This window comes from Crotalus tigris, unplaced genomic scaffold (genome assembly GCF_016545835.1).
Source record: "Crotalus tigris isolate CLP2741 ecotype Arizona unplaced genomic scaffold, ASM1654583v1 scf7180000019496.3020429, whole genome shotgun sequence".
In the NCBI taxonomy this organism is placed as follows: Eukaryota; Metazoa; Chordata; class Lepidosauria; order Squamata; family Viperidae; genus Crotalus; species Crotalus tigris.
Window position 1 is genome coordinate 2,465,325 of NW_024097566.1, and position 72,089 is coordinate 2,537,413.

The window sequence follows — 72,089 nt, forward strand, 5'->3', positions numbered from 1 at the left end:
TGGAAGCTGATTAGATGGCTGAGGACAAGGCTGCTGATGAGTAGATTAATGAGTAGCTGGTGAAGCTGGATTCTGGAGTGTGCTAGAGAAGAAGATGGCATGTTTGATCCTAGAACCCATCACCCGACAGCAGAACAAATCTGGAAAAAGAACAATGTGGGACAGCCTGAAGGAAAAATGAATCATTTTGGAGGACAGGCAAAAAGCAGCAGAGTGAGTTAAAAGTAGAGAAGAAGAAAAAAGAAGTTGAAAGACCGAGATAAAAAAATTAAATTTAGTTTTATTTAACCCATCTGATATTTCCAAGAGAGAGAGAGAGAGGAAAAAAACAGGTCTCCTACAGTGTGAGTAAGTAAGAAACAACTTACCACACAGACAGACAGGATAAAGAAACTGGGAGTGAAAGCAGTTTAGAGAGAAGAAAAATAAAATCTTTATCATAGTTAAAAGAGCACATACAGAACCAAAATTAGATAATATGTGTTATTTGGACGAAAGTATTCAAATCTCTGTAAATAGGTAAATAGGTTATAGATGTTGATCCTCAACTACTTACCTGAATCTTGAGTACAGTTTGTTACATCTTATAATTTGTTGAAATGTTTCCTTCTCTGTTTTATTTCCCACTTGTGTCTTTATGTTCCTACATTAATGTTTCTAAGTCAACTGAGTATCTGGCTGCTGGATTTTGTTAATTTCAAATGTTCTCCTTACAATGCTGCAAGTAATTTTGCAAATTTAGCTTTTCATTTGCTACCTGTAGGTTTTCCAGCACAGTGTTTAGATCTCAAAATATTTTGGGTTTTTTTTTTTTTTTTTTTGAGTTCCTACTAAAGTCCCTAAATAACTATACTTGAGGAAACTACCACAACAACAAATAATATAATGATAGTGTTGACTTGCTCTTTAGCTAATAGTATTTTCAGAATCAAATTAGAGTCCTGGACTTTTTTTCTTTTGCTACAGAGCTATACAACAGTAGCTAAGCTAAACATTATAGGAACTGAACCATTCTGGGAGATATTTGATTGGATTGTGAAAGCTCAATATTTTTCAGTTGATTATTGCTTACATTAGAAGATTGAAAGTTTAGTCCTGGGTCCTTAAATTTTAACATTTTTATTGACATTAAAATAACACAAAGCTAAATGGAAAGATATTTTGATTTCCACAATGGAGAATGATTGCAAAAATTGATTGAATTAGCAGAGATTAAAGAAAATAATACAATTAATTTTGTTTCAACTTGGAAACCAGTTTTGGACTTTGTACTTTAGGTGGAAAAAAAAAATAAAACTGATTTTTGCTGATTAGATAGGTTTGTGTTATAGAAATAGCTAGTATCTAGTATATGATTATATAACAGTAAAGTTGAGGGTTTATGTTATTACCTTATTCTACTGCATCAAAAGGAGTCAGAAGTCAATGCTTTTTCTTTTCCCCTTTCCCATACATTTTTTCTATTCCCCTTTTCCTCCCCTATTTTCCCATTGTTTTCATTTTTCTTTGTACTTCTATATTTTTTATTTTGATAAACTAATAAAATATTTGAATTGCTAACATTACACAAAACTGGGTTGGATAATTAAACTTAAACCTCAAAATAATCTTCACAATTCAAAGAATTATCTCCACCAATGAATTCAAGAATGTGGGGGGAAATGAGTCAAATATTCCATAATTTTCAAATGTAGCATTAACTCCTTTTCTTTGTTTTATATTAGAAGAAATTTTAGATGTTGAAGCTAAGTCAGATATAACAAAAGGGCTTAGATGACAAAAGTGTTTAAGAAGAAAAGGCGATAAATATGTTAAAAGAAGGAAATAACTGTGAAAGAATAACATGTGTCAGAGATTATGATGATAATTTACATGCTTTTAGCAAGGTATGGTACAAGTCAGAAAAACAGGCAAAGTGAAACACAGTTAGCATACATATTATATATATATTTTAAAAATGTTCTAAAATATCATTATGCATAATACATCAATAAAATAAAATGGGTATTAACCTGGGAAATAAAAAGATTAATGAGAATAGATAGGATAATGAAGTCCTATACTAATCTCCTAGTCAAATAAAAAAATTATTTAAATCGCTTTTAAAAGACACCATGTTTTCATAGAAATAAATGAAAGGACCAGTGGTATGAGCAGTAGTGTGTGTGTGTGTTTGTGCATGTTAGACTGACAAAAGCCACATTATAGTATTCCAATGTAACTCCCACTCTTTTTTTATATATCTATTTTAAGATTGAATTAATGCCCCAAAGAGAGAAATTTCAGCATGACTTCGTGGTGCCACAGCTATTATTCTGATTAAGCTGGCAAGTTCATGTAGGTGCTTGGAAGTCTGAAACTCCATGACCCTGGAGCAAAGATCAGAACTAAAAGGGGCATTGTCTTACCTGAACGCCTTTTCTCAGCATGATGATGGAGAATCCATGGATGGGTTGTCTTAATCTATCTGCTCCAATTAGACTAAGTCTGAAATTTAGTACTGCCCCCTCTGTGCCAACTGCACCCCAGTTTTAGGCTAAGGCGATACCCAGACTTTAGTCCGACGCGTCTGAACAAATGGGGACCAGGCCAACTGACCTAATGGGAGGGAGTGGATTCTCCATCATCATGCTGAGAAAAGGCGTTCAGGTAAGACAACGCCCCTTTCTCCAGCATGATTGGATGGAGAACCCACGGATGGGACATACCAAAGCCCTGTGTCCCTAGGGTGGGGAATTAGATTGGGCCTGGTTCCCACCCAATGTTAATGCGTGTTCTAGGACCTTGCGGCCAAATGAAGCCGTAGAAGATGCATATATATCCATCTTCTAGTGACGGACAAAGGAGGAGGGCGATGCCCATGTTGCTGCCCTACAAACTTCCTCTATGGATGCCTGGGTAGACCAGGCTGCTGTAGTGGCTGCGCCCCTGGTGGAATGGGCCGTGATATGGCTGGGAGCTTGTAGTGACTGAGTCTGGTATGCCAGAGAAATACAAGCTCTAATCCACCTGCCTATAGTGGGTGAGGAAACCTTCTGTCCTAACGACGAAGGGTGAAATGACACAAACAGAGCCTCAGTCTTGCGGAAGGATGAGGTTCTCTGTATATAGCAATATAAGGCCCTGCGAACATCCAATCTGTTCCACTGAGCCTCTATGTGATTAGATGGGTTCGGACAGAAATCCGGCAAAACTATGTCCTGTGATCTATGATACAAGGAGTTGACATTGGGCACGAAAGAGGGATCTAACCTGAGAGTAACCCTGTCCCTATGGAAGATACACAGGTCCTTTCTCACTGACAGGGCAGCCAGCTCAGAGATTCTTCTGGCTGAAGTTACAGCAACCAGAAATGCCACCTTCATTGATAATAGTTTGAGCAAACAAGTGTCAATTGGCTCAAAGGGTGGTGAGACAAGAGCCTGTAAAACCTGATGAAGGTTCCAGGAGGGATATCTATGTACCGCTGGTGGTCTGTCATTGTTAGCTCCTTTTAGGAAGGAGCGTATCATAGGGTGCTGTGTTAAGGGTTCCTTGCCACAGGAAATAACCGTGGCGAGTGCTGCTACCTGCCTACGGATGGTGCTTGTGGAAAGCCCTTTGTCCAAACCGTCCATCAGGAACTCCAAGATAACTGGCACTGCAGCCTGTAAGGGTTCAATTTTGTGAGCTAAACACCAATTACAGAAGCTCTTCCACGTGGCATCGTATATTCTATTCGTCGAGGGTCGCCTGGATTGCTGGATCATGGCTATGACCCTTGACGAATATGAGTCTAGGCCTAAGGCCTGCCTCTCAAGTGCCAGACGGTTAACTGGAGCCATTGAGGGTCCGGATGATGTAACTCCCCCTGAATGAGGGAGATCCGATTGGCTGGAATCCTCCATGGAGGGGATGCGGAGAGCTCCATCAGATCGGTGAACCAAGATCGTCTCGGCCAATGCGGGGCGACCAGGAGGACCTCTGCTTGTTCGCGAAGGATCTTCCTGATCGTGGCAGGTAGAAGGGGCAGGGGAGGAAAGGCATAGAGCAGTTCCCTGGACTGCGGAGTGCATCTGTTCCTTCCGCTGATGGAGATGGGAACCTGGAAAGGAATCTGGGAAGCTGTGAGTTGGCTGGGGAGGCAAACAGATCTAGGGTTGGGGAACCAAACCTGTCCACGATCTCTCTGAAGATCTTCGGATCCAGCTGCCATTTGGAATGGTCCACGGTGGCTCTGCTCAATGAGTCCACCTGCTGGTTGGCCACTCCTGATATGTGCTCCGCCCTGATGGAGGCAAGATTCAGTTCCGCCCAAGACCCCAGCAATCTGGCCTCCTGCATGAGAGGCTTGGACCTTGTTCCCCCCTGTCTGTTGATATGGGCCTTGGCTGTGATGTTGTCGGTTAAGACCAGGACGTGCTGGCCCTGTACTAAGCTGCTGAATCTCTTTAGGGCCATGTGTATGGCTCTTAGTTCCAGCCAGTTTATATTGTTCTTTAGATCTTGCCTGGACCACTGACCTTGGGCCCAGTGTGTGTGGAGGTGTGCCCCCCACCCAAATGGGCTTGCGTCTGTGGTGATGGTGATCCTGTCTGGCTCTTTGAATTCTGCTCCCCATGACAGTGCCGGAGAGTCCCACCAATGAAGGGAGTTCAACACCGACCGTGGAACTCGGACTTTCTGGTGGGATGTGCTGGTATGAAGTCTCTGAAATGGAAGGAGAAGCCACTGTAATTCTCTGGCATGGAGACTTGCCCATGGCACAATTTGCACGCAGGACACCATCTTCCCTAGTAGTTGTGAAAGGGATGCCAATGTGACTACTCTGTCCCTTCAGATCCGACGTACAAGAGTCTGGATAGAGTTCCGTCGGTCCTGAGATAGGTAGACCGTGCAGTTGCCTGTGTCTATAACTGCGCCCAAATGGAGGAGCCGAGTTGTTGGTACAGTATGACTTTTCTGGAAATTCACAGAAAAACCGTGCTCCTGCAAAACCTTGATGGCTAGGGCGAGGTCTGCTTGGGCACCTTGCCATGATGATGACTGAATTAGAATGTCATCTAGATAGCATTGAACTCTGATGGGAATTTGTCTAAGGTGGGCTGCAATCACTGCCAGTACCTTTGTAAATACTCTCGGTGCAGATGAGAGGCCAAATGGAAGGGCTCTGTACTGGTAGTGGCGTCGGGCATAACTGAATCTGAGGAATTTGCGGTGTCCAGGAAAAATTGGGATGTGTAAATATGCCTCAGTCAGGTCTATGGAGGTAAGAAAGTCACCTTGCCTGACGCCAGCCAGGATTGATTGAAGTGATTGCATCTTAAATTTTTTATATCTCAAGTAGAGGTTTAGACCTTTTAAGTCCAAGATCGCCCTCCAGCCCCCTGAAGTCTTGGAAATGACGAAAAGTTTTGAGTAAAACCCTCGTCCTTGTTGGTCTTGTGGTACTGGTTCAATTGCTTGTATTTGCAATAAATCAGAGCTATTGCCTCTGACATAAGTTCAGCTCTGGTCCTGTTCGTTGAAATAGGACAAGAGCGGAATCTGTCAGGTGGATGGGAACAAAATTCTAGTCTCAGACCTTGGGAGACGGTGTCTAACACCCATGCGTCCGTAGTAGTGGCCGCCCAAATGCTGGAATAGAGGGCCAGCCAGCCTCCTATGGGAGGTGAGGCTGCAGGTTCACTTGCCTTGCTTAAAGGAGCGGCTCCCTGCGCCTCGAAAGGACCGCTTGGTCTGGAACTGTGATCTGCCTCTGTATGCTGAACTATCTTGTTGTCATTCCTGTCTCTGAAAGGAGGGGCGAGGAGCCTGGGCCCAGTCCCAGGCTGGCGCTGGCCGAAAGGGCTGCCTTCTGTAGTTACTCTGCGACAAGTTCCCCCAGCATCTATCTCCCCTCCTTGATGTATTAAACAAGGTCTTGCGTTTATCCTTACCTTCGGTTAGGTATGGCTCTAGCGCTTTACCAAAGAGTTGTCCACCTGTATAAGGTTTAGAGGCCAGACGCCACTTGGCCTTGGTGTCTGCTCGCCAGTTTCTGAGCCAAAGGAGCCTTCGTGCTGAAATGTCTGCCGCGATGGTCCGGGCAGTGTATCTGATCGTGTGTAAGGAGGCATCGGCTAGATACTGGGACGTGGCCACCAACTTACCCAGATTCTGGTGGGCTCTGAGCTGGTCCGGAGGGATCATGTCCTGGAGCTCCCGTAGCCACAGGACCGAAGCCCTGGCAAAGAAGGCCATGGAGGTTGCCGCCCTCGTTGCCTAGGCTGATGCCTGGTGGGACCTGCGTAGGCTCATCAATCTCAGGAATCTCCAAAAGGGAGGTCAGGGAAGGAGCAACATTGAACAATGTTCTCTCTACAGCACCACGGCTTAAGGGGGATCCTAGTTTTTCCCATTGTTTCTGGACTATATTTAGAAAAAGGGGAGGGCAGGGAATATGATTCTGTGTGACAGAGGGCTAAGTGTATATGGCATTGGGACCCTGGGATGTTGGTGGGTTCTGGCGAGGTTTGCAGTGGTGCAGGCCTTGAGAAGCAGGGAATTGAAGAAGGAATGGTCAAAGAGACCGACAGGAGGGGTGGGTTCGGATGGGGCGATGCCCTCGTCCTCAGACAAAATTAGGCCAGCTTGTTCAGCTCCTGTAGATTCCAAATCCGATGCGGGATCATCCATCCAATCCAGAGATTGTGAATGATGTGTGGCCTGTGGGGGTGGCTGTGGGGTGTTGGAGGCCATAAATTGAGCCACAGCCTGGGCTATCATGGACTGGAGGAGGTTTGGGTTCAGGGCCTGGTTCTCAGGAGGGCGAAGTCCTGCTGCAGTGGGAGTGAATGTGACCTGAGGCCCTGAGGTGTCCTGACCGGTTATACCCCTCCCTGAAGCCACTGTTAGGTTTGAATCTGACTCAGGAATTCCCCTGGGGGGAGACCAGGCCCCTGGGGCTGAGGCACTGTGCGAAGAAAGGGGCTCAAAATAGACCTTCCCATCGTGCCTGTCAGATCTGGGGAGGCCGCTCTCAGTCTTTGGCACCCTTCCTCCCTCTGTGGCTCCCTGCTTGGCCGGGCTCGCTTGGTGGTGCTTTTACCACTTGCCTCTGATTGGCGACTCCTCTTGGCCGGCTCGCTGCCTTTCTCTGCCATGATGAGTTGCTCTGGTCTCAACCTTGGCAAAACGCCCCCCCTCAGCGTTGTACTTCACCAAGGGAGTCTACAGAGATACTTCAGCCCAAGAGGGGGATGGGCGGGGAGTTAATGGGCACCCCGATCACTTGGGATCGATCAGGCCCTCCCCGGTCGAACCTGCTCTCTCGACGATCCTGCCACCGATGATGTAATACTGCCTTCAGAAGAAAGTTCCAGGTAGTCTGGGCCTCAGCCACACACAAAATGGCCACCAAGGGCTTTTGCCATGCACAAGAGGGCCGCCGAGGCTTCAGCCCCACACAAAATGGCCACCGGTGACTTCAGCCACCCACAAAATGGCCACCAGTGACATCAGGCACACTCAAAATGGCCACCGAGGCTTCAGCCCCACACAAAATGGCCGCCGGTGACTTCAGCCACCCACAAAATGGCCGCCAGTGACTTCCGCCACTCACAAAATGGCCAGCAAGGGCCTCAACCACATACAAAATGGCCACTGGGGGCTTCAGCCACACCCAAAATGGCCGCCGGGAGGCAATTCAAAAATGGCAGCCGCCAATTTCGCGCCCTAAAAAACGGCCGTTGGAAGAAGGCCTTGAGGCCTAGGGTCTAAGCTGCAACGAGCCCTCGTTCAGGTGAATCGCCTGGGCTCCTAAAGCAGCTGGTGGCATGTGATTAGGCCGGCTGGAAAAGCTGTCATCCAAGGCCTGACAGGCCCTCCCGGCTCCGAAAATTGGGCCGCGCCCAAATTCTCACCTGCTGCTCTCTGCTGGGGCCGAGGGACCTGGGAAGGCTCCCTCCAGGCTTGATGAGGCTCTGAAAACGACCTAAATCAAAGGTTTGATCTTGCTGTCCCTAACTGAGGGAAAACAAAGAAGGGAAAAGTTCCCCCCCCCCCTAGAGGGAGAGGATTGTGAGTCTGTCAGCCTGAATAGGCTTCAGACTGGGATAATTGATCTTTCTTCTAGATATAATCGATTCTGAATCAATAATAAAATAACAAATAATAATGATAGCCTGAGCTAAGTAATTAAATAGAATTAAACAGTCTTCTGCTCCAGGAGCGAAGACAAAACGCGTCTTGGGGCAAAGAGACTAAGTCTAAAACTGGGGTGCAGTTGGCACAGAGGGGGCGGTACTAAATTTCAGACTTAGTCTAATTGGAGCAGATAGATTAAGACAACCCATCCGTGGGTTCTCCATCCAATCATGCTGGAGAACACTTGTTCAGAGGAAATATAAGGAGTAAACAGAACTATAAGGAGAAATATGGGTAGACAAATATTGGGGGAGGGGTGGACCAAAAGGTTCCTAAATATAAGCAATTATTGAATCTGGGCTCTGCCTTGAATAGAGAGTCATTAAAGAATTTTGTACCACATGATAATAAAATGATAGTCCAGAACAGTTGTAATAGCAGTTTTTGACTAACCAGCATGGAAAGAGAAATTGAGAATATCCAGCAGACTATCATTCTTATCTAAGTATGAAAAAACAAGACATGCACCATAATTTTTATTTATTTATTTAACAAATTTATATTTACTCCCACACAGTGATTCCAGGTGGCTTACAGCATTAAAAATCCATACATAAAATTCATGAAAACCAGCCTTCCCTCCAGCCCCATGATAGCAACAGATGCCTGCACACCAGCACATAAATCCATAATCTTCAAGAAAACATCAGATCTTATGAATATTCACTAAATGAAAGTATAGTGATCCTCACTTTAAGATCAATAAATAGGCATAAAAGTAGCTGTTCATCAGTCATGACCTTGAGGCTGGAGACAACTAGAAAAAAAGTCACAATAGAGCATAAGAAGAATAGATCAAACAGATTCCTGTCAAACCTAGCAGACAACTTTGTCTCCCAAAAAGTAGAGAAGGGAACTAGAGGATTAGCCATTTTGGATCTAATTCTCACTAACAGAGATGAAATGATAGAAGGTGTTGAAGCCATAGGAACCTTGGGAGGAAGTGGTCATGCAATATTGGAATTCAACATTATGGAAGCACAAGCAATAGAACACAGTCAAACTAGAGTCTTGGATTTCAAGAGAGATAATTTCAATAAACTTAGAGATGGTTTGGGAAGGATTCCATGGATGAGAATCTTCCAGGGTAAAACAACTCAAGAAGCTTGGGAAATTTTGAAAAGTGAGATAATAAAAGCCCAGTCTAGCACAATACCAATAAAGAGGAAAAATAATAGCTCTCAAAAGAAACCAGCATAGCTACATAAAGAACTCTCTGATAAATTGAAAGATAAAAAGGACAAGTATAGAAAGGGGAAAGAGTGACATATAACTAAGTCAGAATACCAGCAAATAGCCTGAGCCTGCAAAGATGAAGTGAGGAAAGCTAAGGCTCAAAATGAACTAAGGCTTGCGACCAAAGTCAAAAATAACAAAAAAAAGCTTCTTTCAACATGTAAAGAACAAGAAAAAAGTGAAGGAAACAATTGGTCCATTAGTGGGTGAAAGTGGCAAGAAGATGACAAGCAACAAGGAGAAAGAAGAACTATTTAACTCGCTTTTTGCATCTGTCTTTACACAAAGGGAAAAAACAGACCAACCTATCAAAAATAGTGCCATACACCCAGATCAAAATGATTTTTTTACCTACAAGACAAATTAGAAATAATATGAGAATGGTGTTAAATGTCTTAGAATATTACAAAGCACACCTGGGAAAACAGGTAGCACTAATTTTTTTAGATGCTCAGAAAGCATTCGATAATCTCAGTTGGCAATTTATGTTCCAACAGATTGAGGACATGAAATTTGGAGGGAAATTCGAGAACATGATAAAGGCAATACATAAAACACAAAAGGCTAGCGTGATAATTAATGGAGATAATACAAAAAGCTTTGAAATAAATAAAGGAGTACGACAGGGATGCCCAATGTCACCTCTACTTTTCATTTTGACTTTAGAAGTGCTACTAACTCAAATTAGAGCTAATAAAGAGATAAAGGGGGTACAGGTTAAGACGGAGTATAAGACACAGGCATTTGCAGACGATTTGGTCTTTTTTATTGAGGAACCAATAGAGAGAGGAAATATTTTGATGAATGAAATAGAAAAATATGGAATAGTGGCAGGATTAAAAATTAATAGAGAAAAGACCAAAATATTAGTCAAAAACCTAACCGAAAAACAGAAAAGGAAATTAGAAGAGAATCTGGAACTGCAAATTGTAAAAAAGATCAATTATCTAGGAATCTGGCTTACTACAAGGTGTTCCTTAATAAAAGAGGATAACTTTAAAACTTGATATTACAAATGAAAAAAGATTTTGAGACCTGGGGGAAATTACAATTATCATTATTAGGTAGCATTGCGTTGATTAAAACGAATATATTACCAAGATTATTATATTTATTCCAAACAGTCCCGATAAAATTAGAGAAATTTTTTTTTGAAGAATTGGACAAAATAATAAACAAATTTATCTGGTCGGGCAAAAAAGCATGGATAAACACAAAAATATTACAAGATAGTAAAAGTAGAGGTGGACTTGGGCTCCCAAAATGGGAAATTTACTATCAAGCAGCTGGACTACTCTGGATCAAGGATTGAGTAAACCTAGACAATAAAAGGGTTTTAATGATCGAAGGGCATGACTTACAGGCTGGTTGGCATGCCTTTTTATGGGGAAAACATAAGAAAACACACACATATTTTTATCAACATGAGATAAGAGATGCACTGATTCAGACCTGGGAAAAAGTTAAAAAAAGGCACTATAGTAAAATCCCAAATTGGATTTCACCGATGGAGGCAATGATCCACCCTAATACCTTGGAGCAAAAAAAAGATGATTAGATACAAAGAATTATTAGATAACCAGGGAAAACTCAAATTAAGAGAAGAATTAGAAGAACAAGGAATAAGCATAGATTGGTGGTCATATTTACCGATCCAATTAAACATAGTCAGAATATGGAAGAGCATGGAATAAGCCAGACCCCACATCAATTGGATAAAGTTTTAATGGATAAGGAAGGAAAATTTTTAACAAAAACCTATATATATCTATTAGAGGTGGATTTGGAGGAAGAGATAGTGAAAGGGCCAATGATAGCATGGGCATGAAATGTGGGCCAAAATATAAAACTAGAAGAATGGGAAAGATTATGGAACATAAATTGTAAACTGACATTGTCAACTGCATATAGGGAAAATCAATACAAAATGTTCTATAGATGGCATTTAACACTGGTGAGATTGGCCAAAATGTACAAAAATATGAATCTGGAATGTTGGAAATGTAAAAGTAAGGAAGGAACATTCTATCACACGTGGTGGCTATGCCCTAAAGCAAAGACCTATTGGGAACGGATAAGGAACTGGATACAGGAGCTAACTAAGGTGCAAATTGAACTCAAAGCTGAACTATTTCTTTTGGGCATAATAAATTTAAAGATGGAAAAACAATTCCAATACATCATTATACACATATTAACAGCAGCCCGCATAGTATATGCCCAGTGTTGGAAGGGTGAAAACATACCTACAAACGATATGATTATATACAAAATTCTAGAATGTGCAGAAATGAACAAACTTATGCTAGAATTAAAAGACAAGGAGGCAACAGAATTTTATGAAATATGGAACAAATGTTATGATTGGCTAGAACAGAGAAAGAAAAAGATATGATTACTGATGTAAATAAATTGTAAATAATATACATGAGATGTATAACACAGTTCTGTTAAGTGGAAAAAATGTATTTTTCATTTTTATTTTTTGTTGTATAGTGAAAAAGGAAAAAATAAAAAAATTTTAAAAAGTAAAAACAGAATAGAAACACAAGTTAAGATAGGCAAGAAAATGGTAAATGAGCACCTGTCCAGCCTAGACGAGTTCAAATCACCAGGACCAGATGGATTACACCCCAAGGTTCTCAAGGAACTGGCAGATGTGATCTCAGAACTTTATTTTTCAAAGGTCCTGGAGCACTGGGGAACTACCAGAGGACTAGAAAAGAGCTGATATAGTTCCCATCTTCAAAAAAGGAAAAAAAAATGGATCCAGGAAATTATAGACCTATCAACCTAACCTCAATACCTGGGAAGATTCTGGAAAAGATAATCAAACAATGAATCAGCGAATATCTACAGTAAACAAAGACATTACTAAAAGCCAACATGGGTTTGTCAAATCTTATTGCATTCTTTGACCAAGTGACAAAATTAGTGGACCAGAGGAATGCTGTGGATATAATTTACTTGGACTTCAGTAAGGCATTTGACAAAGTAGATCACAACCTACTACTTGATAAGATAGAAAAATGCGGGTTAGACAGCATCACCACCAGATGGATCCATGGCTGACTGGCCGTACTCAGCATGTGGTCCTCAATGGAACCACATCTACATGGAGGGAAGTGTGTAGTGGGGTGCCCCAGGGCTCTGTTCTGGGCCCAGTGCTCTTCAACATCTTCATCAATGATTTGGATGAGGAGATACATGGGGAACACTAACAGAGGGATAGAATCAAGATCATGCAAAATATTAATACTACTCTACAATGCCCTGGTAAGGCCACACTTGGAATACTTTTACACCACAATGTAAAAAAGATGTTGAGACTCTAGAAAGAGTACAGAGAAGAGCAACAAAGATGGTTAGGGGACTGGAGGATGAAACATATAAGGAACAGTTGCTGGAATTGGGTATGTCTAGTTTAATGAAGAGAAGGACGAGGGGGGACATGATAGCAGTGTTCCAATATCTCAGGGGCTGCCACAAAGAAGCTATTTTCCAAAATGCCTGAAGCAATGGATGGAAACTAATCAAGGAGAGAAGCAACCTAGAACTAAGGAGAAACTTCCTGACAGTTAGAACAATTAACCAGTGGAACAACCTGTCTCCAGAAGTGGTGAATGCTCCAACACTAGAAGTTTTCAAGAAGAAACTGGACAGCGATTTGTCCGAAATGGTATAGGGTTTCCTGCCTGAGCAGGGGGTTGGACTTGATGACCTCCAAGGTCCCTTCCAACTTTATTATTATTATTATTATAAGAATATAATCAGACTGAAATTCAGATTAAGGTGATGAGAGGACAGTTCCCTTGAGACTCTTTAATTTGGTGGCCTTCAAATGTAATAAATAATTTATCTAATCTGATTATGATTACTATATTAATAATGACATCATCATTATGATCCAAAAGAAAAAGTTAAAAGTTAATAAACATTCTGTAACAGTTAATCACATATACTCAAAGTTGGCAAAAGTGCTATAGACCTGAGTACTATCAGCATAACAATGATAATTAAAACCTTAATTGTGACTCTGGGCACTCACAAAAAGGATATAAAAATTAAACAAAATAGGAGCCAAAATTGATTCCCGAGGGACACTCATTGTAGGGGGAAGTTCTGAGAATTATAGTAATAAATAGATAGTTGCTGAAGCTTATTTTATTATTCTTACTTTTACATATTCTTTTCCCCAAGAAAATTACTAATTCCTCTTCAATAGAAATATCCATATAAAGTAAATCTCACAAGAGACCATTAAAGTCAGGATTATACCAAGTGGACAGAATTATCCATGCTATTAAAGAAAAACATGCTTAGATTTGTACTTTTTGTCTCAATGTGAACAACTGTATAATGATTGTTGCTTATCAGGAAAGCATTTGTTCTTTTAAACTATATTCCTGATATATATACCAAGAGTTATTGATATTTACTGCATTAAAGCTATTATGTGACACAGGAAAGACAAATCTATTCACATTAATAAGTTGTTAGAATACATACAATAATTGTCTGTTTAAATTTATTCTTTCTAGCTAAGGAATTTATGCAAAAATATTTCTGTAATATATGATTCCATACAACTTCTTTTTGTTGTTATTTCTTTTTTATCTATGTTATTTATGATCAGTGGTTATCTTGTCAATTTAGCTCATGTGTTTCTGCATTGTTTGAACTGTATTGAAAGTGACATTTGTTCTTTTGTGTGAGAGGGCAAGTAGAAAAATGCAAGTTCCTCTGCCTGCTCAAACTGTCTGAAGAATTTCTCCAGCCCACCCACAAATGTGTGAAAGTTACCTCCATGTCTTCTCAGTCTGAGAATGAAGCTGAAAAGGTGTGGAGACACTTTCATATTAGCACTAAAAATTGCCAATTTTAGCAGAAGGAATAGATTAGATTCTGAAATATCTTCTTTGCTCAGAGTTATAGAACAAAAACATGCCATAGATAAAATCTACTGCCTAATACAATAGACTATCTGGCCTTGATCAGGAATAAACAGGAAGTAGCCTTCCAGATGTCAACTCTAACTCCAGTCATATTGGAAAATAGTGCGGGCTGCAGTTGAACAACTTGTAAAAAAAAATTAAAATTAAAAAGCATCCATATTATCTATTTCGCTGTTTAATGGTTTGAGAAACAAAAACAAATGTTGACATACATTATCAATACAAACAGATTATTTCTTTGGTGTTTCTTATGCTCTTCTTCATATATTTAAATTTAAATGTATTCAGATGGGGATGCATTTAAATTTATACAGAGGGATGTACATTTCACTTGCTTCTGTTGTATACTCTTTTCTTTTCTTCTTGATTGTGATAATAGTTAAATGTTGCTATGGTTTTATCATGCTGTAAATGGCGCAGTGGTTAGAATGCAGTATTGCAGGATAATTCTGCTGACTGCCAACAGATTGATTCTGACTGGCTCAAAGTTAACTCAGCCTTCCAAGGTCAGTAAAATGAGGACCCAGATTGTTGGGAGCAATATGCTGATTCTGTAAACCACTTAGAGTGGACTGTAAAGCACTGTGGAAAGCACTGTGAAGTGATATATAAGTCTAAGTGCTATAGTTATTACTTACCAATTCTGAGCAATTTGTTAAATTAAAAATAGTGGATATCAATATAAACAATACACATAATCATACACATATATACACAAACATGATGTCTTGCTTTTATATAATAGAGATACCACCCCAGTAAAAACCACTGCTAACAGCCAATGTACAGAAGTTAGGCATTGTCATTTCTGTGGAACTACACTGAATACATGCATACAAAGCAACCATTTAGAAAAGAGCAAAGGAGCAAAATTTTATAAGGTAACTCTAAACTATGGCATGGGATATATTTCATATTTGAGGGTTGGCAACAGAAATTTGGGGAACGTTGAATCAAAAGGTTTTTCACTTTTATTCTATTCTATTCTGTTGCCATATGTATTGAAAAGCATTAGTAGGCAATTTTAAGTATAATGCTATAGAATGCCCACAATGCAGCCTCAGATTATCTGAAACCCTGTTAGTGCAAACCTGATAGGGGAGAAGAGGTTGTGTTTTTTAGGTGGAGGGGGGCTGTTAACTTATTCATGCAACTTACAATATATAGCTACCCATTCACCAAGTGAACCTCTCACCAAATGAAGCTAACAACGTTAGAAACAACACACACATCAAAATCCAATAAACTATAGAAACAGATGTAACATCTTTAGCACCAGGCACAATAATTCACAAAATACGTATTAGTACATAGCAATGGCTCATGCAACATTCTAGCCCTGTGCCCAAGAGAAGATCTTGAGAATATTTGCAAAGGTCAGCAGGGTTGAGGCTCTGCAAATCTCAGGGGAATGCTGTTCCATAGGGCAGGTACAGACACAGAAAAGGCATATTTCCTGGATATTGCAAGGTAGCACTCTTTAATGGATATAATCCAGAGCATGTCAGTCCTGTCTGATCTCTTTAAACAGAAAGACAATTGGAGATATTTTGGCCCTGTGCCAGGAAGAGCTTTATAGGTGACAACCAGCATCTTGAATTCTACCCAGCAGCCAAACAGTAAACAGTGAAGCTTGAGCTGAAGTGGTGTTACCTAGATGTTGTTATATTATAGACCAGCTGTAAATTTTAAATAGTGTTAGAGTAGCCACCTATTCCCCAAAAGGGAGGCGGTGCATAGAAACTGAGAAGAAGAATGAGTGACTATACATGCACAATCCAATCTAAAGCCAACATCACTCCATTCACTCCAAAAAGTGGCTAAGGCTTCTATAAAACTTTGTATGGGAATTTGTAGGTATTTTCTTAAGTTTGCTCTGAAATCCAATATGTTCATCAGGTACCTGCAGTGAACCAAACCACCTGCAGAGGGGAGCAGCATAAGAGAACTCCATACCAATTAGAAGGTGAACCCACCATGACATATTGACATTTCCCCAAAATAGATAATATAACCACAGTCTGAAGAAAAAAGCCAGATCTAACATATGACCCCCTTTGTGTGTTAAGACTTTGATGTCAGGACCAAGGTTGTCATGGTGGCTGTAACTGCCTAACCTCTTCAATCTCCACGCTAAGGGAAGATAAATTGAAATATCTCAATACTTATTTTATTTAGCATATGGCAATGTTATATTAGCCAGGTGATTACAATGCTAAGGCAGAGTTGTAGTTTGGCTGCCTGTTTGCTAGCCATATTTGGTTCATGCTCATGTGCTTTCCAAGGTGTGCCACAGGACAGTGAGCTAGCTGCACACCAGAAAGAAAGACAAGCAGCTTTCCTGCAGTGTCATCCAAGGCCCTCTCCCTCCACTGAAGCTACCTCTCAAGATAAACTGGCAAAGCATCAGGTGGTCTCTCCACTGAAGGAGTACCTATTTATCTACTCACATAGAACATGGTTTAGAACTGCTGGGTAGACAGAAGCTGAGGTGAGTGATGAGACCTTACCTCACACACAGTGCCAGGACTTGAAATGCTGGCGCAAAAGCCATCTCAAGTGTCACTAAGTCATTTGAGCCACCATGCCTCTATCTCTTGGTACTATAGATTTGGGGAAATCCATTGCTAAGCTTACCAGGCAACTCCAGCAAAGATGCTACTGTGTAACAAAAGGACAAATACAAGAATAGCACTCCCAACCAATCCCTAGAACTCAACTTCTCAAACAGGGTCTCACAACTAATTGCAGAACAACATCTCTGAAAGTTCCCAGACTTTCCCAGATGCTACAGTTGGTGCCAGGTAGATACTTTGAGACAGTTATATCTTCCTTAATCCATACCCGGATCTCATTATATATACTTTAAAAAAGGAGGGGCATTAGGGAATAACAAATTAGTAGCAAATTAGGAGAAACAAATTGGAAATCAAACATATAAACTAATGTTAGCAATTGAAATGTCTAAATTGATCTTCAATTCGTACTCCTAACAACAAAATATTGAGTATTGAAAGAGATGTGAATTCTTTGAAGAATTTGTGTACTTCAAAGACTGCATTTTCATATAATATTTTAGTGTTCTCTAGAATATTTTATTTTTCTTGTGAAATGTGTGGATTCAGCTGTACCAGGAATTGGTCATAATTTTCCAGAAATGAATATTTCACAATAGGGAATTATATGCAATGTTCCAGTTGTAATCTGATCTTTAAATGTGCCATTGAATCATCCACAGAATGCTGAATTATTGAATAATGTGAGAAAAATTGAACATTTCCACATCACTGCTTCAAACCATTATATAATTAATGAGAGGAGATATCCACCAAATTTATAATAATGTGTGTGTGAGAGAGAGAGAGGGGGGGGAGAGGGAGGGAGGGAGAGAGAGAGAGAGAGAGAGATTTGTTTTCAATAGATATGTTGGACATAACAAAGAATGGTTAATGGTTAACTTAGTGAAGTTAAGAGTGGGGTTCCAAGATCATATGTCTTCAGAATTCTTTTCCCAGGGATGATTTTATAACAATCTTTAGATTGTGAGGCACTAGAATGTCACTTAGAAAATACCATTGAAACCTCCATTAGTACCATCAGTTGAAAGCATAGAATAGGATGGGATGGGATGGGATGGGATGGGATGGGATGGGACGGGAAGGGAAGGGAAGGGAAGAAGAAAAGAAATTCAGGGAAAATAACTGACAGCCATTTTATTACTTCTGTTTTTAATCAGACTTTCTCACAAACATTTGCTCTGTATAACAATTTAATGCTATGATACTGATGGGGTATTTTGTACTGCTTAAAAAGCCTTTGTGACAGATTTTGACAGATAGGCCAGATATAGATGCAGAATTGTGCTAGTGTGGCTCAAAGTCTAGTTTGGGGTTTGATTATGTATTCAGAGGATAGAAACTGGTTTAGTAAGTACAAAATAATGCTTTAGCAAAAAAATTGCCTCTGAAGTCCATCTTACATTAAGAGAAAGCATAATAAGCTACATAAAAATAAGATTTTGAACTAAAGGTATCAGGAACAAGTGGAGGGAATATGAACTTGCCCACAATTGAGAAAAGCACCATTAGAGCTCTAAGACTCATATTTTATGTGCCTTTGACCCTGGTGACTGCCTGGACTAGTTGCTGCAGTTTTCTTGGCAAGCTTTTCAGAAATGGCTTGCCATTGCCTACTTTCTAGGGCTGAAAGGGAGTGACTGGCCCATTTAGTTGGTTTTGCACATAAATTGGGATTAGAATTCATAGTATCCTGATTTCTAGCCTGCTGTCTTAATTACTACCTCAAACTGGCTCTTTTAAAGTCAGTGGAACAATGCAAAGAAAGGAAATTATAGAAGCAATGGTAGAGAGAACATCTTAATAGGGTTTAGTGGTCAGGAGGTTGAGCTGTTAGTAGTAGCTAATAACATTGCTTACTGAGTGTTAGGCACTTAAATCTTGTGAAGTGTAAACAGGAAGAAAATCAAATATATGCTTGTGGTTGGTAAAAAAATCAATTTTAGTTTAACTCCATCTAAGAGATATAATCTTTACAGTGGCAAGATAAAAAATGATGAGGATGCATTAGTGAAAAATCAGAGAAGAAAATTCATGGGTAAGGAACAAGAAAGAAGAAAATAGAAAAGCGGGCTTGTGTTTTTCTAAGTCTCAAGATAGCTATGAGTAAAACAAGATGGGAAGAGATTTTTCTTTCTAAAAGCTATACAGTAGTAGCATGAATATAATAATGTAATAGTACAATATAACAAAATGTAATTGACTAAAAGACCTAGAAATATAATATTTCCATAGTATTTTACAAATAGCTTATATTCACAATCTTGATAGGATGGATGGTCTGGTTTACAGAGGAAAGGCATATTCAGAGGGATGCGATCATCTTGGGTACACAGTTTTGGCAACTTAGGGAACAATAAACAGAAGGTTTGGTTATTTCTGTGAAACTGCTATTCTTTTCACTAGAAGGAAATATTGTATGCCATGCAATCTATCCTGGCCCTTTTGGACTAGCATACTGTTTCAGGTATAGTGATGGTTCTATTTCCAGCTCTTACCAATATTAAAGTCAGATACAGCTACCAGGCACTTGATTTCTGAACATGGCATAAGGAGAAAGCTATATCTAGTCCTTTGAGTCATTCATGCCTTGGGCTGGCCCTAGGCTGTAAGGCTTTCCCAGAGCTACTAAAGGCTACTGCCTTATTGTCTATGCAGGCTAAATTAAAGAATAATGGGGGGAAAGAAAGAGAAATAAATTCTGTAGAATATTATGGGGAAAGCCTCCTGTGTACAGATGTATGTATGAGAAAATGAATAGTTGTGGGGTTTTTTATTATTATCTTTTTAAACATTTCATAGTTGATTATTAATATTTTGCAGAACTGACCCCTAAAAATGATCAGTTGGTATGGAATAGTATTATATATTTGACAATATTCAATAGATCCCAGCATATTTAAGATTTATCTGTACATGTTTGAAATCTAACTGTATCTGATTATCTGACGATTGTAAATATCAAATAATCAAAAAATAACCAACGTCCATAATACCCAAGTTTAAAGTATGCACTAAATTCAAAAGCAAAATTCAAATAAGAAATGTTGAAGTTTCCCAAAATAGTTTCTTAATTTAGGGTAAGGAGAACTAGTTCAAATAAATTAGTTAATCAATTAGTTCCTAAATTAATTCCACAAGAAAGGCCTATTAATTTGGGTGAATCCTAGTTATTCCTAATATAGCAGTACTGCCAAGCAAAGAGAAAGAAAACCAGATTTGTCATATCTAAAAGTGGGAGAGAAATTTTGCTTCATTTGTTTTATCTTCTGAGGACATTTCTTTCCCCTCCTCCTCATTCTGAATTTCATTCTGAGTCTGGCGTAGATGTATGGCCAGATTGTAGTATCTTTGAGAAGTGAAATACCCACAGAATATAGTTTTCCCTCTACTGAGTCTGGAGTCCAAATCTTGATGATATATTACCCCAAGAGGCTTTTTAGCAATTGCAAAAGGATTTCTAAGGCCAGGTTTCTTTCTCTGACTTGGAAAAGAAAACCAAAAACATCCATCCTAGGGGGGGCAAAACCTTAATCTGAACAATTATTAAAGTCAAATATAAAGCAATTCAGTTTTTCAAAAAGAAATGGATCATAATACAAGAATGATCAGAGATAGAGTTAAAATATGTTTTATATTTACAGACTAAAATTATTGGAAATGAAGAAATAATTCAATAAAATGTGCACATTTCTCTCTCAATAGGTAAAGAGAGCAGTAAGCTTAAGTGTAGTAGGTCATCAGAGAGGAACTACATCTATGGGATCAAATGATTACAACACAGCTTTGTTCACTGTGAGCAGTTCTGAAAATCCATTGCTTGTTATTCTAAAATTCTATAAGATAAATGTACAACTAAAGCATTTTGAGAATGAAGATATTTAATGTTTTTTTTTTTCTTGAGTGCTTTTCTGTTGAATCACTATATCCAAATTCATGGCCCTAATGAATTTATTTTGAGAGGATATGTGAGAAAGAATTTTTCTTTTTCATGTGTTTTTCCAGGCACAATTATGTAAAACATACTTTTAAAAATGTATATATTCACATATTACCATCTTTTTTTTTTACCTTTTTTGTCCTTCATGGTTCTTCTATAATCATGAAGTCCTCAAGGGAGTCTAGAAAGCACAAACCAGGAAAACCTGTACAAGTCTGCAAAGCCAATACCAGGACAGGCGTAGTCTAGAACAGAGGCCCCCAACCTTTTGGGCACCAGGGACCGGTTCTGTGGATAAAGATTTTTTCACAGACCAGAGAGACCATGGTTTTGTGTGTTGTATGCATCCCATGGATGGGGCTTTGCTTGTTTGTGCAGCCCAGTTGCTGACCTGCTTTGGCCTGGTCCTGGCCCATAGACCAGGGGTTGGGGACCCCTAGTCTAGAAGTTGGGATATAGTATATAATGGAAATCCAGGTGAGTTCTGACTTAACCAATTTAGGGTTTTGACAAATTCACAGAGTAATGACTTATCGATGATCTTGATTTGTGTGTGTGTGTGTGTGTGTGTGTGTAATTTTTACATTGTTAATACATGTATTGTTCAGAAAATAAGTGTGTTCCCAAAGGTTCCTCCTGGAGACAAGAAATTGGATAGCACCAAGCCATGTTTAGAACAGTAAACAGAGCTACAAAAGATAGTGAGCTGAATCAATAATAATATTGTCCATGTTGTCTGTTTGGCACATAAAAGAAGACTTACTTTCAGGCAAGTAGGTCACTAGTAGAATTTCATCAGTATAATCTGTCCAATCACGACCTAATCTGTCAATTCCTTTCATTATTTTTCTGCCCATTTTGCAGTCAGGAAGTGAGACAAACTGCAAAGTGGCAAAATTTATTTGTACACATGGTGTTCATCCTGAATTTACAAAGTTATTTCTGGGAAGTGAATCCATTAGTTGACTGCAAACCACATCCTTATAAATGTTAGCAGTACTTCTGCTGCAAAATATTGGATTCCTTTCTCAAGGTACTAGTAAATGATAAACCTATTAGCTCATAACTGAGTTCAGTTACCCATAGGTGCTTATATAGCATTTTTTTTCTTAGCTTATTTATTCACCTGAATATAAGTCCGAGTGAAATGACCAAAATACTTATACTTTGCTGAAAATGTACAATTCACTCCAAACCATAATAAAAGTCACTTATCCTCAGGGAGGACTATTTCTTTTCAAATGTCACCATGCAAATCTCCTGCTATTTTTCATTGTCTCTATATTCCAAGCATGTTGAGCTATATATCTTGCACTGCCTATAATCTATGAATGCAGTTAAACTAGGAAAAGTTTGAACTTACAAGGACAAAGTTATAGGAAGATTTCTTTTAATCTTAGAATATATTTTGGTAAATGAATATTTTTTAAAAAAAAACCTGAAGTGATTATTGTAAGATATTTCAAAATAATGTAACTATTTTAAAATTACTCATATACATATGTACGCCAACACTATTGAACACAGTGGAACACTGTTACCTTCCCACTGAAGTGTTACCTATTTATCTACTTGCATTTGTATGCTTTCAAACTGTTAAGTGCAGGAACTGGAGCAAATAAACAGGACTCACTCCATCATGCACTGCTTGAGTCTCAAAACTGGGTTGTCAGCTTTCCTGCTGACAAATTCAGCATCTTTAGTCACTGAGTTATCACACACCCCTGTTCTCTATCACATCTGGACTCATTTCTTTCACAGCTAGTTAACCCATTTTTATTTAAATGTACTATAGAGGTTGTAGCTTCTTTCTCTCTATTATAACTGCAATTCCTGTGATCCAATTAAAAAAAATAATGTGCTGGAGTCTATCCAGAAAAGTGACTTATGATGGAGCCATCACTGTCAGTATCCTTTCACTACAATGCTGTGCTCACTAACAAATTGGACTTCTCAATGGTGGTATATAATAGCAGCAGCAGCGGAAGGATTTCTCACCAGTGCATTAGTAGGGATATGAAACCCACATTTCTGAGAACCCTGGAAAATGTCATTCTCCTCTAGAGGTATCCCTACCTGGAACACTACAAACTGCTTTAGCTTGGAGGATTAATTACTGGAAAAGTGGCGGTCCATACCCAGAACAGTAGCTGGTTTTGCACCTACCTGTGTATTGTCTATAACAGTGATGGCGAACCTTGTAGAGACTGAGTGCCCAAAAACTGGCCCCGCCCCCACTCCACCCCCCTGCCCTGCCCCCACCCTGACCCCACCCCACCTGCCCATAAGGCCACTCACCACCTCCAGGGCCCGCCGCAGATCACCATGGCAGCTCAGCAGCACCATGGCAGCCACGCCTTCTGCCTGCGCCCTGCAGCATCAACTGTGCATGATGGGGTATGAGGGCAAAGTCTTGTCTATGCTGCCTGGCTCCATGTCCTTGGCTGTGCTGCTCTGCATGGCCACCCTCGTGGGTGACTCTCCTCCAGAAGGGCTGCTGGTGAGGAGGGGGTTGCAGGGGGAGGCAAGGCTGGGGCAACGGCACGTGTACCCACAGAGAGGGCTCCAAGTGCCTCCTCTGGCACCTGTGCCATAAGTTTGTCACCACTGGTCTATAATGTATGGGCTCAGGAAAATGGGGAAAGGTAATCTTTTAAGAGTCATCAGCCCAGAATTTTTGGAGGCATTAGGATTCTGTTAGCAATCCATAATATCAAATATTGATGGCCTGAGGTTTTGAGCAGAGAGTAATTATGGAATTGGATCATAGCTTTATCTTGGGAGACAAATAAAATGTAAATCTGTAGAAAGAAAGAAATTGTGCTTTTTAGTTTATGCTGCTTTATTTCTATAAACCCAATTCCTCTGAGCTGAACAAAATTACTAATTCCATTGCTAAAAGTTTGTCCTACTTCCTAAGAACATGGTCAAAACCCTCATTTAAAAATTGCTTGTCTATCAACAACAGAAGTACAAAATGGGATAGAGGAAATTGTAATAGGGCTTAATGATTGGGCAGATCACAACCCAATAATAATAAAATGGAAAGGCCAGAAACAGAGAAAAAGATGGTCAATGAATCAAAGACTGTGTAAAGATAAACAATATATACAGATGCTAGAAAAGGAGTTGACATTATTTTTTCAGGTAAATAAAAAGGAAGAGACATCAACACAAAATTTGTGGGATACTACAAAAGCTTACATTTGGGGATTGACAATTGCATACAACTCTAAGAAAAACAAAGATAGGAGACTTCAACAAGAAAAATTACAAGAAGAATTAAAAAGAATAGAAGGTGATCTACAGAAGGACCCACAAAATAAAAAGACAAAAGAAAAATTGAATATTATAAAACACAAGATTAACCTGACAATACAAAAAGAAATGGCACAGAAAATTAGGATGGCGAAACAAAATTATTTTGAAAATGTGAATAAAACTGGTCGATGGTTGGCCTATAAATTAAAAAAAGAAAAAGGCAAAAGAACAATATATCAACTACAAGACAAAAGTGGAACAGTACAATATAGACGGGAAGAAAAAAAGAAAATAATACAAAATTTCTTTTCAAAGCTATACCATCAGGAAGATATAGAAGCTGATAAAGTCAAACAATATACTGTATAGAGGCAGCAAAAATGAGCAAAATCACCAAAGAACAAAAGGAAATGTTGAATAGACCAATAACCACAATAGAATTAGAAACAGCATTGAAGAAAAAAACAATAAATCACCAGGCCCAGATGGGATTCCGGTTGAGTTTTATAAAAATACACAAGAGTCACTACAATGGATAATGTTGGAGATTTACAATGAGGTGCTGGAGGAGGCGAAGATACCGACAACTTGGACTGAAGCAATCATCACCCTCATTCCTAAGGAAGACTCAGACCTACAACAAATTCAAAATTATAGACCGATTTCTTTACTGAATACAGATAATAAGACATTTACAACAATAATAACAGAAAGGATAAAAACAATTTTGAATAACTACATCCACCCAGATCAAAATGGATTTCTACTAGGACGACAAATAAAAAAAATAATATGATGATAATAATGAACACTTTAGAATTTTATGAAGTCCATCCTGAAAGACAAGCTCCACTGGTTTTTCTTCATGTCCAGAAGGCATTTGATAATCTGAATTGGATGTTTATTATAACACAATTGTACTATATGGATTTTGGGACAAAATTTGGAAAGATGGTTGAGAAAATATATACTAAACAAACAGCTAGAGTAGTTATAAATGATGAAATGACAGAAAAAATTGATATAACCAAAGGAGTAAGACAAGGATGTCCACTTTCCCCTCTTCTATTTATTTTATCATTAGACATACTCATGACAAAAATCAGAGAGGACCAAGAAATAAAGGGTTTAAAAATTAAGAAGGAAGCATATAAGGTCCAGGCCTTCACTGATGATTTGGTACTCATTTTGGAAGATCCATTAGAAACCGGCTTTAAATTGATTAAAAAAATAGAAGAATTTGGTGAGGTAGACTTAAGATTAATAAGAATAAATCCAAATTAATAACAAAAAATCTTACAAAGGCACAGGAAAGTGAACTGGAAGATAAAACAAAGATAAGTATAACCAAGAAAATAAAATATTTAGGGATCTGGCTTACAGCAAAATGTTCCTTGATTAAGGAAGACAATTATGATAAAATATTACACCAGATAAAAAAAGATTTAGAAAATTGGGAAACTCTGTAAATTTCATTTTTAGGGAGGACCGCTACGGTCAAAATGAATATATTGCCAAAAATATTATTTCTGTTCCAAGTTATTCCAATAAAATTAGGGAAAACATTCTTTCAAGAATTAAATAAATTGGTCACTAAATTTATATGGCAAAGGAAAAAACCCAGGATTAAATTAAAACTCTTTCAAGATGTGAAAGATAAAGGGGGATTGACATTACCAGAGTGGGAAATATAGTACCAAGCATCGAGCTTAACTTGGCTAAAAGATTGGATGGATTTGAAAAATACTAGAGTTTTAACAATAGAAGGACATGACTTGCAAGCAGGGTGGCATCCATTCCTATGGGACGAAAAATATAAAATACACAGATACTTTCAAAGACACATAGTTAGGAATGCATTGCTACAGATTTGGGAAAAAATAAAACAAAAACATTATATAAGAATTCCAGTGTGGTTATCCCCAACAGAAGCTCTGAAACATCCAAACCTACTGGATATAAATAAGATAATTAGATACAAGGAATTAGTAAATGAACAGGGAAATCTGAAAACAAAACAAGAATTGGAACAAGATATAGACAGATAGATTGACTGGTGGACATTTACACAAATTCAATCTAAATATACAGAGGACAAAAAAATTATATGAAATACAAAAAGAGCCACAAGAATTGGATAAAATTATACATGGAACAGAAATAAAATTAATTAGCAATTTATATAAATACCTATTGAGATATAAAATGGAAGACGATGTTGTCAAAGACACAATGATTAGATGGGCAAAATTTTTTGGATATAATATAGAATTGGAGAAATGAGAAAAAATATGGGAAATAAACATAAAATTGACTATGTCAGCAGCATTCAAGGAAAACCAGTTGAAGATGTTTTACAGATGGCATCTTCCACCAGCAAAGCTTGCCAAGATGTTCCAGAACAATTCGCCAACATGTTGGAAATGTAAAAAAGTACATGGAACTTATTATCATTTATGGTGGACATGCCCAGTTGCAAAAAAATACTGGACTAAAATAAGATGGATCGAAGAAATAATAGACCAACCCATAGACTGGAAACTAGAGATATTTTTGCTGGGTATTTTAAATAGAAAATATAGTAAAGAAATACGGTACTTAATTCTACATATAACAACGGCAGCAAGAATAGCATATGCACAGTTCTGGAAAAGTGAGAATATACCATCAGAGGAAGAAGTGATAAGAAAAATCCTGGACTGTGCTGAGATGGACAAATTAACAAAAGAGATAAAAGGAAGACACTGAGTACTATCTAATATGGAACAAGTGGTATGACTGGTTGGAGACTAGAAATAATAGAGGAGAATAAATGTGGAAAGGTCAAAAGTGGAAAATGTGTGTATAATAATGTATAGTAATAATAATATGTATTATTCTTAGTATGAAGTATAGTATGAAGGAAGAAAAATGCAAATAAGAAACAATGGGGCAACAAAGACAAATATTCTAAAGAAGAATAAGGGGGGAAATGTAAATAATAGAAGATTACCGTTACGAAAATTGCTGTTAAAAAAAAAGGGAGGAGTGTACACTGTGTGTGTATGTATGTTTTGTTTTGTTGGTTTAAAAATAAAAATAAATAAATAAATAAATTGCCTGTCTAAAAATTTTTTACTTTTGTTGCAACATCTGCTTGGTGTATTTTTGGAGACAAAAAGAACAGGAAACAAAAGCAAGTGTGATAAGGGAAATAGCTAATGGATCCCAAATAGAAATATCATTGGTCACTTGCAGGTTTGTGATAGCTCAGTGAATATTGGTATTAAGTGGTAGCATCTAATTATCACATAAAGTAAGAATGACTGAATTTAAATCATATTTAAATGTGAATTCACGTTCACAAATCAACATTTGAAGTGAATTTTATTTGCTTAAATCTTAACATTTCTCAAGCTCATGAAAGGTAAAAATTTTCAACAAATATTTTCAATAAATATTTTTCAACAAAATTTGGAAAGAAATGTGCAAGTCATAATACAGATACTAAGTTGTCACACCTTTCCAGAAATGACACAACCTTTATTTTTGTATTTAAGATCACACTATATATCTCCTGCTCTCTGTATCCATATACTGTCAAATTGTTTAGTTTTTGACTAATGACAAGCATTACATATGCTCTCTTTTTTTTAGTTTTTCCAATCAACAGGAGATTTTTACATGTTGCAGCAGGCTTTCACTTTGAAAATATTCTCTTAATTGTGTTCTAGTGAGGATTCATACTGAGCTAGATGTCACTGTTTGAATGGTGTCTAGAGCACAGATCGAGATTGGATACAGGAGCCAGAAGTCTCTCCAGAGCAAAGTGAAAGTGTAAAATAACCCATATTTCTCTGTACAGTCACTCTTCAAGCACCAATTACAGGAACACAAGTTTTTGTGATTGATTTTTGAATTCAGCTGTTGGGAGCCAGGAATTTCATCTTAGCTGACATTCATGATACTGCCTTTTTTATGCAAAAAACCTTGACTTTGCCTCATCTCTTAGCTTTAGGCCTTCTTTGACCTTCTTCTTTTGCCCAATATCTTTAATCAATATATTCTGCTGAATCAAAGAGTCTTTCCATATTCTTGTAGGTGTCATTGTAGATATAAAAAATAAGTCAAGTACAATATCTTTGTAAGAGGCATTTGCTCTTTCTTGTTTGTTGAAAATCTTTTTCTTTCTTTTTCTCTCTGTATCTCTTATCATTTTTTGTCTCTCCAGGTCTAGTGGTGTTCCTGATGTCTCTGCAATTCATTTTGATCAGTCTTTTTTCTTATCCTCAAATTTGTCTTGTGGTCTTAAAGTATAAGTTGCCTTTTCCAAAACCAATCTTTCTTGTAAATTTTTTTCCACTTGGGTTAAAACGTACTTCTTTGTTGTGTTAAGTTCCATCTTTGAGTCTCTATCCTGGAATCTGTGTTATCTGTTTTATCTGCCTTCTTTATTGTTATTTCCTGGGATTTTTGTTGTTGTAAAGTTACATTGGAGATGAATTGATTTATGTTTTCAAAGTTATTTTGGATTTCTCTGTGGTTTGAAGTCATTGTTGTTTGAATTAGTTGCAGCATCTCATATGTCTCATCTTGAAAGGTATTTATTTTTTCTTGCTTTCTGCAAGTCTCTGGTTTTCCATAGTTGTCAAGAATTGAGGTTTTCTTTTCTCTGTAAATAGCTTTAGAGTCACAGTTTACTAGATATTTATAATCCAAAAAGGTTCAAAAAGGTTTCCTCTCTTTGTAACCCAAATTGTTTTCTTTTTTTGTCACAGTTGTTCTCTATTGTTTTAGCTTTGAAGGTCACAAGCACAGATTAGTTTTTTCCAGATTTTGCCAAGTCTTGTATAAAAGCCATAACTGTCAGATGTCAGCACCAGTTTATTTTTCAAATTATCAAAATAGAAAATTGCCTTTAAAATGAGAATCTTAACCATTCAACAATTCCAAACTTATCCAAATTTAGGTTTTATATTCATTTCATTTCATTTCATTTCTGTATGTTTTGGTCCTCCATAAAAGGTTTTATTTGCTGCTTCCATTAGTAAAAGGATGGACAAAAATCCCACTCCTTCACATTCGGAGGTTTTTTGCTTCTTGGGATTTTTTTTTTCAGGAAAGTTAGTAAGTAGGATAGAGAAAATCGATGATCTTACCCAGATTCAAATGTGCTGTTTACAATCATCTTAAAATAGTGCTTTTTTTTACTTCAGTTGCTTGTAGTTTGAGCTAGACTCTGAAGTGAGGCTAGCCTTTCCCCTGTTGGTTTCTGGAAGGCTTCTCCTGGACTGATCGGGTCGGCCGCCATCTCTCCATGGTCCATGGGACTTCCTTCTTTGCTGCCTCTTTGGGGTGGCTTCTGGCCCATTTAGAGCCCCCGTAACAGGAAGAAATTCAGCCAAAGGGCACAGAGCCCTGAAATCCCTTGGCTTCTGTGCTACTGCGCAAGACTGGAAGTCATATCTTGAAAGATTCTAGATGTGGCAACTCTGAACCTTCTTTCCCTATCCAGTTCAATTTGGGCTGCTCTCTGGAATGTACTGCCTCTTTTTCGAGAAAGTGAAGTGCTGCCAAGATGTTATCTATATGTTAGGATATTTTTTCAAATAATTTTATTTTTTTTAAAAAAATTGAATGTTAAAACATTTTAATATGACTAGTGAATAATATAAGTACTGTTAGATCATTCACCAGTCATATTAAAGTGTAGTATATCTGTAAAACAAAAACCATTCTTTGCCTACTTGACTCCCTAGTCTTCATCTACCGAGAGTAAATTGTCAAAGGTTATCCAGGATCTAGCTATTTCCATAGCAAATGGAACAAGATAAAACATACTTTGAAACTGCCATTGGATTTCTTCTTCTTACCCTAAACTATGTTTTTTTTACATATTATGTCAGTTTTACTGCCATGGAAACACCGATTCCCTGTTGTAATAATTTCTGTTGTAAAACGCAGCTGTCTAACAAATGCATGCTGGAGTCATTTCCCTTCAGCATCTGTTAAACCTCAACTTGGAACTCCTAGTGTATACAAAGGAAAAGACACTCTCTATAGAAAAAATCAATCACAGAAGAGTGAGATAAAATTAAAGAGTTTAGCCTTCCTTGGCTCCCTTTGTGTCTAATTTAGGCCTCTCTGACCCATTACCATCACTGTTGTGCTTATGCCAGCTGGCTCTAGCTGTTAAGAATATCAGTCTTCTATGCAGAATGTAGAACAATAAACTATTTCAGGAGGATCTTGACCCTAAAGGATATAAAGGCACACAAGCAGAGAATGGTAACCCTTCACTACAGATTCCAAAGCTATAACACTATTGAAGAATTTGACAGAGAAACTTATAATCAAGTAATATTCTAGGTCTCAAGTTCTTCACCATGTTAAGGAAAAGCAAAGAGAAATAGAAGTACAGTATATTCAAAGTGATGTCAAGACTAAACCGCAAAAAAAACCTAAGAGGCCAAAGAAACAGTGGGTATTAGAAGAATTCACACAGGAATGAAAGGAAGAGGTGATGATAGTTGCTTCAATTCTTCAGGATAGAATCAAGGCAGCTGTAAGAATATGTATGATTCTACTTAAATTCATTTTCTACAGCTTTCCCTAATGAAGTCTTTTAAAGAGCCTAATATTTATCAGAGGTTGGGTGATACAGCAAAGTTTGTAGAGCAGATATGTCTTCCTAGACCTAGACTGTAACTCAGTTGACTTTTCTAACCGTATGTGTTACGAAACTAGGAATTTCCAAGCAAAATAATGTAAGATATGTTATGTTTGGACAAATGACCTTAAATTTGAAAAGGAGATATTCAAAGTTAGTAAGATTTTTGTTTTTGTTTTCATTTTGTTATAAATAAACCTATAGTGAATGCTTTGTACCTGGCAAATTCCAAATATCACGTATCTTCTTTCAAATGCTTTTAACACTGATTTCTTCAAACCAATATTAACCTGACAACACAAAAAGAAATGGCACAGAAAATTAGGATGGCGAAACTTTGAAAATACGAGTAAAACTGGTCGATGGTTGGCCTATAAATTAAAAAAAGAAAAAGGCAAAAGAACAATACATCAACTACAAGACGAAAGTGGAACAGTACAATATAGATTTAGATAGGCAACATAGGCAACATAGATGCCTATGGCAGAAGTAGAACTTACAGTCTCCTAGTTTCTAATTTAGTGCCTTTAATCACTACATACACTACACTACACTACACCTGTTAAATAAGGTGTAGAATTTTGAAACCAGTATATGTCATCAAAGTTTGGGAATTAGTACATTACATATTATTTCTATTTTACTTTCTTGCAGTGCTTAAAATCTTTTTTATTAAGTTTTTACAAAAAAATAAATGTCTTCTCTGTTTCTATATGAACTTGGTGTTAAGCCCATTCAGATTCTATAGAAACAATTCTAATATAAAGTAAAGTAACTGTGATTTATTCATTGGATATTCTGATCCACAGAAGATGGGCTTAGAGAAGAGATATATTATAAATCTGTTGAACCTGACAGTAGCAATAACACAGATTGCATTGGTGGTATTGATATGTACCAGTGATGGCGAACCTTTTAGAGACCGAGTGCCCAAACTGCAACCCAAAACCTACTTATTTATTGCTGGGTGCCAGGTGGGTGTGGCCCACTGGGTGGGCGTGGCTGTGGTGGTCATGGCAGACTGGATAGGTGTGGCCAAGGTGGGCATAGTCACCTTGATATTGCTCGTGGGGATGGATGCCTGTGGGAGCCAGGCAGAGTTGGAGGAGATCCAGGGGGTCTCTAGCAGGTGGTGTGGTGGGTAGGAAGCTCGTCCTGTGGGGTGAGGTGAGGCAGGGTGGGGGTGCCATTATCTCAGGGCAAGGCAAGGCAGGGGCCGGGGCAGCTGCTGCCTGACACCATCGGCCCCCGCACATAGAGGCCAGCAAGTGCCTGGTGGTTGATAGTGTCTGTCAGTAGCCACAGCCTGCTGGCCCCTCGACAGGCGCATTCTGGGGCTCCGCAGTGTGGTGGTCTCCCATGGAGAATGAGACACGCACGCAGGTATCTCGGGATGGGAGCCCAGAGCTGACTCCAACACCCTATTTTATTGTTACTATAGTTTTTACATCACACAGCGTAATCAAAAGACGTATATAGGGGTGGTTACAATGTATCACATAACAGACACTCTCCAGATGCAAGGCTATGCAGGTGGGTGATGATTCATGTATCCTGTTTCCCGTGTTCTTATCAGAGCCTGTCCAAATGGCTGATGAATGTGTTCCGTGTCTGGAGCAGTCCGTTTTGGTATCTCAAGGACTTTGTGGGAGCATGTCTATGGGCATATTTATGCAATTAATCCCACATCTCCTCCTTTTGTGTTTTTTCAATGTTGCCCACTTCCAGTTCCAGAAGGGATCTTGATTCACTGATTAAGGCGTCCTTCCTAGTGGAGGGCGTAACATCTTTGCACATTTGCAGGAGGGAGGGAATACATTGAATGCAACAACATAGCAATACAATTAATATCAAGATGGTTACTATAATAGAAATCAAAGATCGTAGCCAGGATCCATCCGGTAGCCAGGACCAAAGGGCACCCCAGAAATCCACGGTGCCTGATCCATCGCTGCGTAAGGGATTATTTTGGATCATAGATTCCATTTTCCTTGCTGTAGCAGAAATATTAGGTTGAAAATCATGTATATACATACAACAATGAGAATGAATTAAAGCACATACACCGCCTTTTGCTGCTAAAATAATATCTAAAGCATACCGATTTTGCAAAACTACTTCCCTTATTTCCCCCATTTCTTGATTAATCATTTTAATGCTGTTGATTGTTTCATTAAACATATGAACAGTCCAATTGTTAAGCAAATGAAGGTCCCTATAGTTCATGGCAACTCCTAGATTGGGTAGAATCCCTCTGCTGATTTGAGTCTCTAAACTACCACCCAATGTTAGGGGTGGATCCGAGGAATCAGTATCACGTTTGTTCCGCAGATGTCCATCAGGGAGATGAGGCAAGGCATATACAGCAGGAGTCAAAAGGCCCAGTGTACAGGTGCCTTTCCAATCCTTAGGCACCTGGCGATAGGCTCTACGGCCACATAGCAGCCACATATCGGGAAATTCATAATAACCCTGGCGAGACTCATTAGCAAATGTTATTATGGATTCCATGTCAAGGCAAGCCATGTAGGTACTGACGTTTATCCATTGATTGCTTCGATAAGTGTTGTTTATCTTAGTAAGGTTGCTTTTGATGGATTTGCATTTCTTTGCTGAATTCCATATAATAACTTGTTGACAATTACTATAATTTCCCAAATAAGTGGCAGTACAGAATAGTCCTGTGCTATAAAAACAAAATCTGGCAGGTTCCATTATCCGAGCACCCACAGCATATGTCATATTCAATGTCTCTGTAGTTATGTTCCACAGCTGCTTCCATCCTGTTTCATTGAACGGGATGGCATGAAAAATAAGGCCACCACGACTGTCACCAGGAATTTGCAAATCCAACAGTTTGTGACATTAAGTGTAAGAGCAGTGCGCCTGGCATCCCATACAAAAGCATTAAAAGCCCACAGTCCCTGATCTTCATATGCCTGGCTGAGGTGGTGTACATTGAGCCATATAAGGACGAACACAATGAGCTGGAGTCCAAATGATCTCGCCATGGTCATCTATTGCAGCGTAGCCTCGACCCCAGGTAATAAGGGAGGCAGGCCCTTTCCAGGTGGGATCAGGCAAACGTCGATAGTATACCTGGGGGCGTGAAGAATCTGTGGGAGAAGCAGAAAAATGCCTGCTTGCGGCGGTTGAGCCAGGGGTGCCAGAAACATTGAAAAGGTTTAAGGTAAAAAGTACAAGATTAAGAGTGTTTTGTATCCCAGGCAAGCCGGGGGTATTTTCCCCTTTCTTTTTTGCATGCATGTCTAGAGCCCTTTTTATGGTCTGATTGGCTCGTTCCACGATCGCTTGACCAGTGGAGTTATATGGAATACAAATTTTATGAACAATAGACCAGCGAGAGCAAAACTGCGCAAAGGAGGTGCTGGTATAAGCAGGAGCATTGTCTGTTTTAATTTCTTTTTGGTTGCCCAGGGTAGAAAAGGTACGAATACAATGATTAATAACATGTTTAGCAGACTCACCCCTTTGAGGAGTGGCCATAATAAAACCTGAATAGGTGTCAATGGAAACATGCAAATATTTCCAGGGGGCAAATGGCAAATATTGCGTAACATCCATTTGCCAAAGTTGACAGCTCTGCGTCCCTCTTGGGTTGACCCCTTGAGGAACAGAGTGTGCTTGGAGGCTGAAGGTGGGACATTGTTGTATGATAGCTGCAGCCTCCGTAGACTTTAAAGAAAATTGTTTCATTAAAGCCTTCTTATTTTGATGAAAATATGAATGGCTGTCCCATGGGGTTATGGGAGATAAAACAAGGACAGAGACGTCCTGGTGAGTCGAGGCGGCCGAAGCGGCAGCATCCGCCTTGGCATTGCCTTCGGAGATAATACCAGGGAAAGGTTGGTGACTTCTAATATGAGCAGGAAAAAAACAAGTAGAGCGGGAATGAAGAAGGGATTGGAATGTGAGAAATAGACTGTGGAGAGAGTCATCCAATGAGGGTGACACATATGAGTCAGATAAAGAGGTGAGAACTTTATATACATAAAGACTATCTAAAATAAGATTAAAAGGTTCAGAAGAAAAAGTTTGTAAAGCCAATATTGTAGCGGCAAGTTCAGCATGCTGAGCAGAAGTTTGAGGAGGAGTAATTTTTGTGTGCCATTGTTCACCCTCCTTCCATACACATGAACCATAAGTCTTGCTGCCATCAACATACAGGGTGACAGCATTAGGAATGGGAGAGGAGGAAATGGGAGAATGCAGAGAAATTGAAACATTATTAAGGAGTTGGAAGCAAGGGTCAGAGGGAATATGACAGGAAACAGATCCTGCCCAGTCAGCAAGAGAAAGTTGCAATATATCTGAAGAGGCAAATAAAGGTTCCCGTATAGTAAGAGACATGGGGACATATAAAAAAACAATATCAAATCCAATTAAACATTTTGCTCGAAAACGGCCCTTCGTAATTAAAAGAGCAAACATATATGGCAGTGGATTGATAGATTTGCGAGGGGTATTGGGGAGGTGAATCCATTCAACAATGGAGATCCTCCCCTTTTGATGTTGGAGAAGGGCAGCTGTAGGAATAGAGGGAGTATTAAATATGGCCAAAGACAAAGGCTCATTGGGAATGGCCCGGTCCACCCAGCGGGTGGAGAGGGCACTATTAATTAAGGCAAAAACATGTTTTTGAGTGGGGTTAAGAACAACAACAGAGGAGGGGAAGTGTGGCCTCGCAAAGCCAAAAACAAGGGTGCCAATTGGGCAGTGGTGAGTGCAAGAAATGGGCACACAAAATTTATGGTGCCCAAGATTTGTTGTAAAGCAACTAAAGTGAGAGAAGAAGGAAGGTGGATGGCAGGGAGCACCGGAACAGAATTAGAGGCTAGGACTTTGTGTCCCAGATATAAAAAGGGAGATTGGGTCTGAACTTTTTCTGGGGCGACAATAAAGCCATAAGAAGCTAGAAGCTGAATGAGTTGGGGAAGGACAGTTTGCACCGTGCCGGGAGGACCCGGTGCGGCTAGGAGAATGTCATCCATATAGTGATAAAGCAAAAAGTTAGGATAGGATTTGCGAAAAGGCAACAAGGCAGCGTCCACAAAAGCTTGACATATGGTGGGGAGGAACAGTCCATTGATAGCGAAGAGTAGGTCGGGACATGTTAGTTTGAGGCAAAGAAAAGGAAAAAAGTTGTTTGTCATCAGGGTGTAGAGGAATGGTAAAAAAAACAGTCTTTTAAATCAATAATTGCCAAATCATAGTCTTTGGGGATCATATTTGGGTTGGGCATTCCGGACTGTAGCGGACCCATGGTTTTAATTATTATGTTAATGAGACGTAAATCATGAATAATTCTCCAGTTGCCTGATTTTTTCTTGACTACAAATACTGGGGTGTTATAAGGACTGGTAGTTGGTTCCAAATGGCCAGATTGTATTTGCTGATATACCAATTTCTGCAATGCTTCCTTTTTTCTAAAGTGAGTGGCCATTGGTCTACCCACATGGGGGTGTCAGAAAGGAGCGTAAGCTTCATGGGTAAAGGAGGCATTATTAGTCTTCCAGAGTTAACTTCGCATCAAATTGAGAGAGTAAGTCTCTGCCCCATAAATTTGTGTGAAGAGGGAGGATGACAGGTTTAAATTTAGCAGAAATGCCTTTTGTGATTCGTTGTGCAGTAAGCCAATTTTTACTGGAGCTTGCTTGTTGAAGTCCTCCCACTTCCCTGACTGCCGGTGAGGATTCGAGGGGCCAGTTAGAGGGCCATTCAGCTGTTCTTATGACTGAGACATCCACACCAGAGTCTACAAGACCAGAGAAGAGAATGCCATTGATTAAAAAAGGCATCACCAGTTTTTGGGGAGTAATTTGCTTTGTTAGTGCCAATAAATCAGAGAAAGAATTCCCAGAGTGAGGTGCATATACAGCCTCTGGAATGGATGGTGCTGCATGTGGTAATAAAACCAAGCGTGCCACCGTATCCCCCCGGTTCATTGTGACAGGGAGATTGGTATAAAATTGGACTTTTAGGGTGTCTCCATACGTGGGATCTATCATACCTGGAAGCACAAACACTCCTTGTTCCCGAACAACAGGTGTGGGGAGGATCATTCCCTCCGTTTCCGGAGGCAAGGGTCCGGAATAAAGGGTTTCAGCAACCGTGAGTAGGTTAGAAAAAGTAACAGAAAGATCAGAAGCCAGTTTTAAATCAATGCCAGAAAAATATTGCGAAGCAGAAGAAGGAGTAAAGTCTGAAAAGGATGCCGCCTTTGGAGAGGGGTTAGCTGCAGACCCCTCTGTTAGTTTCCCCAATTGGACTGAGAGGAACGGCACTGATTGGCCCAACGAAAACCCTTTTTACATTTTGGGCACACAGTTTTGGGCTTGGCTCTGGGGATGGCAGCGGGTCGAGCCGCGCCGCCTCCTGGGGCTCTGCATTGCTTTTTAAAATGACCAGGTTTTCCACAATTGAAGCAAGTGCCTTGGGGTTGATTCCTCTTTTGGATTGCAGCTGCATGAGTGTCCATTTGAAAAGCATTGGTTCCCACAATGCGGCAGGCTTTAAGAAAGTCCGCTAGAGTGGCCGTGGGACTGGAAACAAGTGGTTTAAGAATGGACTGGCAGTCCACATTTGCATGTTCATAAGCCAATTTTATGAGGATTTTATTTGCTGCATCTCTGTTTGAAATTTGACGCTCAATGGCAACTTGCAGGCGATTCACAAAGTCTGCATAGGATTCAGTCGCAGTTTGGCGAATGGCAGAAAAAGACTGAATCAGGGTGCCAGACTCATCAACACGAGCCATGGCAGAAAGAACACAAGTATTAATGATCGGAAATGCAAAGGGGGTGAAAGTTTGAGCCTGAGCATTAAGGGTAGCAAAATTGCCTTCTCCGAAGAGTTGTTCTGCTGTCCATTGTGAACCTGGGTGATTAGCTCTGTTTTGTGCCTCTCTCTTATATTCAGATTCAAAAACTACGTATTGCGTTCCGTTAAGAAGCATGCGGAACAGATCTTTCCAATCTTGAGGCAACATTCGATATGCGCTAGCAACTGAGTGTATCAGTCCTCTAGTATAGGGACTGGTTATGCCATAATCTTTTGTAGCCTTTTTCAATTCTCGGATCATAGCCAGGGGAAGTGCTTCCCAATCAACCACTATGCCCGCTGTGGTCTGTTGGTAAGTAACAGGGAACAACTCTGTCTCGGATAGGTCAGAAATGCTCAAATCACCATTGTTCAAAGCCTTTTGAAAAGTGCCACAGATGATTCCGGGCCGGGAGACAGGCGGCAACGTGGCAGGAACAGGAGAGGCTGTTTGTTGTTTATCAGGATCCATAGAATTTGCAGGGGCAGAAGGAGGGTTAAAACCAGCTCCAGGTGGCAAGGGAGTGGCCAACATAACAGATGGACTTTTGTACAGTGGAGGGTCTAATAAAGGCTGATGAGGCGAGTCAGCATGGGTTTGAATCAGGGTACAGGCAATTTTCCAAAGGCACAAAATCTCTGGTGGGGCTCTCGGAGACTGATGGAGGACGGCACCAATTTTCCTCCATGTATCTACTTTTAAAGATCCAGACTCCGGATAGGATGAGCAGTTAGCCCATACGTAAGCAAGCAATTTAACAGCCTCAGATTTAGAAAGGTGACGGGTTAATTTCTGTTCCTGATCAGTAAGATATTTTTTCCTGCCAAGTAGCCTCAGCTCTTCCACATGCTGCTTTTGAGCGTGAGACATTCCACCCCCCATACTTACGAAGAGGAGTCAGTTGCCAGCAACTTCGTCGGGTGCACCAAGCCTATTCCAGGCGATAAGTAAAGGGTCGGCAGGGACATATCCCTCAGTGGATCACGTCGGGGTCACCAGATGTGGTGGTCTCCCATGGAGAATGAGACACGCACACAGGTATCTCGGGATGGGAGCCCAGAGCTGACTCCAACACCCTATTTTATTGTTACTATAGTTTTTACATCACACAGCGTAATCAAAAGATGTATATAGGGGTGGTTACAATGTATCACATAACAGACACTCTCCAGATGCAAGGCTATGCAGGTGGGCGATGAGTCATGTATCCTGTTTCCCGTGTTCTTATCAGAGCCTGTCCAAATGGCTGATGAATGTGTTCCGTGTCTGGAGCAGTCCATTTTGGTATCTCAAGGACTTTGTGGGAGCATGTCTATGGGCATATTTATGCAATTAATCCCACACCGCAGTCCACCACCAGCAGTTCAGAGAAGTGCCCATAGAGAGGGCTCTGAGTGCCGCCTCTGGCACATGTGCCATAGGTTCGCCACCACTGATATATACAGTAACTAAAATATTGCAAAGGTCTTTCTCATTTGAAATTCTATTAATTAAATTCATGAAAGAGTAATATAATGAAACATTATATAATCTTTTTGAGAAAGATGAAAATAATTACCTATTAAATATGATGTGAAGGTTGTTGAATTAATGCTTATTTCTCATTTTGAGATTTAGCACAAAACTATTCTATATTTGAATAAAAATTTTTGAAAGAGCAAAAGGGTTAAAGGAGGTTAATTCCACTGCAATCTGTTCCTCTGTAAATTTAGCATTTTTTTTCTCTCTTATCCACTTTCTATCTGCCCATCTAATTTAGTTCTCTAGCTATTTAACTAGTTAGCTATGCTAAGACATTGAATGAATATAGGAAAAACACAATACAATTTTTGCATGCTGAGAACATGCTGAGGTAGCTTTTCTACAAAATCTTGGTATTACTATTGTTGCTACTATTGTTGTTATTGTTATAGCAATATTTTGTAAAAGAAAAACCTAACAATAATAGATATGTTATAACATGTTCAAAAAATTATTTTTATGAATTAAAGTAGGTATGGAACTACTGAGTAAACCACTAAGAGATTGCACTTAAAATTGCATATACGTGTTATATTTATATTGTGAGTTGTTTCTACATTTAAAATGAGTCTTGTTTATTTTTTTACTTTACAAAAATTTACCAGTATTTAGCTCATCAATAACAGCCTAATTTATATTTTTTCAATTCATGCCATAATGGAGAACATATGAGCTGGAAGTCTGTTTGGTCTACTGACCAGGTAAAATTACTTAGTTTCTTGCTCTCTTCACTATTCTGATCTTTAATTTGATTTAAGCATCCCTTTAAAATAGAACTTGCTCATCAATAAAAAAAAAAACTCACTTTTAAACTGAAGGACCCATGGATGCTTTTGGTGCAATGCAATCTGTTTCCAAAATACACATATATAAATCTTAACTTCATGCCAAATGAGCAACAAAGGCATTTTGTATAAAATATACCATTATCCATAGTTACTATTAGAAGGTGGATAGCTGTATTAGTCTATGGTAACCAAAAATCACAAAATTTGTAGCATCTTTTGAGATTTATTAATAATTGCTTGATTGCTTGACTCACGAGCCTTAGATGAAAACCAACAGTATTTACTTTGTGAGCCATGATGAAAACCATCACTCTGAGTTCAAAACTACACAATAGACACATAATACATGAATTACAATGCAAAGCTACATGCTTCTAATTTCCATCTAGAACATTACCAAACCTACACCTATAGCCATATATGCCATATATGCTACAACCACATTTGTTCCAGCATACTTGAAAAAGATGGTCAAATGATGGAATTAAACAAAACAGAACAACAGAATACTACAGGTTGTTCCTGGCTCAATGCATAATAAGCTAGAGACTATACTGGGAGATTTCACTACACTTTCTCAGCCATTGGGTGACAGGCCCAAACTTGCATTCAGACAATCACCCCATTTGAACCCAATTCTCACAAGCAACAAGGAACAGCTGAACAACAATACTGACATGGAACCAAACATCTATGTTACTTCAATGTTTACACCAACAGCATCATTACAGGCTCCAAAAACTTCACACTGTCATTGTTTTATCTGTAATATAATACATGCTATTATCTGCCAGCAATGCCCTATGAATTCTGTCAAGGACAAACAAGCCAGACTTTGTACAAAAAATTAATAGACATAAGTTTAACCTCAGACTCAAAAGAAGGGCCCAGTAATAACATTTTATCTTACCAGAAACACTCCATTACAAATCTCAAAGTAGCCATTTGGAGAAAGGAAACTTTACTGACACAATTTAGAGCAGTGGTTCTCAACCTTTCTAATGCCGCAACCCCATAATACAGTTCCCCATGTTGTGGAGACCCCCAAACACTTATACATCACCGGGTGCAGGGGCGTGGCCAAAGAAAAGGGGAAAAATGGCGGACAGTCTTGTTTGGCGACCCCCATGAAATAGTCGTTCGACCCCAAATGGGGTCCCGACCCACAGGTTGAGAACCACTGATTTAGAGACAGCTGAACTCACATACATCAAAATGTTTCAGACGGTTTCAACAAACATAATGGGTTTTTAATTGTATTTATTTTATTTAATTTTCACATTTCCAAATCACACATCTGCCTCAAATTAATAATTTTAATTACTAATTGATGTCATATATAACTGCATCTACATAACCACACTGTCTCCTTTCCTTCTCTATCTTATCCCAATTTAAATCCTACATTAGTTAAGTTGTTCCATGTATCTGACTATGTGAGCTATAGCTCACAAACGTTTATGACTTTTAATGAAATTTGTAAGTTTGTAAAGGTGTTGCCAACTCTTCGTGATTATTAGATTTCAGGAAGTCTCAAACCAAGTTATGTCTGTCTAACTATGAGAACGCAAGTAATGTAATTTTTTAAAAAATGTGTACTATATTTACTATTTCATTAGAAGGGAAGGGAATTGACAATAATGCTTGGTTGGTTACTTCAAGGCCATATTTCTCATATTTTCCTTTCATTGTGCAGCACAGCTTAAGTCCTGCTTGCTTTGGAAAATAGGGAAGAATCTAGGAGGGAATAGATTAAGAAAATGGATCATTGTCAACCTTTCCCATTTCATCAAGAAAATATCTTGCAAGCTGTAATTTGATATTCCCATTATTATGAGAAATGAATTTAGTCACCTATTTTTAGCTGCTATTGCCTCTTGCAGCTTAAGTGCTTTAGGCTGAAAGGAATTTACATCCTCTTGCCTCACTTCACCTCCTCCAGCTCAAACTTTTAAATAAATTAAATTTCTTTTTGTGCTTATATTCCACCTTTTTTTTATTAAACTCTTTCTAGAGAAGTTGAGTTTATTTCCCACTCTTTGTTCATCTCCAACTTTATCCCATCTTCTTACTTGTTGATTTCTATATTTCAGTCCCCAAATGCTTGGTCAATAGGTGGGCATTTAGCCTCCAAACCACCTTATGCAGCCCCAAGAGTCCCTACTGACCAGAAGCAGCAAATTCAGTCAGTGTCATAATTAGTAAAAAGCTAAAGAGAACCTGGCTCAAACTGTTATCATGAAGGACAAGCTTCCCAACTTCTACAGAATCATTCAGAAGGCAACTTACATAGATGCTATACCATGGATACCATAGTTAACTCTGTGTTCCATAATGCAATGATGTTTTATAGTTATTCAGTAATAGACCCTTCTCAATTTGCTAACTAGCTTCTATTTTTTTTTCAACAAAATACTTTAAAAAAATACTTCATTTGGAGGTCCCAACAATTCTTCAACTTTTAAATACATTATTGACCTGTGTATTATATAGAAAAGGACAATAACACCATACAACTATGTGGGAAATAGCCATCTGTAAGATATTATAGGTATCATAGATATATTTATGTTAATGTAAAGCCCCAAGTATTAGATTGGTATCCATAAACCATTGCCAGAATATCAGCATATAACACTTACTAGAACAGGACAGATATATTTCAATCCAATGATACATTGACAATATATTGCACAGTATCCATAGCACACTGCAGCTATAATACGCATCTTTAACCTGATTTATATTCTGAATGAAAAAGTGCTGCACTTTAAACACAAATATGAATTCACCCACTACCCTGACTTTTGAACATAAAGTCATAAAGAGGCATACACAAGGGGATACCTTCTGTTCTTCCAAGTTTGTTCTGGGAGATAAATGATAAAATATGTCTTCTTGGCTTTATTTGAATATAGTTTAAATGACTGATCTTTATGAAAACTAGATCAATAAATCATAGCATAGCTATTCATTTTCTAACTTTGTGCCAATTACTTTTTAAAATTATTTTACTGCATATGCAAAAAAGGAAAAGAAAAACAAAATATAAAGCATATATCTCTTATATACAAAAGAAAGTTAGTTTAAAATATACATGACTTGTTATACAATTAGATTAGTCACAGCTAGTTTCCCCACACTGAAGTAAGTTTATTTAACAATGGAAAAGAAATGAGAAAATAACTAGTATATGCAATCCAATGTCAAGATGTCCAAAATGTACGACAAAATTTAGTTGTATAAACAATTGTATAATAAATGGAGATTAAGTGTTCTTCCAACACTGGGGATTCAATTGTTTTGCAAATATAAAAGTGCAATATCTGTTTCTGATGTTCTCAGGCTGTTTTATAAAATTGTTAATCTTTAATTTAAATAATATTTACAAAAGTCTTCCAAAACCTAATATGTGAAATAACTTTTGTACCAAATTAGCCACTATAATATCATATTAAACCACCCTTCACCAAATATTAAATAAACACTGAACTGTGCTTCATGTGATTAGATCCCCAATGTACAAAATTATATTAAACAAAATATTATGTAACTACCATCAAGTTAAGTTATTTTACTAACAAATTAAAACATGTTGTCATGCGTCCTTCTCCATCTGTGGAAACAAACCAGGAACACAGGAACGAGTTGACAAGCAGGTTTATTCTGTACAGTAATGAAGTCAGCACTGGGAGTGAGCTGCTCCCCGTGCTTTACATAGCCTCCCCACCCTGCAGTTCTGCCCCCAATCAACAGGCCAACATCTGGCCTTCGGTTGTAAAAAGCAGCATTCCAATGCCCAGCCTCGCCCCTTCCACTATGTAGTTCAGGCTTGTGTCCCAATGGCATTTGCTCCGGGCTGCTCCAGCCTGAAATGGTGTTGCCAGGGTCCCTTCTGCTGATGGATGCCTCTTGAGTTCTGCACTGCCAATCCTGGCTCTTTCCCATGCCGGTAAGCCGACCCAGAAGCTGCAGGCCCCTGGGCCTTCGCGAGGTGCCCTACCTGTCAGCAATGCTGCCATGCCACATCCTGTGCCACCAGCAACCCCAAGCTGGAATCCGCTGTGACGGAGTGCCAGCCAGCTGCTGACAGGTCGACCTGGTGCATGCTGCTGATGTCTGTGGCTTGAGCTCAGTCAGTGCTGCAGAGCTGATGATGCTGGCATTTCTGGTAGCCAGTTGTTTGCTTCTGATGGCTGGCTGCATGGAATCTCCCCCCTTGTGGAGATGGCGAGCCCACGGAGCCTCTCATGCCACCCAGTAAGCCTGTGCGGCATTTCTGGGAGCCGGCTGCTTGCTTCTGGTGGCTGGCTGCTTGGTTCCCCCCCCCCCCCGTCTATGTTGAGCCCACAGGATTTGACAGGCAGCTCCCTCTACCAGGGCTCCACCTGGAAGACAAGGAGAATCATATGAGTGTTTGTTCATCCCGGTGGACGATTCAGCCGATGTACCACCCGGTTTCCCAGGATATCGGTGGTGGAACGATTGCACCAGTTGTGGGGCATGAACATCTGCCTCCCTCATCCATGACACCTCCGTGGTACCCCTTCCACTGGACCACATATTGCACCCATCCCTGATGGGTCCAGGAGTCCAGGACCTCCTGTATTTAAAAGTGCTCCCCAGAGACAGGACCTGGTGCCCTACCCACGGGCCTACTTGGGGAACTCCCTGCCAGTTTTAGTAGGCTGCTGTGAAATACTGGGTGTACCTTCCCCAGGAGTCGAGGCAGCCGCAACCACATGGTTACCGGGTTGATGTCCTGGATAACCCAGAAGGGCCCTAGGTACTTTGGCCCTAGCTTTTTACAAAGCACTCTCAGGCATAGGTATTTGGTCAACAGGTATACCAAGTTGCCCACCTGGAATGGCTCATGGGGTCTCCTCTTCTTATTGGCCTGCGCTTTAGTGTCTGCCTTGGCCTTTGCTAAGGCTTTTTTTAACCATGCCCCATACCCCCCACGCGTGTTATCCATTCCCCGGGTAGGCAGGGTGAGGAGGACCCTTGGGGTACTCAGGGATAGGGATGAAGTCCCACACCATGCACCACCTGGAAGGAAGCGAACCCAGTGCTGTTGTGCACTGCATTGTTATATGCTACTTCTGCAAACTAAAGCAGGTCAACTGTTTGCTGATAGGACACGTATCTCCACAGGTAACACTCCACCATGGAGTTCACACGTTCAGCCTCTCTGTTGGTGCTGGGGTGGTATGCTAAGCTGAGCCCTTGGGATGACCCAATGAATCAGATGAATTCACACCAGAAACGGGCTGTGAACTGCACCTCCCAGTTCAAAATAATCCATCTAGGCACTCCATGTAGGCGATACACGTGCTTGATGAAACGCCTGGCCAACCTCCAGGCAGACAGCAACCCTTTACATGTGATGAAGTGGGCCTGCTTAGGAAAAAAGGTCTATAACCGTCTAGATGACGATGTGGCCACAGCTCTCTGGCAACTCGATGACGAAGTCTATGGCGATGTCCTCCCATGGCCAGGTTGGGTCTGCCACCTTTTGCAGCAACCCCAAGGGCTTCCCCGTGTGGGGCTTTGTGGTGGCACAGACATGACACCCCTTAATGTAGGCTTCACATCTGCCTTTATCTGGGGCCACTAGAATTGGCACCTTGTCAAATGCAAGGTCTTCAGGAATCCAAAATGACCCATCTGCTTCATATCATGGCATCATTGGAGCACTGTCTGTCTCAGGACCTTTGGGATGTACAGCCTGTCACCTTTCCAGGCCAGCCTCTCCCACCTTGTCAACAGGTCTGGATGGTCCCGTAACCATGGGTCATCCTGGACTGCTGTCTGTAGCTCCTGGACCAGACCAGTCTCCACTGTATGAGGAACCACCCAGGCTGTGGCTTGTTGGTAGGGGGGCATGATCGGTTGTACCACTGCTTCCTGCTTACTATTGTACTGGGGCATGCACGACAAAGCATCGGCTAGGAACCCCCCGATACATACTTTAACTGGAAGTGGAAGCGATGGAAATACTATGCCCACTGGACGTGTTTTGGAGATAGGCACCTCGATTTTTGCAGTACCTCAAGGTTCTTGTGGTCTGTCCAGACCTCGCATGGTTCCTTCGCCCCTATGCCCAGGTTGGATAACCAATTTGCATGTCAGGACTGCTACAGACCTCCCCTCTTTTCCAGAACTCTTGCAGCCCTGTGTCCAGGTCCATCACCACCCTGAACCACTCCTGGAGCCAGCTTCAAACACCCTGGAAAACACAGGCCTGGCGCAAATCCCAATCCAGGCCTGCCCACAGGGCTTGACACATGTTTTCTTTTTATGCACTTATTTTTGCCCTATATATAGGTACCATGAATAATAAGTTCCAAAACCATTTGTGAATTCAGTACGTCCTCCAAGCTGTTACATCCTTAGAGTAATATGCCATCAAGCAAACATTTTAAAAGTCATCTCAGTAGGCATCTGTTCCTAATATAGTTATGAATTTTGATCATGTTGAATGACATAAGGAAAGCTTTTCTTGATTTGAAAGCAACCATCAGTTCCTTTTAGACCATTATCAGCTAGTCTTTCTTCATTTCCTTGTTAAGTCCAGGATACATGGAGAATGTTTGGCTAGCCACTCATTCTGAATTCATTCTTTATAATGCTTAGCTGTTTGTGAAATCTTGCACCATTTTGGAAGAATAATTGACTATTGGGAATTGAGCTCTAATTTCTGATCATTAATTCATTCTTTATTTCTTTAGAAGTCTGTTTCAAGCTTACAGAGTGATTTAGTGTAAGCTAAAACACAACCAAGGCTTTTCTTAATGCTCACTTCTATACTGATACCTGCAGAAATTGAGCAAAGTCTTTCTTCAGGATCCTTCAGCTGCTTACAATTATTTATCTGTATCTAACCATGCATGGAGTAGTTGAAATACATAAAAGAAATCTGCAGATTATATTTTGCTAGGAAGAGTAGGTTTAAAAAGGCACTGAAATATTTTTCTTAGTTTGAGAAAAAGCAAAGCAAAGCAAAACAAAATGTTAATGTTAAACTTAAGAACAATTGTTCACACAGATTCTTCAATGTCCTATTTAATTCACACTTGGTCAGTAGATCTTATCATCTATCTGGGATTTTTCAAAAATTGTTTTTAGCAGATTTAACAAATTGCAAAGTATATTTGCATTCAATCTAATTTTGTTTTAATATCAAACCCACCTTCAATCATTCATGATCAATTCAATTCAATAATTATTTATACTGGGGTGTCAAACTGGCAGTCTGCAGGCTAGATGCGTCCCATGCAGGCCACACCCACCCCAGCTCTGCAAAGGCAAAAAACTTCACGATACATCATGATACGTCACGTGACACGATCAAGTTTGACACCTGTGATCTATGCAAACAGGGCTTTTTTCTCCCTTTTTTTCTTTTTATTAAATTCATGTAGATATATAGGTTATTGTGGTATTTTTTTCTATACATTTCAATATCACTGAGATAAAACAAACTTATAGCAGACAATGAAATTTCAAACTAGTCATTAATGTAAAAATGAAAGTGCTATTTAAAATGTATGGATATTTGTTTATGTGGATTCAAACACATGTACAATGAAATAGAGATTTTATATCCTATTTCTCTAATCAAATTTTTGTTTGACTTGTTTAGACAACTGTAGTTTTGCTCTGCAGTTCTTTAAAAGAGATCAAATAAAATGCTTACAGCCATGCCACCAATCAAACATGTTTGGATCCAATAAGCAAAGAAGAACTGCTAAACTGAAGCAAGGGTAAAAGAAGTACTCCTAGATATCAAATCCTGGAGCAGAACAAAAATTGAAGAGGTACTGATGGTAATAACGGCTCCCCTTTTGGACTTCAGCCTCTATAAGCTTCCTGCTTATTACAGTAGTTAAATTCCCACAGGGTGATTGCACAAAGGTTATTAGGTATGCCCAAGACTTTGACTCAACAAGAGAAAATAATTAGTATTTAAGATAACGGTTGATGTGATTCTTATTTAAGAATGTGCAGCATTTGCAATGCAACTGAATCTGTCCCATAAGATTTGTATCAATGTAAAGCAAGGTAGTGCTGGAGCTTCATTTTCCTCTTAAAATCAGAAGGTTGTGTTGCTTTAAAGGGATGCTTCACACACTGTCAAAGCACAGCATCTTTTCAAAACATTACATAGCCATAGTAATTATCCTAAAAGAATTCTGTCTGCAGGCTTTCACACTAAAATGTGTTATAGTAAAAAAAAATGTAAAACGATAAAAGTGAGAGGGAAAAGGTGTAGAAAAAAAAAGATATACATCTTCAAGTGCTCTTTTTAGTTGCAAGAGAAAAGAGAAATTGTTTTTGGCAAGTAGAGTATTTCTGAGTATGGGTACAGTGATTATGATAGAGGAAAGCAGAGAATAAGGCCGAAGCTTAACTAAAAGAAAAATATTACACAGGAAAGAATGTCCACAGTATGATGTACAGTATAAGGTAGGAGGAAGGACAAATAATTATAAGATCAGTTTTGAGGATAAAGAATTATAAAATCAGAATGATAACATGAACTACGGATGGGATAATGATTTTTTTAAAAAATATGTATGTAGGGAAATCAGTAGCGTTAAAAATTTTGAAGAGCACAAAACTAAGAAAGATGTAAAATAAAAAGGAAGGAATAATGTTATTTTTTAAAAAACCAGAAAACTCTTCTCATCTTTTCAAAAGAAAAGGGAAAATAGGAAATATTTTTGCAAATAGGAAATTATTTTTGCAAATAATTCAGCAACCCTCAGTTTTTATCAGAAATCAAGTTTTAATAATAACAGACCACAGGAAAAAAGTGAACAAAGAAAAACATCCTTCACTGTTAGAAAATTACAACTAAGAAAAATTCTATTCATTTTATTATCAACATGGCAATATTCCAGTCTCAAACTTCAAAGAATATCTCTAAAACATTTCCTAATATTTTATGATTTGCAATATCAATTTACATATGGATGCAATATAGGGGGCATCCTTAGGAAATTGTCCAAAAATTGTTTGTAAAAATGTAAATCATACCACTTTCATCTTTTGTACAACAGATTTTCATAATCTAAGCTTTTAAAGTGCAAATTTAACCAGTGTGTATTTTTTTCTGAAAATGTAACTACAGCTTTTATGTAAAACTTTAATAGTGTAAAGATTCTTTTTAATGAATTAGTGAAGGCAAGCAGAGGAGTATGCTGAATATAGAAATGTTGTCAAAATAATTCAATGTACAACATGACATAAACGCTGACCCATATGTATTTATCTATGATGTCACTGAGTACATATAAAAGAGGTTTGTATCTTGCTATTGTAGGGCACATTTTATTATTAGCCACCGGGGAGAGTTTTTTTAATCAGGGAATTGCTAGACAGATATTGTAATAAATTAGTATTTCTACTATTATGAAATCTATTGTGAAGATAACTCACTTAATATTTCTCAGTGAAGAGATCTGATAGTGTACCCACCATTTTGTTTCTAACTGCCTGTTAAGGTAAACTGAAGCTATTCCAATGCACCCCAGCAGAGTACCTCCCATCTGCATAATCCACAGGGAATGGAGAAGTTTTCAGAAATCAATAATCTGCTGGGCCTAAGCAGTCTGATCTTCTAAATAAGTGGTTGGATTCTGCATTTCAATGGCTATTTGTGCTGGGTCTATCAAAATATCAAATATTTTTATGCATACTTTATTATTTTTGTTTTATTGGACCCAACAATAACCAGAAACAAAGGCAATTTACAAAGAAATTAACTTACTATCTAATATCTTGTCAATATAATCTAGAGTGAAAAAAATCATAATTGAGCTGGGTTTTTGATGTTGCTCAAATAGACAAATAATCGAAAGATTATTTTACTACAATTGTATTTTAAGCAATTATATTAAACTTGATGCATCCTTCTAAAAAGACATATCATTTCCAATCCCCAGAAAAAGAAAAATATTATTCTGGTTCAGGGTTGGCCAGACTCTGTTAAGGTGGAATAATGAAGAATTAATGAACAATTACTAAAATATTGTGTCTGCATAATTACTGGAAAAATTCTGTGTTAGCAATATGTGACTAACCTAATGCGCATTGCACTTGGATACAATGTATGTAGCAAACTCTCTCCATTGTATACCCATGAGAAATGGACCCAATGTATCACAATGTGTATTAGAATGTGTAGTCCTTTGTTCCTGAGAAAGAGAAAGTATAAAACTGAAGTCAGAACCCGCCCTCGGGGTTCAGAATTGCTGGTTGCTTTTGCTTCTGAACCTGTGCAATAAATCTCTCTACTAAACCCTCTGGAATTCATAAGAGTCCTTGCGTTATTCCACCATTTATGGTGACTCCACCGGGACTTTTAGGAAGAGGCCGTTGACCTTCCAGATGGACTGCTCTGGAGAGTAGCCCCTCTCCTAACGACGACTCCTCCAAGCTGGCTCCATGGCCTTTGTCTACGGGGAGAACTCAATGGGAAGGGAGGGGAACTCACCCACCAGCGAAGCACTCCAGTCAAGGATCCACTGAGGATAGCAGACAGGTCTTTAATCCGCAGAAGGGTCTGGAATGCCTACAGGCAAGTATTGTAAAAGGGGATACCTGATCCCATTTGGATCAGAAGAGGGGATTGATCACCTCCTAGAAGATAAGGCAGCGTCCTTAAGTCTTCAATAGGTAGGACTGTGTGGGTGGTTAAACCATCGCATTTCCTGAAGAGTGACCATTGGAACGTCCGGCACTTCAGGTTGGTGGTAGTGTGTTAGGGAGAAATGGGAGGGAACCAGACTAAGAAGAGTGTTGGTCAGACACCGTTTCAGTGTATGTTAGGAAATTTCAAAAAGGGGTTTTCTAGGGATTATGGTGACCCATGACCAAATCCAGCCATTTTAAAAAGATTCTGTGAATCTGAATGGACCATCTTTGGGATCAACGAATCCCGAACTCATGGCACGGGTTCAACAAATTGTGACTGGAAGTGGTCATTGGGACCAATATCCCTATATAGAACAATGGCAGATCAATATTGAAGAAAAGCCTCAATGGTTAGCAACGTGTCAGATAGAATGTGCTAAAATATATTTGGCAAACCAAAAAGCCAAACCTCAGACAAAAGCTAAGATTTTGAGCCAGGAAGAAAGGGAGGAAGTTGCCAGGCCCCTGCCCTATGTTCCTAGAAGAGAAGAAGGGGGGATATATCAGCAAATTCCACCCCCTCCGGTTGAAAGAAATGAAGTCCACCTTCAACCAGAAGCCGGTGTAAAAAGAAAGATAAAAAAAGATAAAACTGTTCAGAGGAAAGATCAGGATTTGGATAGCGATGACAGCAAAACATCAGTTTCTAGTCAAATTAGAAGTAAAACGAGGGTCAAAACAGAAGAAATGATAGCCCCTTTAAGAGAAGTTTTGGTCCCTGGACCGAACAACACCAATATTCTGATGCTCTAGTATGTTCCCTTTACAACCACTAATCTACTCAATTGGCATCGGCAATATGGACCATTTTCAGAAAAACCTCAAGAAATAATAGACCTATTCTCCACCATTATTCAGACTTATAACCCCATGTGGGATGATATGCAACAACTTATTTCTATTTTACTGGATATGGAGGGGAGAGAAAAATATAGGTTAGGAAAATTAAAAGTACTTGCCCGCCGACACCCTGATGAGGGAGCGAATTATCAGGCAAGCAGAAATGTCGAAGCAGTAGAAGAAAGACCAGACTGGAATGCTAACAATGCACAACACCAAACTTTGTTGCAGAATTATCAGCTTATGTGTTTAGAAGCCCTGAGAGAAGCTGCAATTCATCCAGGTAATTATGCTGCAGTAACTAGTATTTGGCAAGATAAAAATGAGTCACCAACCGCTTTTCTCAGCCGACTGATAGAAGCTTATAAAGTAAACACAGTTCTTGATATGGAGATGGCACAAAATCGCCCACTCCTAATTGAAAGATTTATCACCCAAAGTGCCCTAGACATAAAGAAAAAATTACAACGCACAGAAGGGGCATTAGGTAAAAATGTAGCAGAGATTATGGAAATAGCTCAAAAAGTGTTCCGTAACCGTGAAAAGCAAGAAGAATGTAAGTCACATCAGAAAGAGAAAAGGAAGGTTGAAATGTTAGCAGTGGTCTTGGGGGGGATGCATATTGGATACCCAACCAATGTGCCATCTGTAGACAGGAAGGACACTGGCAAAGGGAGTGCCCTCAGAGGAATGGCCAACCTAGTGGACAATCTCGCCAGCATGGAAGAGGACGAGGAAGAAGATTTAGAGGGACTTTCCAGAGAAGTTGCAAGGGAAGCTTCAGGGGAAGAGGGCGTCCAGCCTATCCCAGTCAGACGGAAGAGAAGAAAACATGATCGGCTTAGCCGACATGGAATGGGGAGACTGAAGAGGACAGGGTTCTATGGTCCTGCCCCCGGAGCCCTTTGTTAAAATATGGGTGGGAGGACAGATCGTCCCAATGTTAGTTGACATTGGAGCCACCAGATTGGTCCTAAATAAATCTATTGGCAAGCCATCAAACCAGACCATCCAAATTCAGGGAGTATCCAGAGAAACTCAATTTTGACCACTCCTGGAACTCCTAATATACCAAGTGGGACAAGGAATCATTAAACATCAATTTGATATGTCCCAGACTATCCAGTCCCATTATTGGGAAGAGACTTGCTTAATAAGTTAAAAGCAGCCATTTCTTTTGACAATGGGAAGCAATTAATTCAAGTGTGCCACCCAGTGGAAGAAATATGGTGTTTGATGATAGTGACAGAATAAGAAGAAGTAGGAGGTACTAAGTGGCAGCAATTTAATATACCACTCCTGTGGGAAGAGGATAACCCCCCTGGATTTGTGAAATATGCCACGCCCATTATGGTGGAACTAAAACCACAAGCATATCCTGTTAGAGTGTCTCAATGATATTGTACTCCAGAGGCTCCTACTGCCATTCAAGAATTAATCCAAAAATACTTGATAGCAAAAATCATTAGAAAAATTTAGTCACCCTGGAATACTGCAATTCTACCTGTTCGTAAGCCCGATGGACAGTGGAGACCAGTGCAAGATCTCTGCCCTGTTAATAAATTGACTTTAACCCTAAATGTGACTGTTCCTAATCCATATATTCTTTTAAGTACAATACCTGCATCCGCTAAATGGTTTTCAGTTGTGGACTTAAAGGATGCGTTTTTCACCATACCTTTAGCTGAGGAATGTCAGCGATCTTTGCATTTGAATGGGCTAATCCAAAGACACAAGTTAAGACTCAATATACCTGGACTAGACTACCACAAGGCTTTAAGAATTCACCTACGTGTTTTGGTCAAGCTTTAGCCCAAGATCTTGCATATTTGAAGTTAGTCAGAGAAGAGGACTGTTGCCTTCAGTATGTGGATGATGTTCTAATAATTGTACAAAACAGGGAGGATTGCTTTGAAAATACATCCAGACTGCTCTGAATGTTACAAGACTATGGCTACAGAGTGTCCAAAAGGAAAGCACAATTAGTTCAAATGACTGTAATGTATTTAGGCTATGAACTATCACAAGGAAAGAGAACTCTGGGCCCCCAGAGAAAGCAAGCTGTGTTACAGATTCCCATCCCCCAAACAAAACAGGAAGTTAGAGCCTTTTTGGAAATTACAGGCTTCTGTAGAATTTGGATTCCCAACTTCGCTTTCACTTCATTGTACCAAGTTTTAAGAGGACCAGAAAAGGAACCCCTTTTGTGGCAACAAGAACAGACCCAAGCAATGAAACACCTTCAACAGGCTCTTACTACAGCACCGGCTCTAGGACTACCTGATATATCTAGGTCGTTTTCACTTTACGTCGATGTGAGACAGAATGTGGCTTTAGGAGTCCTTGCCCCAAAGCAGGGAAATTGGAATCGCTCAGTTGCTTATCTGTCAAAACAATTGAATATGATGGCGCAAGGATGGCCACAATGTTTAAAAATTCTAGCAGCAGTTATGCTGTTACTACAGGAGGCAAATAAGTTAACCTTTTCTGCTCTGGTGACTGTTTGTACTAGTCATGCCCTGCAGACAATTATTGACAATAAGGGACATTTATGGATTAGCAATCAAAGGATGCATAAGATACAGGCCCTTTTATTTGAAAATCCACAAGTTACCCTGCAACAGTGCTCTACTCTCAATCCAGCCACTCTTATGCCAATACCAGACTCAACTATGCCCGTGCAAAACTGCATGCAAACAACAGAACTACAATAGTCTTGCAGACCTGACCTTACGGACCAACCATTGCATAATCCAGACTTTCAATGGTTTACTGATGGATCCAGCTTTATGGATCAAGGAATTAGATACTCTGGTTATGCAATTGTTTCTCAAACTGCAACTGTAGAATCAGCACAATTATCTAGCCAAGCAAATGCATAATTTGCAGAATTATATGCCCTAACCCGAGCATTAGAAATAGCTGCAGGAATGATTTTAAATGTATATATGGACAGTAAGTAGGCATTTTTGACAATTCATGCACATGGAGCAATCTACAAAGAAAGAGGATATTTGGATTCCACAGGCAAAATCATCCAATATGCAACTTTGATTAAAAGACTTATTAAGGCAACCCAATTGCCATCTAAAGTTGCAATCATCCATTGTCCTGGAAATCAAAAAGACTCAAGCCTGACTTCCGGTGGCGTTTGCTGCGCCAATGGCAGCTTTTTTCTTAGCCGCCTGTCTTGGGATCGTGTAAGAGCCAGCAGACAGTGACGGTCAGCTGTTTTGTGGCTCGGAACTTTCTTCCTAGGCAAAGGGAAGAAAGGGAGCTTCTTTCCAGATAGAAGTTGAGCTCCTCTTGTCTCCCAGAGATTATTTTTTGGGAGATGAAGGGTGAGAGCTCCTTCAGAGTCTGGATCAACTCCGCATCCCAAGACGCCTTTGTTCTCCGAAGGAGAACGAAGCCAGACGCTACTTCCACATCTGCTACATAAGAAGAACTGTAAGTAAATTTTAAAGCAGACGGAGCTGTTCAGGAAGATCAGAACTGTGTTGAATTTCAACTTTAACTCATGAAGAAATATTATCTTCTCCAGCTACTACTTTTGTGATTGGAGTGAAAGGAAAAATGGCAGAGGAATTTTGTTTCTTTGTTTGAAGACTTTCACTTTTACTGGGCAACAAAGTTTCAACAATTTAATAGACTTTGCTTATTTAAAGAGTTTCTTTTTTTTTCTCTTTTGGAGTGGAATTGTTTTTTATTACCCCTTTATTTTATTTTACTATAATAAGTGTTTTTTCTTTTTTCTTCATCTCTTTCTTTTCTTAAAATGGCTTCAAAATGCCCTGGAATTTCTTCTCTGCCTAAAGCTGCAATTTCCTCTCTGGTAACACAGACTATACAACAAACTAAGCCTAAGACTCCACCACCCTCCCCCCCCACCTCCAGCACTCACACTTAAAGATATACTGAATGTGGTTCAGGATTCTTTGGAGAAAGCTGTACAAAAGATTAGGTTTGAGACAGCAGAGCTTCTGGAGCAGAATTGAAAATAATGTGGATGTAGCACAGAATGAAATTATAATGTCACAATACAGAGATATGAAGTTTGCTTTGAGAATAAGAGGGTTGAAGGAGAATGTGAAAGAAGACTTGAAAGAAGAGATTGCAGCAGAATTAGCAGCCATTTGGGGATGTGGAATTGAAGAAATGCTGAGAGATATTGAAATATTTTTTAGAGTTAATTCATGGGTTGTGAAGCAGAGAAATCTACCAAGAGATGTGGTTATTTACTTTTCTAGAAAATCATTTCGTAATGAAATTATACAGGTTTTTACAAACAAAGATTTCAAATTGCAGCTCAAGATGTTATAATTTTAAAGGAAATACCCTCAAAAATTCTGAGAAGAAGAAAGGACTTTGCCTTTTTGGCTGAGGAGCTTAAGAAGCATCAGATTCAATTTAGATGGGATGTACCTGTTGGCATAGTGGTGAATTATATAGAAACACGTTATAGACTAAATACAATTTTAAAAGCAAGAGATTTTTACGTTTCTGTTCTGAAAGCAGGTGCACCACCATCTCCAAGATCTAGAAGAAATGAAGGACAGTTGGCTGCAAGAGCAATGTCACCAACAGGAGAAGAGTTGTTGGTTGAATCAATGCAACAATGCTTGGAGATAAGAGAAGATCCAAGGGAACAGAGAATGACTCGTGCAGCCCAGTAAGAGGAACAAGACTGAAGAGGTCATCAACTGAAGATTTAGATGCAGTGTTCCAAAGGCTTCAAACCATGAGATATGGCAAAGTTCCTGACATGGAATGTTAATGGATTGAATTCACCACAGTAAAGAAATAAAGTATTTTACTATTTGAAACAGCATAAGAATGATGTCATATGTTTGCAAGAGACTCATGTTGCTTTAAAGGATGAAAAATATTTGATTAACTCCAGGCTGGGAGCACATTTCACAGCCTCTGCTCCGCAGAAAAAAGCAGGAGTAGTTATTTATGTGAGGAAAGATTTATTACCAAAGTTAATTGATTCTGATCCACAAGGAAGATATGTTATTACTGATTTATTATTAAATGGCAAGAGATGTCTTATCATTGGACTATATGCTCCTAATCAGCAACAAAAATATTTTTATAAGATGATATATCAGAAAATAACTTAATTGGATTATAAATCAGTAATTATGATGGGAGATTGGAATGATGTTTTAGAGTCAACTAAAGATAAGAAGGGTTCTTCTAAATCTTGTAATCATTCAAAACTACCTAAAGCCTTTTTTTATTTGAAGGATGATTTGGAACTTAGAGACATTTGGCGTGAACGAAATATGGAAGAAAGAGACTTTACTTTTTTCTCAGATAGGCATCAGTCGTACTCCAGAATTGACTTTTTCTTAATTACTAATAATATCTTTTCTAGGGTGAAGAATGCCAAGATATTCCCAAGAATATTATCAGACCATAGTCCTGTATGGATGGAGTTATCTATTGAGGATGGGAATAGAAGGACTTGGAGATTGAATGAAAATTTATTTAGTCATGAAGAGAATTTACAGAGATGTAGAGATTATTTAAAGAATTTTTTTCTTTTGAATATGCATAAGGGTACCTTGATGCCAATGGCATGGGACGCCAGTAAAGCATATATGAGAGGGGTTTTGATTTATATGAATAATATGCATAGACATAAACAGATGCAGAAACGTAAAGAGTTGGAAGTAGAGATTAAATCTAAGGAAAAGGCTTTTACATTAAATCCATTGGACAATAATTTAAAGGCTTCTATTAGTTTGCTTAAGGAACAATTTAATATGTTGATAGCTGATCAGATTGCAATTAATTTGAGGTATATGCAACATAATATATTTTGTAACGCAAACAAACCTAGTAGGTGGTTGGCTTACCAACCACGAAAGAAACAGAAATCAAGGATTATAGAAAAATAAATTACAAAGGTAAAGAAGTTTATCAACAAAGTTTGATTAAAAGGAGTTTTTTAGATTTTTATTCAAAGTTATATGCTAGTGAAAACATACAAGTTTCAGATATAGAAAAGTATTTACAGGAATCACATTTTCCTAAACTTACTACTGATCAAAGAGATGAGATTAATGGTTTAATTACTTCGGATGAGATTATTTGGGCTATTAAACAATTGAAAGTTGGTAAGGCTCCAGGTACAGATGGATTAACAGCAATTTATTATAAAATGTTATCTGAAGAAATGATAGAACCATTGAAGGAACTTTTTAATAATATTCTATTGGGAGCAGAAGTACCTCCATCATGGAGAAGGGCTTTTATATCATTGATTCCGAAGGAGGATGTTTTGAATACAGATTATAAATTTTTTTCAAAAATATTGGCAAATAGATTAATGCAAGTTTTGAAGCAATTGGTTCATAGTGACTAATCTGGATTTATATCTGAAAGATTTATGAAATATAATATTAGACAAATTGTTAACCTAATTAAGTATTTGGATAAGAACAATCAAATCCCTGCTGCTTTGATTTTTTTAGATGCTGAAAAAGCTTTTGATCAATTAGTTTGGCAATTTTTATTTAGAGTAGTAGAGGAAATGAATTTTGGGGACAAATTTTTAGTTGCCCTTAAGGCAATATATCAACAACAATCTGCACAAATTATAGTTAATGGGGGTTTAACAGAAGCATTTAAAATTGAAAAGGGTACAAGACAGGGATGTCCTTTATCCCCATTGTTATTTGTTTTAACAATGAAGATTTTACTTATTAAAATTTGGGAGTCACCTAGAATAAAGGGAATAAACATAAATAAGAATGATTATAGGTTGACAGCTTTTGCTGATGATTTGGTTGTGACATTATTTCAACCAACAGACTCAGTTAGGGACTTGGTAAAAATTTTGATTCAGTATGGGAATGTTTCTGGTTTTAAGGTAAATAATAATAAGACTAAAATATTATCGAAAAATATGTCTATGAAGGAAAAGGATGTTTTGATTAAATTAACAGGTTTTGAAATAGTGAGAAAGGTTAAATATTTAGGAGTATATATTACAGCTTCTAATGTTAAATTGTATAAAAATAATTATGAGACTTTATGGGCAAAAGTGCAAAAAGACTTAAATGAGTGGAAAAAACTACAATTATCTTTGTTGGGGAGAATTTCAGCAGTTAAAATAAATATATTTCCAAAGTTTCTTTTCTTGTTTCAAATGATACCTATTTTGAAGAAAGATGCTAATTTGGAGGAATGGCAGAGGGGGATTAATAAGTTCATTTGGGCAGGAAAAAAGCCAAGAGTTAAATTTAAGATTATACAAGATATACGGGAAAGAGGAGGACTTAAGGTGCCTAATTTAAAATTGTACTATGATGCGGCGGCTTTAACCTTGATTAGCGATTGGCTCAACTTAACAAATAAAAATATTCTTTCTCTTGAGGGATGGGATTTATTATATGGATGGCACATTATTTAATTTATGATAAAAAAAGTTGATCAGGTTTTTAAAACCCATATTTTGAGAAGTGCCTTGTTGCGTGACTGGAAGAAATATTATTATAGGTTAAATTATAAAATCCCAATTTGGGGGATTCCTGGACATGTGATAGAGGGAGTATCTAGGGGAGTGAATTTGGATAAGGTTTCTTATAAAGAATTATTTAGTTTGGTTGGGCAAGATTGGCAATTAAAGTCTCTGATTGAGCTGAAGCAAGAAAATATTGTACACTCTTGGTTTCATTATAATCAATTGTTAGTGAGGTGGAGTTTAGATCAAAAGTTTGGTATTACTTTAGAGGATATGAATTTGGTAAAAGAGATTAAAGATCAAAGTCGAACTCATATAAAAAGAATTTATAATGTTTTAATAGAATTGGATTCTGAAACAGAATTAGTTAAAGACTGTATGATCAAATGGGCACAAAATATTCAGAGCCAATTTTATTGGATACATGGGAGACAATTTGGGTTAGAAATGTAAAATTTACTCAAGCGTAAAATTTAAGAGAAAATTTTTATAAAATGTTCTATAGATGGCATTTGGATCCCCAAAAGCTGTCTTGCATGTATCCGAATTTACAGCCCAAATGTTGAAGATGTGGAAATTTAGAAGCAACTTATTTTCATATTTGGTGGACTTGTAGAGATATTAAAGCTTTTTGGATTAAGATTTGGTGGAATATTCAAAAGATTTTTAAGAGAAAGATAAAGTTTACTCCGCAATTATTTTTGTTGGGTATTATTGTAGATTTTGATGTTAAAGAAACTAATTTGATCTTGAACCTTATAACAGCTGCAAGATTATTGGTGGGGCAATATTGGAAGAAAAACTTATTGCCTACTCTGGAAGAATGGATACTTAAAGTCTCTAATTTAGCAGAAATGGCGAAAATCTCTGCCTATTTGAAGGATCACTCACAAGAAAAATATATTGTGGTTTGGAGAAGATGGATTGATTACATTCAGAAGAAATATGAGATTGAAAAGTATTATCTTGCTTTTGAGTAGATTTTAGATAATTATTATTAGTTTTAATTATCTTATTATTTTTGACTTAATTTGTTAATATTTATTTTGAAAAGGAGTTAAGTGTGTTATGGTTTTGATTGATAGTATAGTTGGTTTATGTTAGTTAGATTGTGTTTGTTTATTTTATTTTTTATCCTGTAATCAGCTCTGGGAAGTGGGGGAGGGGGGAAGGGGTGGGGGGTTTATATTGTAATAAATGTATAAAACTTTTAAATAAAAAAAGACTCAAGCCTTATTACCCAGGGCAATAGGAAGGCAGACAAAGAAGCCAAAAGAGCTGCATTAGAAGCCCCCCCCTCCAGTCGGATGTCACCAGGTTCATATATTTAGACACTTATTTAGAATAACTTGATCCTACATATATGAAAGAGGAAAGTCAAAAGTTGAAGCAGGATGTACAAGCCGAACTGGTTAAAGGCTGGTACACCCTTCCCGATGGATGCATTGCTGTTCCTCTTGTGCTTGCCCGCCCCCTTGTTTTTCAGGCCCATAAGCAACATCATTTGGGAAAAACTGCATTATTACAGCAGCTTGAACGATTTTTCTGTCTTTCCTTTGTTTCTTCACTAACAGCACAAGTATGTTCTCAATGTTCCATTTGTGCCCAAACCAATGCATGCCAAGGACCAGTAGTACCGTCTGGTCAACAACCAATCGCTTATTTTCCAATGGACTATGTCATTGTTGATTTTACTGATATGCCTAGGAGTAAGAAATATGTAGCCCTGTTAGTTATAATCAATACCTATTCAGGGTGGATTGTGGACTTTCCGACTGTAAATAAGAAAGCTATACAGGTTGCCAGAATCTTTCTTAAAGAAATTATTCCTAGATTTGATTGCCCTTCTAGGATTTCATCAGATAATGGCCCTGAGTTTGTACACCAAATTAATAAGGCTTTAGCCCAGACATTAGGAATTAAGCGGAGATTCCATTGTACTTTTCACCCCCAATTGGCTGGTAGGGTGGAACATGCTCATTGCATGATTAAAACCCTTATTATCAAATTTTGTTTGGAAACTCATCTCCATTGGTCAGACGTTTTGCCTATGGTTTTGTATGCAGTCAGACTGCCCCCCCCCCACTAAATTACAACTTAGCCCTTATGAGCTCATGTTTGGCCATCCCCCTTGTCTATTTAAACCTGACAGTCAGGGCTGGCCAGACTTGGCTCATAAGGGGGGAATAGACCAACAGAAATTGTTACATCAGTTGCAGCTTCATAATTTAGCTGTTTCAAGTTTGCGCCATTATATGATGGAACAACAACCCCCTCCAGTGGTCACGGCAACACATGGGTTCAAACCAAAAAATAGAGTATGGGTAAAACACTGAAAATCAGATCCCTTGAGACCAAGATGGAAAGGATCATATACTGCTGTCATGTGTTCTCCTTTGGAGTGAAAACCTTGGAGGGAAAGTTCTGGATCCACTGGAGTAGATTGAAAGCAGCTGCATTTGCCGATCCAGTAACTTACAAGGTGGATAAAACTGACAAACCTTTAGTGTTAAAATTTACAAGAAATACACCCTGTCGAACCCTACCGGCAACGGGTTCTCAACACACAATGTGAACAACAAACCTTGCTGAGACACTCCGGAAGCTGTCTCTCTGTGCACGGTGGAAGATATGAGGATTCTACAGCTCATAATATCTGTTAGTTATTTAATATGGGGAATATACACACACATTCCTACACAAATCAGTGCAATGTTTACATGAGAGGTCATACCGCAGAAACACACTAATAGAAAACTATTGAGTAGTACACACAAAGAAAGAACAAAAGCAGGGAAACCAGGATTGTCAAAATTGCATCAAGATTATAAAACGAGGAAGCCAGATAACTAAGACTTTGGTTTATCATACAATGAAACCAGAAGGTGCCAAGATAGCTCCCCTAGCTCCTGTACATACAATAGAACTACATATAAAGTTTGTAGAAAAGGGGTCCAAGATCAGTGTTATAACCCAAAGTCTGAACCTGATAGTTGGGCCTTACAAATCCGAACACATAGAACAGCTAGGAGGTCTAGGGACCAGGCACTATTAGGGATCTCCCAATAAAAATCCAACCCACACTCCAATTTCAGCATCACTTTTGATGTTTGTAAGGCAGCTAATTATTGGGCTGCAATAGATGGTTGCGGAGGGATCAGTCAAATCCACAGCTATATCCCAAACCATAAGTACTTGTGCCCACCAGATGGATGTGCAGTCTCCACAGTCAGATGAAAGTGAAAAAGTATTGAAGGACATAACAGACAAAATGGTCAAACTAGCTCACGTCCCGGAGCAAACCTGGAAAGGATTTAATTTGGAAGACATATTTTCAGGATGGTGGCCAAAGTTACCAGGCCTACAAACCATCATAGTTATAGAAGTCTTGTTCATTCTATGATGTATTTTGATTCCCTGCTTACTCCCCTGTGTTGTAGCAATGATTTGAAGGATCTCAGAAAGTACAGCCCAATTAAATGCAAAACATGAAACAATGTTAGCTTTATGGGAATATAAAATGTTGCCCTGTAAAGATCCTGAATTAGAGGTAGAATGATGGAAGTTTAAGCAGGAAAACTTCCAAAGGGGGGAATAAGGTGGAATAATGAACAATTAATGAACAATCACTAAAATAATGATGTGTCTGCATAATTACTGGAATAATGCTGTGTTAGCAATATGTGACTAACCTAATGTGCATTGCAAACTCTCTCCATTGTATACCCATGAGAAATGGACCCAATGTATCACAATGTGTATTAGAATGTGTAGTCCTTTATTCCTGAGAAAGAAAAAGTATAAAACTGAAGTCAGAACCCACCCTCAGGGTTCAGAATTGCTGGTTGCTTTTGCTTCTGAAGCTGCACAATAAATCTCTCTGCTAAACCCTCTGAAATTTGTAAGAGTCCTTGCATTATTCCACAAGACATAGAATTGTTTTTCTCTAGTTTGGAAAATACAAACCAATTGCTGCTCTGAAATTAACCAGTGTTACACTTTGTGAAAGCAGAAACATTCAATAAAGTATCCTCATTGCATAATTCAATATGAAATAAAGATGAAGATATGATTTTCTATTAGTATACTTTTCTCCTATCTCAAGGGTAGAAGTGCATTAGACTGGCTCTGTGCACAAGCCTTGGCTTTCTTTAGGAGTCAGGTGAACTGTGGGAAACCATAGAGGCTGCAAAGGTTAGAAAGAAGACTATATAAAGAAACCCAGGAACTTACATAGGAACACTCTTCATAACATAACATAAGTATGTGCAGTAATCTCACAAATTCTCCATAACAGTTTCACTCAGAGCATCCATCAGACTAATGAGGATACCAAATAAAAATAATAAAACAATGCAGAAGGGATACCTAGCACAGAACTATTTTTCCAACTTTGGTTGGGTAATTTATGAACTCCTATGGCCTTTGATACATGATCCCAGCAGTCATAGGACTATAGCATAATGTAAATAATAGGATATAAATTTTCATAGCTTGAACAAAAAGGAATAGAAAAAGAAATGCAAATAAGACTTTAAGGCTCTGTTGCAGAAACTTGGGGAGTTAAGAGTAGAAAGAAGCGTCAAAGTGATTGAAAACACCTAGGACAAATAACCCTAAAGGTACTCTATTAGGATAATCCCTTTGTCATTATCAATATCATTATGGAACAAATGCTTCAAGACTGTAATCATAAATCCTTCTCTATAGTTATTTATTTCCTAACAGAAAGACTTTCAACACTGAAACATCTATTAATTTCAAGCATAGAGGTAACATAATCAACATAATATTTAACACCAAAAAAGGTTGGCTTGGTCAAGTTATTAAATGAATGCTAAAACTTTGGGGCAACCTTGGATCTCCTTGTTTATAGGCTTGTTAATAAATGCTACTGTAAGGAGTTTGAAGAATTCTTATACACTTTTCCAAATCTGTATACAAGAAAAGTAAAATATCTCTCTTCAAAAATATAGTAATTGAGGTATATGGATATATTTCCTGAAATGACCTGCATGTTAGCCTGCTCTAAGATCAAATGATATCAAGAGGTTATTTGTAAAGTGTGTAGTTTAAATGTCTTTGTGAGGCTCTCATAGTTGCTTCAAAAGATGTCCATAGCGTTTGCATGTGTATATGTATACAAGATTTCCATTGAAACTGGAAATAGCAGGGGGCAGCTTCTGAAGTAGTTATGCAAGATGTGTGCCTGCTTTAACGCTTTAAAGAAAGCTATTTCATTCAAACTAACTCACTCTCTGATGCTTTTCTTTCAAATGTTTTGCACAGCACTATGCCAGGTACTATGCTTTTCAAAAAATAAGACATTGCACTATGATAAGAGCTAGTAATCGTCTAAATTATTCAACAATAATTTGAAAACATGACATATTTATCTTGCTTCTCTTCCTATATAACTACTGAAAATAAAAATGAAGAATATTAATTATGAAAAAAGTAAAATGGCGCATTTATGGTACAATTACAAGTCCACAATTACAGGCCTCAATGATTACCATCCGGTTGCACTGACATCCACCATCATGAAATGCTTTAAGAAGCTGATAAAGGACACTATTGTATCTAGCCTCCCTCCAGCTTTTGACCTGCTTCAGTTTGCCTACCGACCAAATCGCTCTACGGAGGATGCTATTTCTTCTGTTCTCCATCTGAGCCTGAAGCACTTAGAGGAAAGAAATACTCATGTGTGTTTACTGTTTATTGACTTCAGTTTGGCATTTAACATAATCATTCCCCAGCATCTAGTAGACAAACTGGGCCTTTTAGGCTTAAACACTCCTTTGTGCAACTGGATTCTTGATTTTCTTACCAACAGGACCCAATATGTGCGAGTTGGAACAAATACCTCTAATACCATTTTCTTGACCACAGGTTCTCCTCAGTGCTGTGTCTTAAGTCCACTGCTGTTCACCGTGTTGACCCATGACTGTTGAGCTATGTTTGCCACCAACCATATTGTGAAGTTTGCAGATGATACAACAGTAGTGGGCCTTATTCAGGATGACAAGGTGGAAGCTGACAAGGTTGAAGGATTGGTGAACTGGTGTAAGGAAAACAGCCTAGTTTTAAATACTGGAAAAACCAAAGAGATCATTGTTGATTTCAGAAAAGGCAGGCATAGCCACACTTCTCTGTGCATAAATGATTCACCTGTGGAGATGGTTAACAGCATCAACTTCCTGGGTGTGCAGCTAACGAGTAGGCTGACTTGGTCGCTCAACAGTGAGAAATTGGTGAAGCGGGCATAGCAGCGCCTGCATTTTCTGCGCCGCATGAGAAAAGCACATCTTCCTTCCCCTGTCCTGACCACTTTCTACAGGGGGACAATCGAGAGCATCCTGTCATACAGCATTACAGTCTGGTTTGGAGGCATCACTGCTTCAGACAGGAAGGCGGTACAGAGAGTGGTGAGAATGGCCGAAAAGATCATTGGCAGTTCCCTCCCTCCCATCCAGGACATAGCACAGAAGCGCTGCTTGAGCAGGGTCCATAAAATTATCTGGGACACATCCTCTTCATGACCTGTTTTCCTTGTTACCTTCTGGGAGGAGGCTTCGTGGTATCCGAAGCAGAACATCCAGATTCAGTCAGAGTTTCATTCCATACAGTATTAACCTTGTGAACTCTCAAGCTTCCTCTTTCTGTTATATATTCAAGATGGACAATATTTAATATTTATTGCTACTTATATGTAGGGATGTGGGTCTATACATATGTTGTTCATAGCATGTTTAGGTATGTGTCATGTATGTGTTTTACTTTGAGAGCGGGCAACTAAATTTCATTTTTGATGTGTGCCATTATGCCCACAGTATAAAAATGACAATAAAGATTATCTTATCTTATCTTATCTTATCTTGTCTTGTCTTGTCTTGTCTTGTCCTGTCCTATCCTATCCTATCCTATCCTATCCTATCCTATCCTATCCTATCCTATCCTATCCTATCCTACCCTACCCTACCCTACCCTACCTTACCTTACCTTACCTTACCTTACCTTACCTTACCTTACCTTATCTTATCTTATCTTATCTTATTGTTTATCAAACAATATTCATTATTTTATGCATTTTTATTTAGGAACTTATAGGCCACCCACCTTGCTGTCCAAGTTATCCAGCATGTCTTTGCAACAATTTGTGTTTATGTGTATGCAGGGCTTTTTTTCTCATAGAACGTCCAGAACGGAGTTCCAGCACCTTTTTTGGATGGAACTTTGTAGGGTAGGCAAGGCGGATTGTATGATGTGTGTGAGTTCCGGCACCTTTTTTTTTTTTTTTACAAAAAAAGCACTGCGTGTATGTGTGTGTAACATATTTAAAATCAGTAGCCTAAACATGAAATTATTTTCATTGTTTATTGTTTCTTTATATTCACAAGCAAATGTATCTCCTTACTAAAAAATTCTACCAGAAATACGAAATATTCAAAATTCTTCATGCTGTGAAAGAGTATAAGGAAGCAAGAAGAATCCTGCATTATCCTGAAGACCCTTATAGTATGACCCCGGGGCCAACCAGATATATCCTAGTATTGACCAGAGAGACTTGATAGCTCTATTCCACTGTTGCTCCCTAACTGTTAGTATAACAATTAACCAAAGAGACTGTGTGAGTAAATGAAATGATCCTCTCCTATTGAATGATAAGACAAAGGCTGGAATAACTCAGGAAAAATATTGTGAAGTAGGAAGAAGAAACAAAATCAATCATGAGAAACATTAATATTAAAGAGTGAGATTTTCTGGAAAAGAAAATTATGAAGACTATATTCGGTCTATGATAAAATTATTTTTGCTTTGTGAAACAAAAAAGTAATATTGTACTGTGTGACATTTTAAAATGGCAAAGTTTTAATCATTTATGTTGTAAAAATTAGATTACTTTGAATGTCATGCTTTATTTGTTTTTACCAGAATGTGAATCTGGGGAATTATTTCATTATACTTGGTATTTCATTGAAATACTCATTTACTTAATTGTAAGGATTTATTGCAACTTAGCCAGTCACATTGCCTTGTGAAATAAAAGGGTTTCAAGTTAAGTTGTTCTATCTGTTTTGAATTCATATGTAAATAGGAATTTAATTTTGATCTCCCTGCTTTTGATTCATAAAACAGAGAGGAAATGTTTAATGCTGTAGAGTGCATTAAAAATAGATATCCCAAAGAAGTTGAAACAAGATTTAACTTTAATTCTCTTTTAAGATTATCACAGGGAATTATGAGAGGTCCTTGGTGCTCTGTGAACTTGGTTGTTTTCTTGCAGACATTTCATTACCCGAACTAGGTAACATTATGAGTGGTGATAATTATCCAGATGTTGTTCTTGAACTAAGTAATGCAATTTATTTGCAGTTATTATTGAAAAAAATGTCTAAAATTGCAGTTGTGAAGTGCAGTGGTCAGACTATATTGTGCAAGTTATATGGATCTTTTAATACCAGAACTAGAAGATTTACTACTGGTTACCAATTGCTCTCCAAACTTAATTTTAGGTGCTGGAGCACTTTTAAATCTGTAAATGACTTAAGAACTCATTATCTAAGAAATCTCCTCCTTCCTTATGAATTTATCCAGTTATATAGATGAATAGAAGCTGCCAAAAGATGAGTTTTCAGTTATGTGGGAAAGGATCTTCCTTCATGAAGCTCCCAAGTTATGTAATGAACTGTTCAAGGAATTGTGCTTAGTGCTCTCTCTCTCTCTCTCTCTCTCTCCCTCCCTCCCTCTCTCCCTCTCTCCCTCTCTCTCTCTCCCTCCCTCTCTCTCTCTCCCTCCCTCCCTCTCTCTCTCTCCCTCCCTCCCTCTCTCTCTCTCTCTCCCCCCTCTCTCTCTCTCTCTCTCTCTCTCTCCCTTTCTCTCCCTCCCTCCCCCCTCTCTCTCCTAATATTTAGGAAAGTGATAAAAATTCATTCCTATTCATTATTAATTTTATTTAATTGCATTGATTGCATTGATTTTAATTGTTGATATTTTAATATTTATTTTCATTGACATTATTTTATGTTTAATATTTTTATGTAATTGTTATAGGACACTGAGGGTTTATAGAGAAAGCAAAATAAGGTTTAAAATCTTTTGAAAATCAGGAAAGTGATTTGAGGAGGAATTTCAAAACAGGTAGGGCTTTTGAAGCTGCCAAAGGAAACACAGTTGGAACATTCCAACCCTGGCAAAAGATTATCACTTTATTTATTTATAGATATTTTTTGTTCAAATGGTTCAGAGACCTCCAGAGTAGATAATAGAAATAGTTAACACAGAGATGTGGAAAAGCAGCTGCAAAAGCTTCAGGAACTGGGATTAAGAAAACACAAGTTGTTAATGTGTATCACTACTCAGAAATGGCAGGAGTCTCTTTCAAAATTATAATCATTTGGCTTTTGAAATAACTACCCTCAGGTGAAACTAAATAAGGGTTTTTTGGCATGCAAAGTAATTAGTTTAGTGATATTGGGAAATGATCCTGGTATAAGATTCATAGGAGTGAAATTGAAACAGCACAGATGTTTATATTATATTATCTTATTCCTATACACATTCCTGAAATGCAGAAAATGAGGTCCTTTGATATTTGTAGTTTTGTGTTTGTAACACTTTCTAATCTATATGGCTGTGCATTTATTACTCATTTTGATTAATAAGTTTTATTACTTTTATTACTTTGGCTTGATGGTAGAATTGTTTGTTGACCGAACATCTTAATGGAATGGTTCTGATTTTTAAGTCTCAAAAATATTCCAACAGTAGGGATTTAGAGCTATTATTGTGACACACTGAAACCAGACATCTTTCCCATATGAGCAGTAATTTGGCTAGTATACTCTACAATTCATGGTAGACCCATGTCATTCCTCAAAGCCAGGTTTTCCTCTATGGAAAATTGTTCACATTGACTAAAACAGGAATAGGAAATGTGGAAAGCCAGAGGATCACCATGACTGGAAATCAAAGTAGATATAGATGTATATGCACAATGTGCTACACAAATAAGTTCAATTCATGATCACTTTCATTTGCAATGATCCATGAAATGGGAACATATGCCATTGTGCACAGTTGCATAATATTGTTTCTTTCTTTTTCCTAGGGGGACGCGGTGGTGCAGAGGCTTAATGATGCTGAAACTGCCAGCCAGAAATGATTTGCATACTGGTGGCTCCGTGAGATGGAGGGAGCTCTAGTCACTCATTCCCTAGCTCCTGCCACCCAGCAGGTCAAAAGCATGCAATATTGCAAGTAGATAAATGGGTACCACTTCAGTGGGAAAAAACTAGCTGCATTTGTGTGTGCAGAGACTGGAAGCTTATGCTGGACCTGGCCAGACATGAAGCATTGCAACAATAGGTGAGGTGAGGCGAGACTGGAAGAGAAGCCCGGAAAAGCACCACTAGCTAATTGGTGTAAAACTAGTTTGCCCCCTCCCCCCTGCAATGGACTGGACTGCATATGTAGATTTCCTTGACATTGTATGCCATATGCTAAATAAATAAATATTTTTCTTTTCCTTTAAAAATTATTTTAAATCAGATATCTCTGTTATTTTAAACTGAGTTATTACTGGATTTAATAGAGAACATTATCCATATTACAATTTGACATTTAGCGAAACTGTCAGCTATGTATAAGTTCACTTTTTAAATTAATTTATTATATTATACCAGCAAGAATGTCATGGACATTAATATATAAAGTAGGAAAATTGAAAAAGTGAGGGATTGTGGCTAATGGCAGCTTTTATTAATTAATTATTAATTATTGTGTCATTGTTGTCTGAAATTTCTTTATTCCCTTTTATAAAATGATCCCCTTTTATGGATTACTGCCTTGTCGTGGCAAAGGGGCTTGTGTAACTCAATGAAGCTATAAGCTATGCTGTGCAGGGCCACCCAAGATGGACAGGTCATAGCAGAGAGTTCTGACAAAATGTGATCCACTGGAGAAGGAAATGGCAAACCACTCCAGTATCTTTGCCATGAAAACCCCATGGACAGTACTAAAAGACAAAAAGATATGACGCTGGAAGATGAGCCCCTCAGGTCGGAAGGTGTCCAATATGCTACTGGGGAAGAGCAGAGGGCTAGTACTAGTAGCGCCAGAAAGAATGAAGCGACTGGGCCAAAGCCGAAAGGACGCTCAGCTGTGGATATATCTGGTGGTGAAAGGAAAGTCCGATGCTGTAAAGATTTTTTCTCCATAGGAACCTGGAATGTAAGATCCATGAATCAAGGCAAGCTAGACGTAGTCAAAAAAGAGATGACAAGACTGAACATCGACATCTTAGGAATCAGCGAACTAAAATGGACAGGAATGGGTGAATTTAACTCAGATGACCATCAGGTATACTACTGTGGGCAAGAATCCCTCAGAAGAAATGGAGTAGCCTTCATAGTCAATAAAAGAATAGGAAAAGCAATACTGGGATACAATCCCCAAAATGACAGAATGATCTCAATTCAAATCCAAGGCAAACCATTCAATATCACAATAGCCAAATCTATGCCCCAACCACTGGTGCTGAAGAGGATGAAATTGACCGGTTCTATGAAGCCCTACAGCACCTTATAGAATTAACACCAAAAAATGATGTCCTTATCATCATGGGGGATTGGAATGCTAAGGTAGGAAGCCAAAAGATAACCGGAATAACAGGCAAGTTTGGCCTTGGAGTACAAAATGAAGCAGGGCACAGGCTGATAGAATTTTGTCAAGAGAATACGATGGTCATAACAAACACTCTTTTCCAACAACCCAAGAGACGGCTCTACACATGGACATCACCAGATGGTCAACATAGTAATCAGATTAACTATGTGCTCTGCAGCCAAAGATAGAGAAGCTCTATACAGTCAGTAAAAACAAGACCAGGAGCTGACTGTGGCTCAGATCATGAGCTTCTCGTTGCAAAATTTAGGCTTAAATTGAAAAAAAGTAGAGAAAAGCACTAGGCCACTCAGGTATGAACTAAATCATATTCCTGATGAATATACAGTAGAGGTGACAAATAGATTTAAGGAATTAGATGTGATAGACAGAGTGCCTGAAGAACTATGGATGGAAGTTCGCAACATTGTACAAGAGGTAGCAACTAAAACCATCCCAAAGAAAAAGAAATGCAAGAAAGCAAAATGGCTGTCTGAGGAAGCTTTGCAAATAGCTGAGGAAAGAAGGGAAGCAAAAGGCAAAGGAGAAAGAGAAAGATACACCCAATTGAATGCAGAATTCCAGAGAATAGCTAGAAGAGATAAGAATGCCTTCTTAAATGAACAGTGCAAAGAAATAGAAGAAAACAACAGAATAGGGAGGACCAGAGATCTCTTCAAGAAAATTGGAGATATGAAGGGAACGTTTCATGCAAAGATGGGCATGATAAAGGACCAAAATGGCAGGGACTTAACAGAGGCAGAAGAGATTAAGAAGAGATGGCAAAACTACACAGAAGAACTATATAAGAATGAGCTTAACGTCCCAGATAACCACGATGAGATGGTCACTGACCTTGAACCAGACATCCTAGAATGTGAAGTGAAATGGGCCTTAGAAAATCTGAGCAACAACAAAGCTAGTGGAGATGACAGTATTCCAGCTGAGCTATTCAAAATCTTAAAAGACGATGCAGTAAAAGTGCTACACTCAATTTGCCAGCAAATTTGGAAAATTCAACAGTGGCCACAGGACTGGAAAAGATCAGTTTACATTCCAATTCCAAAGAAAGGCAATGCCAAAGAATGTTCAAACTATCGCACCATTGCACTCATTTCACATGCTAGTAAAGTTATGCTTAAAATCCTACAAGCTAGACTCCAGCAGTATGTGGATCGAGAACTACCAGAAGTACAGGCAGGATTTCGAAGAGGCAGAAGAACTAGAGATCAAATTGCCAACATACGCTGGATCATGGAGAAAGCTAGGGAGTTCCAGAAAAACATCTACTTCTGCTTCATTGACTATGCTGAAGCCTTTGATTGTGTGGATCACAACAAATTGTGGCAAGTTCTTAAAGAGATGGGAATACCAGACCATCTTATTTGTCTCTTGAGAAACCTATATGCAGGTCAAGAAGCAACAGTGAGAACTGGACACAGAACCACTGATTGATTCAAAATTGGAAAAGGAG